General features: G+C 44.8%; 3 protein-coding genes across 3 annotated transcripts; all 3 read left to right on the top strand.

Annotated features, from left to right (window-relative positions):
- Nucleotides 1-4,106: 4,106 nt before the first annotated feature.
- On the top strand, nucleotides 4,107-17,358 carry LOC146196641 (acetylcholinesterase-like). The gene is made up of 4 exons (XM_084597048.1): nucleotides 4,107-4,247; nucleotides 8,986-9,125; nucleotides 12,364-13,809; nucleotides 17,205-17,358. The coding sequence occupies exons 1-4, from the start codon at nucleotides 4,107-4,109 to the stop codon at nucleotides 17,356-17,358; spliced, it is 1,881 nt and encodes a 626-aa protein (XP_084453174.1).
- A 6,290-nt stretch (nucleotides 17,359-23,648) lies between these two features.
- On the top strand, nucleotides 23,649-31,679 carry LOC146196640 (uncharacterized). The gene is made up of 4 exons (XM_084596382.1): nucleotides 23,649-23,955; nucleotides 25,107-25,186; nucleotides 28,886-28,975; nucleotides 31,254-31,679. The coding sequence occupies exons 1-4, from the start codon at nucleotides 23,907-23,909 to the stop codon at nucleotides 31,494-31,496; spliced, it is 462 nt and encodes a 153-aa protein (XP_084452508.1). The 5' UTR covers nucleotides 23,649-23,906; the 3' UTR covers nucleotides 31,497-31,679.
- Nucleotides 31,680-33,659: 1,980 nt separating this feature from the next.
- Nucleotides 33,660-62,774, top strand: LOC146196639 (uncharacterized). The gene is made up of 4 exons (XM_084596381.1): nucleotides 33,660-33,916; nucleotides 56,072-56,166; nucleotides 61,575-61,676; nucleotides 62,542-62,774. The coding sequence occupies exons 1-4, from the start codon at nucleotides 33,865-33,867 to the stop codon at nucleotides 62,692-62,694; spliced, it is 402 nt and encodes a 133-aa protein (XP_084452507.1). The 5' UTR covers nucleotides 33,660-33,864; the 3' UTR covers nucleotides 62,695-62,774.
- The last annotated feature ends 1,197 nt before the right edge of the window (nucleotides 62,775-63,971 follow it).

Raw genomic sequence — 63,971 nt, 5'->3', positions numbered from 1 at the left:
CCTGCCTTGCAAGAATAGTCACCAGGGACGATACCTTGTCCACTACCATCAATCATAAAGGAACAGAGAAAATAAGGAATGGCGCCATTCCTCACCACCCAGACCACACAAGTTCCCAACAATACAACCACCAGGCTATGATTACGTTCTTTTGGGACACAAAAGACATTATCCCAGAGGATAATACTTCACTAGTGCATAATACATTGGCCACCTAATCAAGTGTCCTCATCCTATCATCACATCAGAAAGACTTGGAATGATGTCTGAATGTGTTTTTTGTTTGGCATCATGACAATGCAGGGCCCCGTACCGCCCATGCAACAGTTGCGACAATCCAAAAAAACCCGCAGTTTGTGTGTATTCCACTTCCACTATGCTCGCGAGGCGTTGCTCCGAGAGACCTTCATATATGTTTGGATCGAGGAACTTTTCGTTGGCAAAAGTTCCGTCCTGATGAAGAGGTACGCCGTGCGGTGTATGATTGTCGGCACGCAGCTGCAAAGGGATTCTCTATTCTCCGGGCTGCAACTCCCGAATTCGCCGATTGCCGCTGAATGGCCCTGAACCTTCATGAGGCTGCACCTCGTCGTCTTCCTCTTATTAAACTTCTGAGCAGGGATAAGGATATTTTAGAGTGGAAATTCCGGGTTTGTCAGGTGTCCGCGAAAGACACTGGTCTCGTAAGGTCGGACTAAGACTTGGTCGTTTTGGTGGGGATTTAGCTAGTCCGTGTAAAGTGATTTCAGTCTAAAAAAAAAAGGAAGAGACGTTAAAGAGACAGACCGGAACGGGCCCCGCCAGGGTGGTGCAGTGGTAAGACGCCCGACTACTGTGCCGGAGTTCCCGGGTTCGAACCCGACCACGGCGGCTGCGAAATGTCAGCGCACGTTAAAGATCCTCAGGTGGTCGAAATTACTCCGTAGCCCCCCACTGCGGCTCCCCTTTCTCTCTTTCCACCTTCACTCCCACCTTCATCCCTTCCCTTACGGTACAGTTCAGGTGTCCACAGAGCTAGTGTGACAGATACTGCGCCTTTCCCTTCCTGTGAACCAATTATTATTATTATTACTGACCGGAACGGATGCAAACCGGTCGGGTTGGAACCAACGCGCTCAGGTTCAGCAGCAGAGCGTCCTAGCCACTCAGCCAACATGGTGGGGGCTTTCTCTAGCTATAACCAGGCTTAAGTAGTGTTAAACCTGCGTCATTTTTTACGGCAGTTATTGCAAGCGCTGCCAAACCTACTCTGGGGGCGTGGGGAGGATTACATCGAACAGTAACAGAGATCTGTTACGCGTGTGCACAATAAATAACTAAACAAAAACATTTCTAATTTTCATTTGATTAACATATGTAGCTTAGATATTTCGCACATACCAGAAAGCGCGAGATGGTTTATAGCGGCAGCCCCGCCGCGATGGCGCAGTGGTAAAGATGCCCGACAACTGTGCCGGAGTATATCGTATTCGAACCCAACCGCCGGCGGCTGCGTTTCGATGGAGACGAAACGGAGAGGCGTCCGTGTGCTATGCGATGTCAGTGAATGTTGTTGTGCCTGTAGGAAGAAGGAAAAGAAAATGCACCGGCCTGCTACTGGCTCTATAGCTGAGCCACCTCCGCTGCCTCGTGCATATAGAAGAGTATTTTAGAGAAGTAAGAAAAAGAAGAGGAATGAAAGACGCGCACCACAACAACAGCCGTCGTCCACTACCGAAACGGTGGCGGGTGCAATGACGGCCTGCAACAGACAAAAATTCCGCGGCAGGCCAGCCCCCGCCGCAATCGGTGGTGGCCTACCTGTCCCAGCCCCATCAGTGGAGTACCACCTCTTCCTAGGTGTCACGGTATGTTAAAAAATTAGCAGATGCTTAGCTTGGTTAAGCCCGGTAGGTTGCGAAAGCATTGTTAGCAGTAGGCGGCATCGTAGTCATGCGCACCGCCGTCTCTCACGGACGGCGCGAGTCGGTTGCCGCTTTATACAGCTGTATAACGTCGCAACACCTGTGGCGCTCATGGCGGAGAGAGGGGGAGTTAGGCCGCCGTTCATGCGCACCGCCTTCTCTCACGGGCGGCGCGAGTTGGTCGCCCAGCTTTGAGGCGTGACGTCATAACACCTGTGGCGCTCCTGGAGGAGAGCGCGGGAGTTAGGCCGCCGTTCATGCGCACCGCCGTCTCTCACGGACGGCGCGAGTTGGTCGCCGAGCTTTGAGGCGTGACGTCACATAAAGGTCATGCGAAAGGTCATTTCATGTACACCGCTGTCGCACCGCAAAGGCTTCAAAGTGAAAGTAGTATTGCTTTCGCAATAAAATTCCCAGTGTATCGAAATTACTCCGGAGCCCTCCCCCAATATGGCTACTTCTCTCTCTCTCCGCTTTCACTCCCACCTTCCTCCGGTTAGGTGTGCACGGAACAAGCGTGACAAGTACTGCGCCTTTCCTACCCCATGAACCAAATTATTATTATTATTATTATTATTATTATTATTATCATTATTATCATTATTATTATTATTATTATTATTATTATTATTATTATTATTATTATTATTATTATTATTATTATTATTATTATAGCAGCAACTGTATGCGGGACGTTCGGCGAAAACATTTAGGCTTCGTCCACACTATTCCCGCTTTCTCTTGCTTGATCTCCCAACTCTCCCACTCACTTTCTTTCCCCTGTTTATCGAACTCAGCCTATCACGCCTAAGACCCGCTCTTTACGGATTAATGAGCCGGATTAATGAGTGACCGCATAGGTCATTTTTGTCGAGGGAGCGAGTTATTGAAAGTCCTTTCTGGACTGTCGAAACTCGAAACCGATCACGATGCCGCTTCCACCGTGCAATCTTGAAGTGCACTCGACAGTCTTGCAGACCATCATGACAGTGTCCACACAGCCCATCACAAACGTTCATCAATTACTGTGCACGAAGCAGGGTCCCGCACCAGACGCACACTAATGCTCTTTACATCCCAGCTCCGCACCATTACCCGGAGTTACGAAGCACTCCTACTGGCGTCGGCGTTTCGTGTCAGCAAAGCTGTAATTGATGTTCACATTAAGACAATGTTAAGCATCCAGTATTTTTTTTATGCGAAGCATATTGCTAGAGGTAAACCACAGCCCTTCGTGACTGTTACACGCCGTGCAAAGAATGTGGAATGCTACGTCACACCACGTGATACGCTGATGTCACGACAGAGGAGAGACGGGGGTCCAGCTCGCGCCGTCGGCTGCGGTTGCACGCCGTGCGGACCACGTGGTATGGTGACGTCACACCACGTGATACGCTGACGTCACGACAGAGGAGAGACGGGGGACCGGCTCGCGCCGTCGGCTGCGATTGGACGCCGTGCGGACCACGTGGTATGGTGACGTCACACCACGTGATACGCTGACGTCACGACATAGGAAGGACCACCATGGCGGTGATATGGCTCGAAGGGTATACATGAGGTGACCTCACAGCCATGCTTGATGAAGACGTAACGACCGTTGGTGCACGTCAAGCCGGTTGGACACGGGTAGTTTACGGGGAGGCTTTCCCATACGACCGTGTTGTTGCCGAAGAAATCAAAATCGTTGATTCCTTTAGCATGTCGGTGTTCTAAGAGCTTTTGCTTGCAGTACATATTCGCGTAGTGGCAATCGAGTATCGTTGGCCTGGGGGACGACATGTTCGTTGTGCGTGTCGGTAACACAGTTAGATTAGAGATGAACGAGTCATGCTATTACCTAGTTTTATGCGATGGGAAAACATTGTGCGTTCCAAGTTTAAACCGTGTAAAAGCACGTGTAACCAATGCAAGAAACGTTTAGCCAAGTGTAACCATGGAAAGCCGAGTTTAGCAATCAATATGCTTCGCATCTGACCAGGCTTAACCAAGCTAAGCCTCAGCCATTTTTTTTCTTCGACAGGAGGACAGGGCGCCGAGGCGTCAAAGGCATCGGCGACGCTGGTCTCTAAACACCAATCTACCAGGAAATCGCACGGCACAAGGCGCTCCAAAAAATCTAACAAACCTCCATCCACACGATACAAACGTAAATCCGAGACGCTGCTGTCTCCGGCTGAGTGCTTTATCTCGCCTGCGACAATGTCGCCGCCGATATCGAAGGTGACCAGCGATGCGGACACGATTAACAAAGAGCCGAGCAGCCACCGCTTTTCCACAACAGACCGCAAGTTGACCATGGAGAGTGCGACCAACAAGTTAACTTCACCACTGAAGTCACAGGTAAGCAAATTAGTTCCCTGATTGTGTGTTAGCATCAGTTTCTAGAAGGGAACGGTATGGCTCGCTTAGTGGCCTGGTTAGAGCAATGTGATTCGAGTGACGACCTAAACAATGAAGATTCTGTCTACTCCCCTTTATCCCCATCCATGGCCATGAGCATTCCCATTCAATAAAGGACATCCAATCATTCCCTGATTAGCGCTTCATTTGATGCAGACAGTGTTTGACTGCTCCCCCTTCCGCTGTAACATGTTTTGTGCGACCCATTGACATCGATGTGGTGCAGTATCACAAAATCGCGGCACCATTGTATAAACTAAACATCGAGTTTTTTTCCTGAACTTATTGCTCAGAAACAAAGCAATATTCTCATATCACTGTAAACCGATATAGGCAGCAAACTACACTTAATCTTAAAAAAAGAGAAACGTGATTATCTATCATACAACTAAATTACAAAGTGTATGGGTTAATGTGTACTTCAACCTTTGGCACGCTATCTACACGGCCATGTACACAGCAAGCTTGGAGAGTATTCTAACACTGTCTTTGTCCAAACACTGATTCATTTGTTTCAAGTTAATCTTTTATTATTTATAACCTAAAGAAATGCGATTATTATGCAGTATAACGAACGCAGTAAATGTTTTTTTTTTTCTTTCGAATGAGTGAGCGGAGTAGCACGCCCTCCACCAATTTCTGCCTGTGTTCTTCATTTCGTATTGTGATTCTTTATCTGCTATGCAGTATGATATGCAGTATTGGCCCCATACGAAAACAGCCCTTTTGCCTTGATTAGGCATTTGGGAAAACCGACTCTCTTCTTCACGATTTCGGTGTCTAAAATGTACGGGCCGGATTTGCTGACGTTGCTGAACCTTTTGACAGTGCGTCCCATTGAGATTGGCGTTAAGGAAGAGGTGGGTAGATAACTATATAGGCCGCCACAGTGATGAACCAGGATGCAGCTACTTGCGTGACTCTGGACGTATGGTTCACGTTCTCGTGACGATCTTGCAGCGCATACTTTTTCCTTCATTAACCATGTTAAACATAGTTACCGCACATGAGACTACGTTCAATTATAAGTTAAATGCGGCATATGTTTTACTGTCAACATAAAATTCGTTAAAAAATTTCCCTTCCACTCACATTGGTGACGTCTACACGAGAAACTCCGTATTCGCGTAAACGGCGGTGTAACCTATCCTCTGGGAAACGTGCAAAAACAAAAACCCTGTCGACGCACGCCGTTTATTACGAATTTTCAAATTTGGAGTTAACCAAATCGAATACGTGTGGAATTAAACCGGTAATGACGACGCCTGTTCACTTTGTATATATAAATATATATGGCATGGGCAAATTCGTGGTCGGGAACGGTGTGCGCCGGAATGCAAATCATGACCACGAAACGCGCCCCGCTGGGGTGGTGCAGTGGTAAGACGCCCGACTACTGTCCGGAGTTCCCGGGTTCGAACCCGACCTCGGCCGCTGCGTTTCGATGGAGGCGAAACGAAGAGGCGTCCGTATGCTGTGCGATGTCAGCGCACTTTAAAGATCCCCAGGTGGTCGAAATTACTCCGTAGCCCTCCACTGCGGCTCCCCTTTCTCTCTTTCCACTTTCACTCCCACCTTCCTCCCTTCCCTTACGGCGCGGTTCAGGTGTCCACAGAGTAAGTGTGACAGATACTGCGCCTTTCCCTTCCTGTGAACCAATTGTTATTATTATGACCAAGAAACGCGCCTTCGTCGGGCGCAAGCTACAGACTTCGTCCGGCAATTTGTGATTGTGCGAGAAAGGGCGGCGCGTGTCGGTAAATACGATGTTTGCGTTCATTAACTGACTGATTATGCTGTTTTGGTGCGCCAATTCATATTATTGTTCATCAGTCTTTTATGTTGTAAAAAAATACCTGTCGTGTTTTGGATTATTTTATATATTATGCTTTGTTTTTTTCTTATTACTGCGAATTGCTTTCCCCCCTTTTTAATGAACTCTGTACTCTGCGAGAATAAATAAACAGAGATAAGGAAGGCGGTTATCAGCTTGCGCCACCATACTTTTGACTCGTTCATGGTGATGGGATAGGATTCTGCCACTCGTGATCACGTTGTTGCGCAGTAGAGGTCACAGTTTAGTCAAATAGTTCAAATGACAGAGCTTCTGACACCGCTTACTGTATGGAAAGCGATGGAAGCTTTCTGGAAAGCATACACGCGTTTCAGACAACCTGCGTCGCTGCTGCTAACCAGAAAGAAGCTCTTCAACATGAGCTGCGTGACGTCTTTTATAGTTCTGGTCTTCATTTTTAACACGAAAGCGCTAATTCGCTATGTTCACAGATGTCTGTCCGCAGACCGCGTCCGCAGACCGCGTCCGCAGACCGCGTCCGCAGACCGCGTCCGCAGACCGCGTCCGCAGACCGCGTCCGCAAACTCGTGTCCGCAGCAGTTGCAGGTAATTTAGAAGCGGTAGAGGTTAATGGGTGGTGTCAATCGATAGAGGCTGACGTAATGTTGCTGCAGAAAAAATAATTAGGCCAATTAGATAATTAGGTAATTAATTAGAATAACTGGTTCACAGGAAAGGAAAGGCGCAGTATCTGCCACACTTGTTCTGTGGACACCTGAACCACGCCGTAAGGCAAGGAAGGGGGCAGTGAAAGCGGAAAGAGAAACATGTGCTGTAGTGGACATGACGTCAAGGATGTGACGTCACACTACCGAAAGTAGAGCTGAGAAAAGGGCATGGGAAGGGATTGGCGCGCAATTTGAATGTATACCAAAGACTAAAAGGGGTAAACAAGAAGTGAATTAATGTGAGGTAGATGTGATGTAACGCAACCGGAAGTAGAGCCAAAAAAGGGCATAAGAAGCTATCGGCGCGCAATTTGAAAGTACCTAAGACTAAAATGGGCAAACAATAAGTGAATCTAGCTACTAAGCAACCAGAGGCAACCAACAGCAGCATCCGTGCTTTCGCATTACTGCAATGTAGATTCTGCAGTGGTCTTTAATTGTTTTCCTCCAGTCCGGCTCCGCGTGCAATAAATAATTCAGGATATACAGTACGCATACAGGCTTATGGATTTTTTATCCTGGGGTGGTGCACTAGTAAGACGCCCGACAACTGTGCCGGAGTTCCCGTGCTCGATCCTGACCGCGCCGGCTGCGTTTCGATGGAGGCGAAACGAAGAGGCGTCCGTGTGCTGCGCGATGTCAGCGCATGTTAAAGATCCCCAGGTGCTCCAAATTACTCCGTAGTCTTCCCCGAACTCGACCTCGGCGGCTGCGTTTCGATGGAGGCGAAACGAAGAGGCGTCGTGTGCTGTGCGATGTCAGCGCACGTTAAAGATCCCCAGGTGGTCAAAATTACTCCGTAGCCCTCCACTACGGCTCCTCTTTCACTCTTTCCACTTTCACTCCCATCTTCCTGCCTTTCCTTACGGCGCGGTTGCGGTGTCCACAGAAATCAAGTGAGACAGTTACAGTGCCTTTCCCCTCCTATAAATAAACCAGTTCACAGAGCAAGTGTGACAGATATTGCGTCTTTCCCTTCCTGTGAACCAATTATTTTTTCTCTCTACATCTTCGACCATGCCTTGTTTCCAGAGACGCGCCTTAAAGGAGTAAGAAACGAGCTCCTCCTCACGAAACCCCGTTTTAATGCGGTAGCGTTAAGAAGCTCGTGTCGCAGAAAAGCCGGCGTCGTCGGCGTTGGCGGCGTTGGCCGTGAGCGATAAATCCCGGCATGCGCTTCATAAATAAAAAGAACTTCCAAGATTGGCTGGGTGGGAATCGAACCAGGGTCTCCGGAGTGGAGACGGAGACGCTACCACTCAGCCACGAGTTCGATGCTTGAAAGCGGTACAAAAGCGCTTCTAGTGAATGCGGTGTTGCCTTAGAAACGTGCCGTAGAACGTTATACTGCGGTGTATATCGGTAATTATGAGCATGTTACTTACAGAAGTCGCAGTTACACGAGTAGCGAAGTACGTTTCCGCTACATTTCTTCTGCGCTCTGCGCACATGCAGAGCCATCTTGCGGCAAAACACAGAAGAACCCCTCCTCGCAATGTGCGGTGCTGCCCCGACACGTGGCGCGCCACTCGCCCCTGACGTTTCGCCGTGCACCCTCACGGGTTGTAGAATCAAGCGACTTTCCTTTCTTTAGATCACTATCTTCGCTCACCCGCTTCTCCCCTTCGGGCCCCGCGGGTACCGGGGCGAGGATGCCCCAATACCCTTGCGTTTAATAAGTTTTCTCGCTCTCTGCCCTTCCAACATCCAGCGTGCGTCACTCGAGCAGTGGTGTTTAGGCGACGCGGCTCCTCTTTCCGCTCACAGCGCGATTGCTAGGTGCAGCGTCTGATGCCGGACGCCTCTGACGTGATCGCTGCGCCGTAGCGCTTCTGCTGGGAAAGCGTCCCTTGCGATGTGCGACTGACCGACATACTCAGTGCGTGTGAACGCCATAGGAACACGGGAGCAAGAAACGTTGTAGTGTGCACAACACAGTGCGATAATGTAGATTGTGAGAAGCACTTGTTTGAACAAATAATTAGAAAAAAGTTCTACAGTGCACTTAGAAGTGTTGAGTATGAAAACTGTCTTTGTGTGACTCAACAGCATACCGAGCGAATGAGTGGGCGGTGCGAACGAGGTGCAATAACGCTATCGCGTTCCACTCTTGAAGGCGAAGCTTAAGCGTCCTCCAATTTTTTTTCTACCGCAGTTAGCGGCCGACACCACAGCGGAGAACGATGTCAACGAGAAGGCAGATGCACCCGCGTCCAAGTGGTCGGCGGCTGCAACCCAACGAGTCTTGTCCGTCGCCACGTCCACGGTCGCACAAGCGAAAAGCACCGTAGCGGCGTAAGTGTGATGGGTGCACGTTAAACGAAGATATTGACAGTGTCTTCACGTTTATTGTATACGTGTGATATTCCACTTTGCCCAGGGACACGCAAGAAGAGAACTTACAGTCTGGGGGAACTTATCAGTACAAGACACTTCGTTACAAGAGAATTGGTTTCACATTGTTATGATTCGAGCAAAAAAAAACGAGTTAGCTCATGTTTCGGGCAAACTATAACAGTGTGATCGATTCTCTTGTAACCAAGTCTATTGTACTAATGAGGATATGCTCCTCTATAAGGAGTAACCCCATCTATGTTAGGGTCCCACCGCGATGGCATAGTGGTTAAGAAGCTCGAGTACTGTACCTTAGTACCTGGTTTCGAACTCGACTTCCAGCGTTTGCCTTTTGATGGAGGTGGAAAGGAGAGGTGTCCGTGTGCTGTTAGGTATCAGTGCACAAAATTACTCTGCAGCCCTTCACTGTTTGCCCCGTCGAGGTGGTGCAGAGGCTAAGATGCCTGACTACTGTGCCAGAGTTCCCGGGTTCGGATCCCGACCGCCAGCGGCTGCGTTTCGATGGAAGCTAAACGGAGAGGCGTCCGCGTTCTGTGCGATGTCAATGCACGTTTTAATAAAGATCCACAGGTGGTCGAAATTACTCTGAAGCCCTCCACTACGGCACCTGTCTCTCTCTCTCTCTCTCTCTGTCTCTCTGTACTTTCACTCCCACCTTTCTCCCTTCTTTCAGGGCGCGGGTCAGGTGTCTACAGAGCAACGTGACAGATACTGTGTCCTTCCTTTTTTATGTGAACCAGTTATTCATCATCATCATCATCATCAGCCTGACTATACCCACTGCAGGGCGAAGGCCTCTACCATGTTTCTCCACTTAACCCGGTTCTGTGATAGCTGCATCCACTTGACCCCTGCGAACTTCTTAACCTCATCCGCCCACCTAACTTTCTGCCGCCCCCTGTTACGCTTTCCTTCCCTTGGAATCCAGTTTGTTACCCTAAGCGACCATCGGTTATCCTCTCCGCACTATACGTCCCGCCCATGCCCATTTCTTCTTAATTTCCACTAGAATGTCAGTAACTTGAGTTATTTCTCTGACACACTCTGCACGCTTACTATCTCTTAATGTTACCCCTACCATTTTTCGTTCCATAGCCCTCTGGGTTGTCCTGAACTTAAGTGCAACTCTCTTGGTTAGCCTCCACGTTTCAGCCCCATAGATGAGTACAGGTAAGATGTAACTGCTGTATACTTTCCTCTTGAGCGATACCGGTAAGCTGCTAGTCATAATCTGCGAGTGCTTGCCAAATGCGCTCCATCCCAATCGTATTCTTATTTCCTTTTCATGGTCCGGATCTGCGGTTACTACCTGTCCTAAGTCGACATATTCGCCTACTACTTCCAGTATTTCGCTACCTAATGTAAACTGCTGTTCCTTCCCAAGGCTGTTGAACATTACCTTAGTCTTCTGCGTATTGATTTTCAAGCCTACCTTTCTACTTTTCCTGTCTAGGTCATCAATCATTATTTGCAGTTCATCCCCCGAGTTGCTTAGCAAGGCAATGTCATCAGCAAATCGCAGATTACTGAGGTATTCTCCATCTACCCTTATCCCTAGCTGGTCCCATTCCAAGTCTCTGAATACTTCCTCTAAACAAGCTGTGAATAGTACTGGGGAGATCGTGTCTCCTTGCCTAACACCTTTCTTTATGGGAATTTTGTTACTTTCTTTATGCAGAACTATGGTTGCTGTGCAGTCCCTATATATATCTTCCAGCACTTTCACGTACGGCTCGTCAACCCCCTGATTTCGCAATGCCTGCATAACCGCCGAAGTTTCAACTGAGTCAAATGCTTTTTCGTAATCATTGAATGCTATGTATAAGGGCTCGTTATATTCCGAGAATGTTTCTATCACCTGGTTGATGGTATGGATATAATCGATAGTAGAGTACCGTTTCCGAAAACCTGCTTGATCCTTTGCTTGACTGCAGTCTTAAGGTTGTCCTGATTCTGTTAGCGATAACCTTAGTAAATACATTATACGTAACAGACAGTAAGCTTATTGGTCTGTAATTTTAAGGTCCTTAGAGTCCCCTTTCTTATGAATGAGGCTTCTTCTCAACCTTCATTTAAAGAGAGAAAAAATTACGAGGGACTTTAGCGATTAAAGTAGTGAAATTCGAAAGACTGATTCTGCTATGCAACTGACGCTAATTAGTCATTAATAATGTAATCAATAGCTAATCAGTAATTAAGTAGGTAATCGTTAATTACTTAAGCAAATAATTAATCAATTATGAGTTAATTTTAGATTCCTTAATTAGTCAACAATTGATGGTTAATTGATTCATTAATTAGTACTTGATCATTGATTGACATATGGCCATATAAAGCCCGCATTGGCGCATACTGTGGTGGTGCTCTGTGATTGGTCGAGACCTCTATGACGGCATCCCGCCTCGGCTAATCAAAAAAACGCCGCAAAAGCGGGACTCATTTTGTCCACGACAACATGAGCCATTATAGGCTTTCGCCTTAATATTGTAAGACATAGTCCAGTAGATCAGGAAAAATTGCAGGGGTGCACTCAAGTCTTCTTGCGTGCAAGAATGCGAGAGCATTGTAACTTTTGTCACGCCACCTGGTAGATTCGCTCGACGCTACCCTCTCTGACCTGGCCTATACTCGCCCAGATGGCGCATTTGCACAGCGTATTTACCGTACCTCAATTAAATGAAAGAGGGACGGAGATGAAACGTGATGAAGGCGACGATGCATAGTGTTGCAATATTACATCGGCTTCGGCGGTATAGTATAGAGTGTGGCTATTGAGTGCATGTTGTATATTTTGGGTGCAATAACAATAAAGCGGAGGCAGTATAATGTTCTCGTTCGTGGGCACGGTAAGCTGATCTGTTTGTTCTGGGGTGACTTCCAAAACAAGTCGCTGTAGTGTTCCCTATTTTATTTATTTATTTATTTTTTTACTTTAGTGTCAGTTCGTGCCGACACGCTTTGCCGATATTCTCTGCCCACACGGTCAGTCCGCAATTCTCGTATACGGCATTTATTAAACAAGGTTTTCTTTCGTAATAATACGCATTAATGCGCAGCGCTCCTCGTCGGCTTGACGACATTTACAAGTGACTCATCTTTTCGTAGGCTTAAGGACAACGTGACTGTGCGAAGATGCCGTAGTTTGCTTACGGTGCTTCTCCTTTTTTTTTTTTTTCAGGAATCGTGCGACAACGATCGTAGTCTCCATTATGACAATCCTTGTAATAACCACCGTTGGATTCATTTACTTGTTTCCCCTCTACAACGCCGGTAAGAGAAGATTGGGCACATTGGACTCCTCAGATGCTGCTACCAATATGCCTGCTTGCGTCGATCAATCCAGTCAGCTCACCTTGGAACTGGGGGAGGGCAAATTGTTTGGACTCAAGAGTGTTAAAACCGAGCGCTCCGGGCTTTCTGTTCGGCAGTTTTTCGGCATACACTACGGGGCTTCCACGGCGGGCAAAGGCCGTTTTGGTCCAGCTGTCCCAGCGCCGCCTCTCAGCGTTAACACCACGCTACAGGCCTACACACACGGCCCTCCGTGCGCCCAGATGGCGTTTAACGCATCTGAGCCAGAAGGCTCCGAGGACTGCCTGAAGCTCTCCATTTGGGCTCCGTTCACATGCCGACCTACTGACCCGTTGAAGAAGGTCGTCATCGTCTTGCCCTCGGACTGGTTCCAGACAGGACGCGTGGCTGATTATGACAACATCTGGCGGACGTTGTCCGCCAACGGAGACCTCGTTGTGGTGGCTCCCAACGTAAGGCTAGGAGTACTGGGTTACTTGAGTTCCACCTCGGAGCAAGCACCAGGCAACGTAGCCTTCACCGATGTCTCTGTCGCTCTGTCTTGGATCCGTGCCTACATTGCCGCATTTCACGGGAACCCTACGGAGATTGTCGCTTTGGGCCTCGGCGCGGGCAGCTTAATCCTTTCCACAGTCTTCCTCAGCACTCCCGATTCGAACACGTACATTCAGCGCCTCATCGTGCACGGCCTGTCGCCAACGTCTCTGTTACCACGGAATGGTGCCCAAAACGCGATCTCTCTAGGCAATCGTCTCGCGTGTACCGACACTAACGATAGCATCGACAGCATTCTGACCTGCCTCAGGACACGCGACTGGAAGGACGTCCTGGTGAAGAGCCGGTCATTCTCTCCGTTTCAGTTTGTGCCTTCCAGGGATATAAGCCCCATGGCGTTATTCGGCTCCTCTCTTGACAACGCCGTCGGCAGGTCCTTGTCTGGAGTGAGCATTCTGTGTGGGTACTACAGAAAAGAAGGTCATCAAGCCGTCACCAGCATGCTGAAATCCACGACAGCTCCAGAGAGTTCCGTGCCCGAAGCTGTTTTCGCTCGCATCGCTCGCTTCTTTGCTGGTACGAATGAAAGCGCCGTATTCGAGCACCTTTCCGCCAAAGCCAAAGCGCTTCTGGAAGGCTTGGATGAGTACGAAATCCACCAGCTTCTCGTCGATGCCATCTACCACTGCCCGCTAGAAGAACTTGCAGCTGTGGCTACGCAGAAGTTGGCCAATGTTTGGTTCTATGTCATCACAGACACTGGTGACTCTACGCCAGACCATTATATAACTCAAATGATAACGTTTATAAAGACAGGGTAAGTGCGTTATCCTTTTTTAACACATACTGTAAGGAGCAAAATATGTGCTTAGGTAATATCGCGAATACAGTAACCGACAAAGAAAGTTACTACTCAAAAAAAAAAAAAAACATTTAAGAGTATCGGTGACCAGTACACACAGACAAACGTAAAATTGCTGCACAGTGTTTTGTCTTGTTTTATGGATGCTTGATCCGTAGGCAAACTTTGAAAATAAAGAAATGCGTCTTTTAACTTTCGGGCCTTTACTACTATCAAGCAGGAATTCGTGGGACGACCTGAATCGCTCGCTATATTGGTCTGCGGAAAGCAACCTTAGGTGAACCGTTCGCATTGCTGTTTGGCGTACAGAACACAGTGACTAGAATAAGATTGTAGGCGAGTCTATTATGTATATATACTCTCCGCACCAATATTGGAGCACTAGTAGGAAAAACGTTGATCGAATTGAAATATACATGATTTGGTGCAACAGGGTGAAATTATTTTGACAGGTGGAAAGTAAAATTAGAAGGTGGTTATCTATTGTAGCGACCCACAGCCGGGATCAAGCCTGGGAAACCTTACATAACATCCCATAGGCTGTACCTGAAGGGCTTAAAATGTTCGAAATGAGTTTTTGAGAGAGAATGAGGTCAGCGTGGGGATTTTTCCAATGGCCAAATCGAGTCGAGCTCCTTTTCAGGCCTCCGTACAATGTAGTACCCTTAGGGTCATTCTATTTGATTTTTCTTTCAGATTAAACGCTAGCAGTGGCACTCGTAACCCGCCGCTTATTAACATCGCCGAGGTTATTTAAATTGAAAGTCTCGTTTTCATCTGTCAATTTGCCGCATGAAAATACACCACGAAACGCTACCATAACGCTTATAACGTGTTTCCCTTTACCGTGATTTTGGTTTGGTGCAGGAGACATTCTGCAGCACTTGCTTAATTGCAGCCACTAAAGCTGCAAATGGAAAACTGTGTAGCTTTCAAATAACATTTCTGCCGATTAAAAATTTTCCGGGTTACTGATATAAAAGCCGATACCACCGCTTATTCGAGGCAGTCGATCTGCCCGTTAAATATATAACCAGTGTGGCTAGCGGATGGTAGGCGAGCGAACTGGTCAACTCGAAATGGGGATAATTCGCGGACTAAAATGACTATTTATTGCAGCTGCAATGTTTCTGTAAAAAAAAAAAAAAAAAAAAAAAAAAAAAAAAGCGGTACCACTTTGTAGTGGCGTGGCTACCGCTTGGATGGGTGAAAATAGAGTAATTACACTCTTACTACATTTACTCCGCTGTGAATGGCGGATTCAACTAATAGATTCAACTCAGCGGGTATTTGTTTCCTAGACGGGTGGTCCACATACTTCTTTACCTGTATGGGCACGAGTATCTGCATTAGTGGAGTGTATAGCAAGATCCCCTATGTATAGTAAAATGCAATTATTCCTTTCTTTTTGCATGCATTTGAGGCGTATTAAGGCAGATTTTCTCAGCAACTTTAGCACCCAGCTGCCTAACCATCTTTTATCCTCATTCTAACTCAGTTTGATGGAACTAGAATTCGGGTCTTGCATCCATTGTTTACTATGTTGTTCTTTTCTTTGTCAAATCGCAAATTTCATTATTCCTGTCGTAAGACGAAACTCTCTTATGAGAAGACATACTCTATAATATATGACTACGTCTTAGTTCATATCTCGATGCTGATCTAGCTGGTAGAAGTCAAAGTTTTATTTATTTTATTTTTTTGCTTCCTTAATCGGTCGGTTGTAACAAAAAAAAACACACACATTACGTATTTTAGATATTTAAGGTCGAACGTTTACTTCAGACATTAAGTAAAAAAAAAAGCTGAAAAATTCATTCAGTAGCCAGCGCTTGTGTAGCCAGGACTAGTGTTAGTTTGACATTTAGCTATTCGATTGTCTAAGATGGCAATTTTTTTCGGAGATGCGCTCTCGACGTAAATGTTCCTCGCTGCACACTCCCAGCTTACGTTGTTAAATTGCTCTTCGTGGAGACACTTCTTGACACGCTATCGCTGGACACTCGCTGAAAAGCTCACTTTGCAATCCCAAGGACTGATTTGAGAGAATAGTTATACGCAGGGAGCTCGTTCATCATACTGCTCTTGTCAGCACACCAAGTGTAGCTGTTTTGCAGACATATATCACCCGACGGGCGTTTCTGCTGGTGGCAAACATTATGAAATACGCGGCCCAAAAAGCAGCATTAAGCATGTTTTCAAAGACTCGATTCTAATTAACCTACTGAAAAACCAAAAGTTCTAAGGGGCAATAACCTCATAAAATTTCTTCTAATCGCATAGACTCTCATACGGTGCAGATCATTATCATAAAATATTGTACATAATTTATGATAATGTACAAGGAACTATGAGACCTTATGCAATTATATGCGACTTGTATGTGATTTCTTATGCGAATTGAGTGAGATTGTGTGAGAAAATGTGAAGTTATTGCCTTATACAATTGTTTCAGTAGGGAAAGTAAAGACGGATTTCATTATAAGTAAGGCTGCGATTTGGGCGATTTGTTATTGCTTAGCAGTCAAAAGCAGCGCGGCAAAACGGAACGCACGAAGGAAGACTCAACACAAGCGCTGTGTTGTGTCTCTTTTCGTCCCGTTTTCCCGCGCTGTTTTTCACTATCATTTCAATCTTCTCTCATGAAATACGCAATCGTGTCTCGTGAAGTAAGGACAGGAACGGTGCAAAACGCGCTGACACCTTTTTATTACGGGAAGCTTCCGAAGAATAGCACGCACACACGTGCCGCCATCCGCTTTAGCGTTGGCGATCGTCGAATCCCGCTTATTTTTCAACGTTATGATAGGTTTTAGTCTTTTGCCAGAGATGTCCTAACAATCTGTAGACTCTAACAAAGAAAAAAAATGCCGACAGCGCACTGTCTTTGAAAGACGCTGTAGGTTATAATTTTAAACCAGCGAGGTTTGAAAGTTTAGGGTGCATAACGAATCATTTTATCCCACCTTCCCACGCAGAACCGGTGTTTGCCTAGCAATACAACTTTAATGCTTTCTAGCCTTAACACGGGATGCCTTACACGGGAGCATAACACGGGAAGCCTTAATGCTTTCTAGCCTTATCGGGGATAATTGCTTCATATTGGCGACTCGTCACACATGCAAATCCAGCCCTGAGGCGAAACTTCTTGGCGATAGAAATAAGGCGCAGTGCATTTATTAAACGCGCGATATTGCGACCGAGAGCTAGGGGGGAATGTGTAAGGACACTGAATGCACGCAATTACCTTCCACTAAGTTTCATTGGCATTGGTTTTGTATGCCACAGGTGAATTTTGTGAAAACGAGTACTAACGTATTGTTTTTTTCTTTTTTTTTGTTATTTTTTAGAGCCATGGAATGGGCACCCTTTGGTAGCAACGAGAACATCTTGCTCGTCAACAGCACCGCTACCAACTACCCAGTCTCAAAATGGCGAACAGAGCTTTGCCTCACCACACGCGAGATCGCTAATGCGTTGGCGGGGCTGGGTGTGCAGTCCTAGTAGCAAGAAAGCGTGCTCATTGCCACTTAGGCAGCTACAAGCAATTTCTTTGCGCTTTTAGTACAACAATCTCTTTGGAACAAGATTTTTTCTCGGTTGGACTATCTCAAGTTATTGGATTTTTTTTTTTACGCGCATTTTCTTTCCCTTATTACGCCACTCGAACGCTGCTTATTTGAGGATTAATCGACTTACTATAATATAAACTCTCGACACGAACTTTGAATGCCTGCTTCTGACCTTGCAAGAATGATTTAGGTCCAGAACTTTACCCGATACATTCATCTGCTGAAAGATGTGGGGGATATACATAACTTTCTAATATCAAAGTTGAAGGTAGCAACGGGAAGAGAATGAGTTATCCCATGTTTGGAAAGCGCAGAGATAGCTTTAAGGATGTTGCCATTGCATAAATGTGGAGTATCTGGTGTCAAAGAAGGCCCGAAAAATTAAACCGCTTTAAAAAGAGTTAAAACATCCCACCTAATGTCTCGATTTCTGACCGGACGTGAAAGCCCATTTGACAGTAACAAACTAATTTACATTTAGTGCAAGTCTTCAAACAGTCAACTCTGGCGTGCCTGTGTTGGCATCACTTTCACTGGATCTCTTAACTAGAATAGATAAAATATGCTCTGAAAAAGGACCAGCACTGCAGCAGCTGAAGCAAGTAAAGCGAGGGTATTCCAAAGCACTACCATAATGACCAAGTGGAAGATTGTGAAACAATAGCTCCTGTAGCGCACTGATCTGTGCCAATTCGAAACAGCAAACATCCGTCCTACAAAAAAACTAATCTAGCTGTCAGTTACAACCTATGATAAATCTCGGCCATCAAACAAACTAACTTTTATAGGGTGTCAAATAAGGGACGATATTTTTTTGCTGAGTCACTTAGGAGAGCTATGCCTAAAGCTGCAAAATTTTTAAGTTTCACCTCCATGAAAATGCTGCCGCCGCCACAGGGACCCTATAAGGCACCTTTGCGATCAGTGAACGGCGCGCCCTCTGTGCCGTGGCCCCTGCGCCATCGCGGCAGGTCAGTGTTGGGAAGTTTTTGACCTGTCGCTCTACAAAAAAGAAATCAGGAAGACGCTTAATTAAGAATCGCCTCAAAAGCAAACGTGATAGTGCCTTTAGCACCGCCTTTTCATTCCGCGAATTTCTAAAAATTCTTAGTGTAGAGGTCATACGTGCCACAACGCGCTCACTAGGTATACCCCTCTAACATGTCTGGATCCATCGACCTTTCATGTTCTATGCGGAAAGGCCACGCGAAGGGTCGGCGGATCAGACATGCTAAAGGGGCGCGTATAGAGAAGGCGCTAAGGTCAGTAGAGGTCAATCTGGGTTTGAGACGTCGTCAAAGTACGGACTAATTGCTCTATGCCTTGATAGGAGAAATGGGCAAGGTAATATGATCACTCAAATAGACCATAATGGTTTAGTAACAACTAACAAATAATGCTATGTCTATTGAAAAGGCATTTTACGAGTATTACTATGGACTCTTTTCCCATTAGCCTTAGGCAATGGCTCTTTCAGGGCAGAATATTTGCCCTTAATACTGAAAGTGGATATGTGATAGAAAGTTTGGAACAATAATTCTCCGCTGCCGAGGTCTTCAAAGCCATGTCCAAAGCCATGGACGACCTTAACCTTGTTAGATCTCAAAGACCGCGTAGATTATCTGCTGCGTTTTATAAAAGATGAAAAAGCAAACTACCACCCGTTTTAACGAATATTTTTAACGAAGCTTATAATAAGGAACTCCTTTCACCTTCATTTTCATTCTCCTATGCAGAACTAATATCTAAAGAAATGATCCAACGAAGCTGAGACATGTTAAATCCTATCAGCCGACTCCTCTAACGAATGTAGATAATAACATTTTTATTAAAGTATAAGCGGGAAGGCTTCAAAATGTGATATCGTGGTATCGTTGCAATGCTTTAAGTAGGCTTGGAAAATGCGTTTGACCGTTCCCTCAATATTCTTTCCGTGATAGAGCACGTCAATGTTAGAAATATAATTCACAATGGAGTCAAAATGGTTTACAGTGAATGCACAACACACCTTATTTTGAACAGGAAGATTGCAGAATTCGGGTCGCAATATCTTTGTACCGAGAATGTTCTCTATCACATTTTTGTTTTGCATCGAGATTGAGCCATTCTGTATTAGTATCAACGCAAACAATTGACTGCCTCGCAGGATTTCGACTGCTCGAAGGAGAGGTTTGTGTGCAGGCATGCGCCGATGGTGTTGCTGTTTTCTTCTCTAATTACGAGAGTGTTTTGTGAGTTAATTGCTCGAAAAGTTAGCTTTCTTCGAAACAAGTGGAAGTGTGGTCAAATAGGGAACGTGCTTAGGATTTTGGTGTGGTGAACGGCGTTGGATTCCGTGCGCCTCCGCGAACGTATCATGGACAATAACTACACCTAAATACTTAGGTGTCTCTCTTACATTTTGCGCTGATAGCGAGTTTTATTTGCGAAATAGGGCTGCAGAACTGAGAGAAACAGCAGGATTCGATATAGATAACCTCTCAATGTTTGTAAGTGCCACAGTTAGCAAATTGTTTTTCGTCAGCAAGCTATGGCACGTGACGCAAGAAACACTGCACAGAAATAAATGTGCAAAAGTTGCATGGGGTGTTCGCAGTGCTTGTGTGTGGTTCCTTTTTGGGAAAGGGAAAGTCGAACTAATCTGCCTCGAAGCGTACGCGTTGGAGGTCTTGGTATATGCCACTTAATTGTGCGAAAGCCAGATTATATTTTATAGGAATGCTAAGGACTCTTTTTACGTGCTGTGATTCAGCTGAGACTGAGCAGTCAATACATTACATCCCATTCTTATCAAAGAATTATTCGTGGGTATTTGAAAGAAGTTACATGAGCTTGTCATGTTTTTAAACACTATTTTCGCCTGATTATATTAGTCATGTGAGACGAGAAAAAGCATAGCAGACGTATATGTGACTCACTGCCCCATCCATTATTGTACAGGGCCATGCACAGTGTAGGCCCAGGTCAAGTAGTTTTAAAACGAGTTTTAAAAAAAAGGACACTACTCCTGCATCTAAAACATTCATTGTCACCCTACATAGCGGGATTTTACTTGCGGTTGCAAGAGGATGGAATTTTTGTGCCTTTGGAAGTCCACTGTAAGGCACCTGCAGAAAAGACGAAACCATTCAGAATGTTTTCTTGGACTGCTGGGACGCAGTTTTCTTCTTCGAAGTTCTCCAAAGAACTCATAAGAAGGATTTTCTGCCTAACCTTCACAGCTTCAGGCATATCCCGACTGAAAACGGTATTCCATATGATCCTGTAATGGCGCTGGGGCTGCATAGTGTATGGAGAATTCGGATGGTGTGCGTCACGCAGAACGCACGGCCAGTGAAAGAATACTTTAAGGAAGCCATTGTATGGTATTGCGAAGTTGCAAAACTTGTTGATCCCGCAGATGGAATCATTAAAGTCATTGAAAGAATTTTAGTCATACTACCTCAGTGAAATACGGCTGAAAATTCTCATGTGAATATTGCATATATTGAGTGCAATAATGGTCTATATGCTTTGCGTGCCGGCCTGGCATGCAGAGGACCTGGGTTTGAGCACCAAAAGCGACAAATTTATTTTAACGAATAACTTCTATTTTCTAAAATACCCACTTCCTTCTTAGAGGAATCTCCTCGCCAATTTTAGCTTCGGTTGGACGCCCGCTGCACCCATTAATTTCTTTAGCTCTATTTGAAACTTCTGGAAATTTTTCCGACTGCCGCGGGACTACAATCGCGTCGGTTGTTCAATAGAACCATACGCTATCGCGTAATGTTACAACACTGAAAAAGTGAAGGATTAACTGACAGCTAACTGTAGAACAAGAACGTAGCGAAGAACCTCGAAAATCACGATCAGTGCAAAAGACGAGGCCATTTAGAGAAAAAAAAAATGGATTCCTACAACCTTGTAAAAGGAGCAAGTATGAATTAAGGGGAGAACCTTGCATTCTACAAATCGGTATGCCCGCTAAACTTACATGAATGTCGGTCTTATTCGTAAGTACAATGTTTTAACATCGTAACATTTTTTTCGTCATCTGGGGCAATTTAACTCCGTACTAATTCATCTTATTCATTACCGCTACATACGGAAAGCGCGCCGGACCGTTATAGAGGTATGTGTTATCACATCGTATATATTATCTATTTTAAAAACTGTGGGGGCCACTTAAGCTCTGCCTTTAAGGGTATGACGCGATAGCGTAGGCTACTAGCCGATATATAAAGCCCCCCCCCCCCCCCCCCCCTGTAACCAAGGTGTATGAACGTGCCTGCGTGGCCTAGGGGTAACGTGAATATCACCCTCGATGTCATTTGAAAGGAGAGGCCAGAGTTGGCAGCTCCTGCCAAACGTGACGTCACACAACCCTACAACCAATCAGTGCGCGGCCATGTCAGCTGCCAGCTATCACCTGCCAGCGCCGTTCTCCTGATATTTCGCTCACAAGGCCTGCGCCGGGTTTTCGGTTAACGAGGTCTTTAACGCTATCGGTTTAAAATTTATAGCTCGGCTATAACGTTATTTAGCGTTTATTTACCTGGTTCATACTGTGTGTACGAAATTTTTTACAAGTAATTTCGGTCAGGAAACTTGAATACGAATGTTCATTTTTTGAAGGAGGCGGAAATTTATATTTCTGAAAAGCAAAATTTTTAGTGCACCTCAAAAAGAATAGTGCAATCTTGTTTCTTCGGCTATACAAAACAATAAAGTCGTGTGTGCTGAGAGAAAGTGGTGGACGGAGGAGGTCAGAAACGTGTCGTCGTCTCTTTCTGCAGCCTAGTGATGTGGAGGTCATTACCCAATCACGGTGGCCCGCTAATGTGAGCGATGTGCTAAAATAGCAAAAAAAAAAAAAGACATTCAATTGCTCGAATTACACGACGAGATTTTCTATAAATGATACGAAAAGCTCGAATCACAAACTATTTCATTTAGGAGCCTCAAAATAAATTACGAATACTTTTATGTTGCAGTAGCTATAATGCAAGAGCGTAGGGCTCTTTGAAAGAAGCATGCTGGACCCGAAACGTCTGCGGCGATGCATGAGCTTTTGGGCGACCGACAACAAGCAAGTCGCCACTGCTGGCTACACTGACATGATGTACACTCAAAACAGAAAGAGGGGTGTGGGGGGGAGGCTTTTCCCGCAAGGTTCCTTCTAACATGCAATCAAAACAGGCCTTACATGATCAAATTAACTTAACTTTTCATATCTCTCCCTCCATAGCGTTCCGGACGTTAAAAAAAAAAAAAAAAAGCTTCGGCTAATAGATCATACAAGTGCAGACACTAATTCTAGGTTACCAGTCACTGCGCTGTTTTGGTTCCACTTCAGAAGCTCATGCCAGTTCTCCATCCTTCTGCTCGTCACTTGAAGCACAAGCACATAATTTGAGTTATACAATTATACATAATTATGCGAGTATAAATATAGGCACAATCTCATGCCATGGGACTCTAAACAAAACTATACAGGTGTGTCCGTATGCATATTTGTGGAACACTGTGAATGAGGTAGCATGGTGCACGAAACGTGAAAAGACGAGAACCTAAATGTTGTATGCAGCATTTTGCTAATTTCAATTAACTCAATTTCATCGCCTGATAGAGTTAGCCTACCGCCCTTAAGGACTTCATTTATATCGTCTTTGTAGCAGACGCATTGCCCTCTAAGCAAGGTGCACAAGCTGACATCAGATTGCTGGGGTTCCACGATATATGAGTAACCTTCACTTGAAAAATCGATGACTGCAAACAAACAAAGTGATTTTACAACAAGCCGCTAGGACTGGCCACCGCGACGTTCAGGCTGACTAGTTTTGGTTTAAAAATGAGATGTCAAGAAAAGAAAAGACAATGGCTGGAAATGGTGAAAGTTTTTTTTCGCGGAGTTGAATTGGTACCTGTCCTTCTGCCAGCTTCGAAAGCGAGGCACGAACATGAAGACGCATCTTCTTGCGTAGTAAAAGGGTTCGCGAGCGGAGTGAGGAGTGGGCGTTTATACTGACATACACTGACGGCGACGCGTGCATGCAGAAGTCCATTCAGTGCTGGGCGTCACCTCTCGACGCGCCCCGTCCATCACGAGACGCAAGGAAGGTCATGCGGAACATGGCCAAATACGTCTCGGCACTTTCTCTCGCCTGACGCGCCGAAGGCTTCGATGTGGACGGTGTGGCCCATACGGGCGGCGCAGGAAGAATCGATTGTACATCAACGCCACCCTCTCCTCTCTCTGCTTGGGACGAGGCACCGCCACTTGCGATTGGAAGACGGCAACCCCAGCGTCTTTCTGTCCTCTGTTCCGTATATCCCGGGTCGGTATAGGAATAAGCCCAGAGACGCAGTGGTAAGAGATAACTCCGAGCTGGAAGGTGCTGGGCGCCATTGTTCTCCAATAAGAGTCTTCTGCCTGCCCTGGCTGAGCTATGGTTCACAACTAACGGTGCAGGTGTCGAAATTTCGAACGCTGGTACAATGACCATGTTCAGGAAAAGCCGCCTTCTGGTGGTTAGCCTTATAACAGGTGAGTGTGCTGTAACCTTTCTGATCAATTTCTTTGTCGACTAGTTTCGATGTCAGTCGTATACATGATCAGATGCATGTACATACATGTGAGTCACGCACGACAAGGTTGTAAGTATAATCACAGAGTTCCGGAGTCTAGGCGCCGGCACAAACAGCGAGGGAGAAATGGTTACTACCGTAAGCATTGCATCTTATGAGCTGTAAGGTGCCGAGTTCTTTATTTTACAAACAACGACGTTAAAGTAAAGATTGCAGGGAATAAAAACGCATATAATGTAGAGGTCACAGTAGTAATCATTGCTGCCTTTTTGCATGCGATGTCAGCCTGCTTTCGGACAGCTGGCACAAAATAAGAATCGAGTGTTGCCAATGTTAAAAAAGTCGTTCGCAACGTTTAACATAACTTCAAGAATGGTGAAATTTTTGGCTTCAATAACGCAATGCGTTTCTCAGGTGGTAGTGGTCTCATGGTCTTTATTTGCTGGTGATAGTTAAAACTTTTATCAAGACAGCTGGCACAAAATAAGAATCGAGTGTTGCCAATGTTAAAACAGACGTGCGCAATGTTTAACATCACGGCTTCAAGAATGGGGAAATGTTTGGCTTCAACAACGCAATGCGTTTCTCAGGTGGTAGTGGTCTGGTGGTCTTTATTTGCGGGTAGATGGTTAAAACTTTTATCAACCATTAAATAGTTACAGAGATGGGGTTGGTTTAAGGCTTTATTGGCCTCCTCTCCTCGCAATACTAGGTGGAGCCCCTATTCCGGGCTCTATTGGCAAGTAACGCCGCCCGCGTTTGTTGAACCAAGGCCTGTGCCATGTAGCTACTTTATTTTACATCTACAGTGTGAAATGCTCGCAGCTTTAGTATAATAAGTGAACGATGGGCTTGATATTACGTTCTACGGCTATGTTCTTCCATGTGACTCAGTTCGCGGACCCGAATTGTGCTAAAATATACAATGGTTGCGGTTATTACCAAGTTCTTTGCATGAACGGTCAATAGTCGCTGCTTCCTTAGAGTGTGAATCCCAAAAATCGACTGACGCACTACCTAAAACCCGCGGCTAGACCTTCGTCACTTCAGCGGTCCTAATAATTTCACGTCTAAACTGTAAGCAATCAAAACTGTCCTTTTTCGTTCTAGTCGTAGTGTCTGCTGCCCCTCCTCAACACTGTGACACCGAGCCAGCTCCGAATTGTTCTCTCGTGTTCCCGAGCATTCTGGTAAGCCCACACCACTTTTAACTGCCTTCTTTGGTTCACCTTGCAGCGCCGGCTCTGAAAACAGATGATACGGTCAAATGAAGACCGCATTTTGGCGACTGACTGCAGTTCTCTGCTACAGACAGTGAAGTGCGCATATATCAAGAATCGCGAGTGTTTCTGGTCACAATCAGAACGAATCCAGCGAACTCCACAATCTAGTCTAAGCACCGCAAGCTTTTCATAAGCCTCAGCAACAAAACGCTATGGGGGACACTTAAGCTCTGCCATTAAGGGTATGTTGCGATAGCATAGGCTACCCCCTTACATATAACGCCCCGCTTTAACCAAGCCGTATGGCCACGCCTGCGTCGCTCATACGGATAACTTGCCCGACTAAGAATTCAAGGGTTTTCGCATGCTGATTCTGATGGCACCCTCACATGTTAAAGGAGATGCCCGATTTAGCAGCTGCTGCCAAACGTAACGTTAGGCAACTCTACGTCCAGTTAGTGAGTGACCCCGCCGGGGTGGCGCAGTGGTTACGGCGCTCGACTACTCTTACCAAGGACGCGGGATCGAATCCCGGTCTCGGCGGCCGCTTTTCCATGGAGGCGAGAAGCAAGGTGCTCGTGTGCTGTGCGATGTCAGTGCACGTTAAAGAACCCCAGGTGGTCGAAATTTTTGGAGTCCTCCACTACGGCGTCTATCATAGCCTGAGTCGCTTTGGGACGTTAAACCCCACAAACTAAACTAACTAAACTGACCATGTGAGCTTCCAGCAGCTACCACCTGGAAGCGCCACGCTCGTGATTTTTTTCCCCCAACACCGACTTCGGATTTCCTGGTGAACGGGACATTTAACGCTATCGCATTAATAACTCCGCCAGACCGATCGGTGGGAACGTGTTTTCATGTCCCGAGGAAAGAAGTTCCGCGAGGCACCATGAAATTTCATCCGGTGGGCCTGCTTGCTTAGCTACAACACAATTGGAAATAGCAGCTTTTCAAGAAGGTATAACCAAGGATGGAATAAAAAAAAAAAGCAAAATTGCGCGCAAAGCTAAATAAACTGGACATGTATGGTGTCTAAAAAGCAATGCGCCGGAACAAACGCGCTTGGAAAACGTGCGGCGTCTGGCATGGGTAGCAAGCACCTGTTAATCCTACGCACGTGGTGAGAAGGTTAGATGCGACATGGAGACACCTGAGGAGCCAGAAAGAAAACGAAATTTGTCTGTTCTGAGAGTTTTAATGATGACGTCAAGCAAAGAATATAATCCTGCGTTAAAAATAAAATATTTAGCGGCAATCAACGTGTGCCAAAGGTCCAGCGAGCTCCATGCATTACTAAAAGACCAGTGGGAACAAAGACGAGGACCAGCGGTGGAAACACGAAAGCTACAGACTGAGTTATCAACAATTCCTCGTTATCATCTTCATGTGGTGCCATTTATGGTTTCAGTCGTTCTATTCTACAGCAGCGTATTTTTTTATATTTTTGTGGTCGGTATATTTATTTTTATTTTATAATGAACACCCACTGGACATGACCCTTCCCGAACAAGAGTATAGTCCGAAGGAAACGAAACTTTGTTTCCCAACTCCAGTTCGGTATTAGTGCCTTGTTCAGCCTCCTTCATATCTGAACAGAAGAATGAACGCTGTCATTATACAAGCTGTACGAGGCGACCTATATGATCTGTCTCTGAGTAGAAATGAAGGTCAATCTCGGTGGAGAGTGAGTCAGCATATTTATTACAATGGCTGGTGAGGCCACGTATCATAAGATGCCACTACAGCTTCATTTGTTTTCCCGAGGCACACAGTGGCGTGTCGTGGGACAGATGGTGACAGATTGGCTAGGCGCGTAACAGTGGCAATGCCTACGTCACCTGGGGTTTAACCTCCCGAAGCGGCACGGGGGTTACAAAAGACGCCGCGAGGAGAAATAATTTACAGCCATCTTGATTATTTAGCGTTCACTGACTTTGTACAGCACCTTCAGCTTCCAATGATATTTCTGGTGCCGCTACAAGAATTCGATTCCCCGACCTCTTTTCAGTGGTCTTAGCCACTGCTGGAGCCCGCACAGATAGAGCGCAGCCAACGTGGTACCAAACATTCGACTTGCGGTATTAAAAAGCATTTTCCCCACCTCTGTAGCCATACAAGCGGCTGGTGGAAAGGAAATGATCATTTCTGTCTTCAATCGTTTTCTTGATTCATGCTTCTAGATCTATTACGTCCTCATATAACGTCAGTTGTAGGAGAGAAGTAAGCGCTTCCTGGCTTCGTTTTGGTTTAGTTTTATCGGGTTCAACTTCTAGAAGTGACTCATGCTGTGAGGTGTGCCGTGTAGTGCAGGACGCCCTGTAATTTCTACCGCCAGAGATTCGTTGACGTGCTCACACATCGCACAGTACAAGGGTCGAGGCGCAGCCGCCGCGGCAGAGATCGAATCCGTGTCGCCCGTCTGAATTGTAATCGAGTGCCTTAACCACTGAGTATTGCCGTGGGCCTGTTGTTTACTCAGTCCTGGTAATTTTACGTTGGTCTACCTCTCACACAACAATAAAGAGTGTAGAAGGCTGATCCCGTGGGGAATAAAATAAACACACAGTGATGATTGCCGATTGTGCTTTCACAAAATAATCTACACTAAATGTCCATCGTAAGAATATGCGTAAGTACCGTTAGTGGGGCGACTGTTTCGACCTTCATGCTTTCACAGTGGGGCAAAGTCCATCTGTATCTTGCAACATGCTGAACATCATCACCACCGTGGTCATCAGCCTGCCTATGCCCCCAACAGGGCAAAGTGATCGCCCATATATCTCTAATTGACCTCGAGTTCTGCGAAAAGAGAAAAAAAAAAGCCATGTGTTAAGCAAAATCAATAGCTTCGGAGGTCCAGAAAGCTTTGCTCTCTCAAGCTGTGGTCAGTATAGTTTACACCATATTTATATAGACAGCCTTTGTGGTGTCAGACCCTATAGCTACCGTTAAGCATTTGACCAGGGCCGTATCATAAGACGTGACGCGGCAGCAGGCGCTAAGGAAGTTTGTGGAGATGCGGGCTTCCGTACTGAAAATGGAACGCGAAAACGGATAGTCAGTAGCCCCACTATATGAATCTAGCATAAGCGTGCTGAAGGCTATGTTAATGACTAAGCTAGTCATAGTACTTAAATCTATGTAGTGTCCCGCTGGGGTTTAGTCTTGTCTGCCTGAACAGCTTGGAGCACATGTTACTCCAAAATTCAGCCATGAGCAAAGGGAGGCGAAGCTCGCTCACACGTTGCTGTCCTGCAACACTAGCTGATTGGCCAAGTCTGAAGGACCTTCTTCGGCGATGCTTTCCCGGAACAGGGCGAGCAACTTGCGTAACCTCTCGAAATCAACAAAGCTTATTATCTGTGGCTATCTCTATTAGAAACACATGAAGATGAGCTTAGAGGCGTTTGAGAAAATATCACTGGTAGTATTGTGTGGTCTATTTTGTTGTTTTTGTTTTGATCACTTACTTATGCCTGAGTCATTCTTAGCTCATGAACATGTCTGAAGGAGCTGCGCTGCAATCATTAGGTGTCAATACTGCTGTCACTCAAATCATTGTTTCTGCTTCAGATGCTAATAAATCATGCGTGCTTTGCTCGAGAGCGATATAAAACAAAGGAAACAAATACAACACGTTCTTCTTCTATTCGCCAACCGCAGTTCTTGAACCCGTGCCAATACGTGTGCTTCGAGCGGCTCCTGCTCCCTAGCATCTCCGTCAGGAAGCACAACGACGGAACACTTTGCACGGTAAGTAATGCCTCCCGTCGCATAGTCATTTGCTTGGCTTGCGCATAGTTGACGTGTTATTGTTCTTCTCCACTATTAGACGCTCTGCAGAGTAGCTTAGCAAAAAGCAGATTTCCCGGGTTTTACAGACAGAGCAGTTCAGGCTATGTTATTCGCGTGTATATTCTCAGCAGGAACAGAGGCGGGGGTTGAAAATGTTGGCCGGGCGTTGAGGTTGAGAGTGACCTTGAAAAGCAGCTGCAGGAAATGTTCAAGGTACCATTTATGTAGCATCTTTTTTCTTTTTTTTTTTTTTTTTTTTGTTCTTCACCACTTCAGGCTTATAAGAAAGCTCGTAAAGCAAAGAGGGTTGGTTCCACGTGGCAACAGTGCCGCTTCAGCATCCCAAGGCGCGTCCCAGCGAACCAAATCTGCATTTCTCCAAAGCCCTGTCTCCGAGGGGTTTCGCGGGCGTGTTGCGGAGATAATTATATATCGCCAGCAGCTATTACGTGGCTGGTTTTGCATATCGCAGGCTTTCTTTTCGCTCCGGCCTGAAGAACCCCACAAATGACACCTTGGTGCGAGCATTTCAGCCAGCTGGTCTTATAGAGGATTAAAGTACGACTCCTGAACTAACACTTTATTCTTTATGTCATTAATTAAAAAGACTCTTAATTAATCTATACCAATTAAACAACTTTGAAGACCATAAGAAAAGTGCTGACGCTTCCGCGCTATACTCTGTAGAGCAATCTCAATGATTTGACTCAGGCAGCACACGTCCCCCTTTTTTTTTTTTTTTGCTAAAACCTTGGTTACTTTTAGCTGGAACACCTGGCATAGCAGCATGTCCAACTACGTTCTGCGCTAGTGTTAGTAATGAGGGACTAATAACTCATTCACATCCACCCAAGCGCAGCCATACAGCTAAAAAGGAAATCTGTACAGCTTTCTCAGAAACTTCGCAGTTAAAGAAAAGTTCGTCCTGATCCGGGGATCGAACCCGGGACCACCGCCTTTCCGGGACAGTCCCTCTACCAATTGAACTAACCAGGACGCGCGGTCAGCAGGACAGATGGTAGGTCGAGAGCGAATGGATCAATACCTCGAAGTGGAAACTGTTTTTGGTCGGAGCACTAGTGCTAGGGCTCATCTCACCATGTGTATCTTGTAGCGCTTTCAGGCAGTTGGGATCTAGTAGTTGCGCTTAAACTTTGATAAAATCATTTACTGCGCAGTAAGCATTTCAGGCGCCGTACATTAAAGTGACGAACACTGTTCGACAATTCACGAACGCCTCTTTTGCATGATGACGTGCCCACCTGGCAATTCCCGTTAGCCATTTTTGAGTATCAGAGGTAACCACTTAATTCAGAGGGCCACCAAGTTTGATTACTTAGCTTGACAGTGCGAGTGATCTCTTTAGAGTATTCACGAGCATCCTACGAGCGTTGGACTGTCGTAAGTAGCCGTTCATGTTTCTAACACTTTCTTGCATTCGAAGGAGTCAAGCGACTGACATTAAGTCAGGTGGCGAGCGAATACACAGCACCGAAGTATACTCACGAGAGGTCCTGATTGTATATTCCTTTTATTGAAGCAAAGCCGGCAGTAAACTGCGTTCCGGCTCAGATGGATTGAAGGCGATGTCAACCTAATATAGTAGTAATGAACCCATACTCGAGCAACTGCGTCAACAAAGTATACGCTCAAGTTGGATCCATATAACTACTAGGTCCACTATCAAGGCTGAAACTTTACATTTCATGTCTAGTTGCCGCAGTTTTCGCATAGCGCCTGCATTAAAGTTTTGTAGGAAGCATACACAGGGTCTCCTCTAAACGTCAGCCTTAATGCCTTAATCTATATAGTGTGCCTTGTAGCTATCCCTCAATGGAGACACAGTAATACTCTGTATTTGTCAAACAATTACAGCGTCATTTATGTCTATACACATTTCGGATATTCAGGGTTCATCCTGCTGCTTTAAGCTCACTCTAAGCAAGATTTAAAAGACACTCACTCCTCTCTCAAGTAGGTGCACAGTACGCCCTATACCGCCACATTGCACTAAACCGCGTTTGACCTTTGCCTTCCAGTTTCTACTCTAATTCCTTGCTCCACAAAGGCGGCGAACCCGGTACTAATCTGCGCAGTTGATTTTACAGTGTCACATTTTAGAAATCGAGGTGTTTGATGTCGCATGCTGTACACGCATAAGAAAAAAAAAAAAAGACAGGAGGTGGTGGCTTGCCCAAAATAGCAGCAGATGCTGAAAGAGTACTCTGTCTTGCAGCCAGCCTTTGGTTATCTTGGCATCGGAACCTGTCACAACGGCACCTGTGTACAGCCTCAGCACTCGGCTGCAACGACGCCGAGACCCCTGGTACACTCGGACAGGGGAACCTTTCAGCCCCGCCGGCTCACGCCTGCGGAGCGTCCGCAGTCTTCGACGACTGTGACCAAGGCCGTTCCGTCCACGTCTACACCCGCCAAGCCTGTTGAGACAACTGTCCGTATAACTCGCATAATGCCTTAAATCACGCTCAGGCGTCCAGGCTCTAAACGGCAGGAGGCTCTTCTGTGTGAACAGGAAATTATATCATTTGTACATTTTCAACGTGCTTCTGGTGCTTTGTTCGTCCTCTCAGTTAATTTTCGCTCTGCTGAAAGGGCCACTGAGGACTATTGCACACAATTATTGTTATCAATAAAAATTGGTTCTCTAGTTCTAGATTGTGTTGGCGTTGGCGCGGTAGTAAAACAAAAACGCATTTTAATTGAGGAAATGAAATGTAAGAATTTTACCACCACACGGTTAAAACTCATGACGTCCACCCGGACACAGAGCGGTCGCCTTTTTGAAGACAATGGTGATGTATATCATGAACCCTGATATCCGCTTCGGCAAATTTATTGTCGATGCAAACAGTAAATTTGCTTCAGAACTCGACCGTAAATGGCGACACTTGTATACCGTTTTTTTTTTTTTTTTTTTTTTTTTTTTTTTGCTAGTTTACAAAGGCGCTGCTTTTGCAACACCCTGTCTATGCGGGCCAACGTCAATTTGCCCTCTGAGTTCCTTTCAAGTTGTAAAAGGAAGCTCGATTTTCGCTATAGAAGGAGCAAGAGGAAATTACTGGATATTAATTACTTTCATGGTACGCATTCCAGACGCCTCGAACAGGACCCAGCGAATGGTCTGATTAAATAAAAAGGTAAGTTTAATTACACGCGAGAGCACGTAAGTATGGTGCAGTAAAAGAGACTAAAAATCGAGAAGGCGAGCAGTTCGAGGAACAATTAGGCTCGAGAAAGAACACTGCCACGATTACTATGCTGGTCAGGTCATGGCAATAACAAAGGCCACGCACCGGCGATGGTGAAGTTAGCACCGAAAAAGTTCAATAGTTGGGTGCGACGAAATATCCAGAACAATGGCGGGCCAAAATTGTTCAAGCTCGTTCGCAGACGTGACATATTCGAAGAACGTAACGAAAAAGGCAGAAAAAAAAAGGGGGGGGGGGGGGGGGCGCCGGAACGCCTCCATCATGTGCCCACGCACTTCAGCCATTTGTTGTTTATATCTTGTGTATGTTATAATTATAAAAGTATGATTTCTCAGAACCATTTCCATAGCTCCTTAAGGCCTCGCGGGCTATGCGGGTTGTTCATTATGAACAGGCGCTATTAAAGGGGCTAGCAGGACACGAACAAATGCACTCGAGACAGCGCCTCTCTCGCTTCCTTTGTTCGTGGCCCGTCTGCTTCTCATTTTTGCGTTTTTATTATAGTGATCGACTTGTCCAATTATCAGAGTATTTTCAGGCTACATGCGCAATTGCAGAAAGAACATCTGCACACGTGCTTTAAATTTCGGGGTATTAACAGCCGTGCTTTCAAGTTGCTGCCCTTTGATGAACAGGACACATCTGTCGAGATATTATAACAGATACGTAGTTATTTGTGTATCACTGTGTCTGCTTTTGGCGCAGCACGCTGCTTCAACATACGAGCGGCGATGAACGTTGGTATATCGAAAGCACTAAATGTTGTCACGGCGAATTTAATGCCCTTATTTTTTTAGAAGAACATGTTGTTGGGGAATATTTTGTATGCGTAGTACGTCTGAAAATGTTAAGTGGCGCGAAAAGAAACAAACCCAATGCAAAGATACGCTGCGTTTCTTTTTGAGCTACATGTCAGACACTCTACTGTGTCCCGTAGTACAAGTCTGTAACGTATCTCAGAAACACAGCTTCTGAGACGAGTTTGTGCATGATACTCAGAACGTGTAAGTTACGTCAATAGGTAAAGTCGTGACACGCGGTCAAGTTCACGACATACGCCAACCGCACCAGAGCACACGGTAAGGGCATGACTCCGCAGACGACAACAAGCACCCTCAGAAGCAGTTTGCCTTCAAAGCTTCTCCTCTTATTGACAAATCCTGCATTGTTTCAGCTTCGTTCACCCTATGCACACTTTCCCCAAGCACTTGTTCCAAGACCGCAGTGACGACAACGCTTACAAGGCTACACTTTCTTCTTCCAAGTGCATTCGATTAAAAAAAAAGAAAAAGAAAAAGAAACGAAGCACCTGTGGCTTGGCCAAAGGTGCAATAAAATACACTCGCAAAAACAACATTGTAGAGGCTGGCAGACAAAGCACAATAAACTATATATCCAGCTACACCGGTCATCGCGGCGCAGCTCGCAAATACACTGCTCCGCAAGCTAGACAATACCTTCGACGACGATGGGCATGGCTCCGCAAGCTGCTGTCCGCTGCCCTGCAGAGTAACTTACAAAGGTTCGCAGCGTCCGGCTTTTTCGACACGGCCGTATCGGCTGAACAAAGGAGTGGGCTCGACTCGGCACTTCTTTTCAGCGCTCGTTATCGCCACGATGCCAGCATCACTCCCCTGGATTCGATGGCTATTCTTCGCTAGCCTTCTGGGTGCGTAAAACAACTTGTCTTTTATGTGCATGTAAATGGGGGAAACAGGCGTCTCAGATTCGGATGCGTTTCTAGGACCCTAGAGGGCTTTTAGGGCTACCACCCCTTCACCATCTTTTATTGTCGAAACAAGAAACGTGAGCAATGAATCATGGTCTTTAAATTTTTGAGAACTCTAGTAGGCTGAAAAATAGTGCCCAACGTCTCTGACCATGAGCAAATCCCAAGACAATTCCCCTTACAGGGAGATGCATGAATTGCCTAGTAGTTACAAGTAGTTACCAGATAATAGGAATTAAGTTTGGGCTGCATGTATTAAAACGACTGAACATAGAATTCAGTGGCTTGGCAAGCTAATGGCGAATTTCTGTCGTCCTTCCAGAGCAGCTCTATGAGCCCGCGAAAGAGCAAGATACCTAGAAGCTTAGGCAGTCTATTGACTAATACCGACGTGGTACAATTAGAACTCGGGATTTCAATCCGCATCCCCATTGGAACACAATGTTCACTTTCGCGGAACAAGAAAACATGCTTCCCATAATCATTGGAATACGCCATAAGTAAATCGCATACATATGCATGAAGCAAATGGGAATAAGTCCGACCTGCAGTCGCGACCAATCGTTTGCGTCAGAATTACGTCACCACCTTATGGCACCACAACAGAGGAACTCGAAACCAGCAGCGGTATTTTACCTTCGATTTTTTTTTTTTTTTTTGTGGTCTTTATGTTACTCCCTTCCTATCGGCCAGCCCCAGCCTTTATTAATAATAAAATCGGTGTTGGCGGCGGGCAGGGGAAAGGAAGGGGGGAAGGGGCATTGCATATAAGCCGCGAGGTATAACCTCATAAGTCTCCCATACCAATGGGCGACAGGCAAAATAGCGGACCAGTGAAATTTTTGCAAAACACATTTCCGCAGTTCTTCACACATGCAATGCCAACCAACAAAATGTTCAATAACGGTCGTAGTGATGCAACTGAGCATATTCACCACGAGATCGACTAGAGATGGAGCCACCGTCGTTCCGATAGTGTGGATCGGCAGCAGGCGGCGCTCGCAGAAATGCACGCGGCGTAGGTCCACTTCTGAGTTTACGGCGGGTTTGTTGGTGATGAAAACGTGCCTTTTACAATACATTAGTGATTTACAGTTTAGAGTGTTCTAATATTGCAGAAAAAAAATGCCTAGATTTCGCCAATTCAGCAATGAAATGCGGATTTTAGGAAAACAAGGCACGCAACCGCCTGTCTTTTAGATTTACCGGCATCACTTTTTGCGTTCTACCGCGCTCACGGGCCTGAAGGGCACCACTTGCCTAATGACAGCTTTGTTTTTATTACCGCCTTTTCAACAGTGTGCGCGTGTCACACGAGTGACAGGCAACTTTAGTGTCAAGCTTACGAAGATACATCACTTTAGAATGAATCAAGACAGCCTGGTTCATTATATCGTACTTGACTCGAGGATTAAGCTAGTTAAATGCAGCACTACTGCCTGGCGGGTTGCCATAGACATAGAGCACTTTAACTCTGTCTAGACAGCCAGGCACAAGTATTCCCCAAAAATGAGATTATGCGATACTGTGCAGGAAACCTCGCCGCTCAGGAAAGCTAACTGCTCACGTGTAGAGCGCTGAGTAGATTGAGTTTACCGCGCTTACAACGAAGCGAATGGTTCTTGCAACCAATGTCAGAGAATCTGATAGTGTAGCCCTGCGCTAATGACTCTTAGTGACTTCTTGAAACCGAGGAAATCATAAGGGATTTCTGATGCGTGTGACGTTCATAAAAGATAAATTAGCTGCGTAATTATTTTTTACAATGTCATTAAATTTAACTGTGTGAGAGAACGCTTACACACTTGACAAAAACTACGACTATCAGCGATTAATTTCTGTAACGTTAAAGTGCAAGCTACTAATCAGTCGCTGCGAAGATATCGTGAAAAACTGCGCATGGCCGCATTCATGTTCTGGCGAGGAATTTTGAAGGTGGAAGTTTTCTTTATAACTGTAATTATTGAGCAGTGACTAAATCTTACGGGAAGCAAATATTAGGGTTACTTTCAAAACAGGTGCCGAATACAAAACTATCCCGAAAGAAATGGAGTTCATCTTATCATGCGACCATAAAAATGTATTTATTCCCGAACAAAACACCGATAGTTAAGACCGTATCAGGCTATTTTACTCCCCTTGTCAGAAACAACAAGTTTGCTTGCAAGACAGCACTTAAACAAAAGGGATTCTAATGATTCTAATGGGCTACGATTGAAGTACATTGATCTAGATTTACTATATTGTTACGCCGCGTAGCGGCGCACTGAGAAGCAGCAGAAGCAGAAGAAGAAGAAGCAGAGGAAGCGAGGCGCGCGCAGACTGATCCGGGTTTTATGAGCCGTGTGCGTGCGTTTTTCATACGAAGTTTTCACACTACTGACACTCGACATCGTATTATCCGCAGACCAACGGTCTCACCGAGCGCACCAACCGCACCTTGACAAGCATGCTGTCCATGTACGTCTCGTCTGACTATCGCAACTGGGATGCAGTGCTACCGCACGTGACGTACGGTTATAACACTGCAAATCATGAAGTCACCGGTTATTCTCCTTTCTATTTACTCTATGCAAGAACTCCCCACGTTTTCTTAGACACCATCTTCCCATTTTCCCCCAACGACGATGCGTCTGTTTCCCAGATACTATGCCGTGCCGAAGAAGCCCGTCGTATGTTGAATATTCCGGGTGCTACCTTCGCGGTCTTCATGGCATGACATTTTGGCCATCCCACTGACAACGGGGGATGGACGCACACGGACTGGAACAGCCCATATGTTCCAATGGGCAGAAAATATGTTCGTTATTCCATGACGTTAGAGAGAAATTTTGAAACAATATGAATTTTAATTTTCCAAACTGCACTCACTATGGACACTGGTGGGAGAGCGTCTCAATGAACCACCGCACTGCTCCGTAAACGCTGAGTGTCTCACTTGAAGGGAGCACGCGCACGAGCGTCCCTCTATCGCGCCACCCACCGACCATACACACAACACACGCGCACACAGCCGTACCCCGCGGTGAAGAATGGGCTATTCCAGTCCATGTGCGTGTGTTGTGTGGTCGGTGGGTGGCGCGAGAGAGAGACGCTCATACGCGTGCTCCCTTCAAGTGAGACACTCAGCGTTTACGGAGCAGTGCGGTGGTTCATTGAGACGCTCTCCGACCAGTGTCTTTGTGAGTGCAGTTTGGAGTATTAAAATTCATGTTGTTGTTGTTTTAAAAGTTCTCCCCAACGTCTTTGAATATCGAACATCGTATAGCCCGCTTACGCACACTACAATCTGCATCATCGTACAGTTGCTTACTCCCCTGGAGACTACGTCTGGCTTTGGACACCTGTTCGCAAGCGAGGATTATATGAGAAGTTACTCTGCAAGTACGATGGCCCCTTCGTCGTGTTGAACCAACTGAATGACGTGAATTACGTCATCGCAAAAGTCACGACGGATAACCGCCGACCCCGTAAGACACAATTTGTTCACGTGGCTCGCCTGAAGCGCTGTCATCTTCGATGTGCCTAATTTTCTCGAGGACGAGAATCGTTTGCCCGGGGGGAATTGTTACGCCACGTAGCGGCGCACTGAGAAGCAGCAGAAGCAGAAGCAGAAAAAGCAGAGGAAGCGAGGTTCGCGCAGACTGATCCGGGTTTTCTGAGCCGTGTGCGTTCGTCCTTCATACGAAGTTCATCTGTATTAAAATCATTTCATCCGTTACAATATAATATTTAGTGCAACAATTAGGTGCTGGGAATAAGTGTTTCTCAAATCTATAAAGTGAAATGGGGCCACAATCACTGCAACAGATGCGCAAAAGCCTTCGACAGCAAAATATATATATTGAAAGGGGGATTTTACTGTGGTTTAACAGTGATAATAGCCCTCTCGAAGTTGCACGGTGAACCACACAAGAACACAACCAGTCTAGGTCTCCAAAAGCGAGCTCGAGCAGCGCAGCGGCACTTCGTCGTCCTTACCCTCGTATATATATATACGAGGATAAGGATATACGAGGATTTATATATATATATATATATATATATATATATATATATATATATATATATATATATATATATATATATATATATATATATATATTCTTTATTCAATCATTACCCCGCTGAGCCCGAGGGCGCTACAGCAGGGGGGTTACAGAGTGGAAAAAAACACATCTTGATTTATATATATAGTGAAAAAGAAATGCGTATGGCCCGAGGTTTAACGCACCAAAGCAGCATCGGCTGCGACGGAAGATGCAGTGGCGAGCTTCGGTGTCGTTGACCATTTGGGATATTGTTTAAGTGCAGTCAAATCGCACAGCAGAGGAGCGCCTTTCGAAAAGGTCGTGATTAAACCCCCCGTTCTCGAAATCCGCTTTTGAGCGCCCTACCACTGAGACACCGCGACGGAGGCTTAATAGCAAAACAAAAAAAAAAGAAAAAGAAGGAGGCACTCTATTGTGCATACAGAAAGCACACAATGGCCTGTTCAAACTTGATTTTACTATGCAGCAGTCTGCGGTCGCAAGTTTTAGTAGGTGCGGTATTCCAAACAGAAACGGGAATATACCATTTCTGAGCGTTTGCATTAAATTGTATTGACAGCAGCGACCCGTCTTGCTTTGACACGGCGCCTAACGACAGCACTACTTCGCTTGAGACGCTGCGTATCAAAGAAGAGCTAAAGACCGCGACTGAGGATGTCTTTATCCAGCACGAAATATTCGATATGGAAAGGTATTTTTTCTTTTATAGAAGAGTGGGATGATAGCCTGCTCACATTTCTTTAGCAATAGGCAGATTGGTAAGCAAAAGCACACAGAAACCGCGAGACAAACAAAAAACGCACTTGTGCACGCCGCACGCCCGCAAATCCCTGCGGGCTGACATGCGACGTGAACATGCATCCACACTGAGGACGGTTCGCCGCTGCGCCGCAAGATGGCGACTCTGCTCGATCTCAAGGCTAATAGGCACGGTCGCGACATAGAACAAGCCACCTCGTAGTGATGGCTCATCCTAGAAGTCAGAACGTTTTTGTGCGCGCAACAAAGTCTTTACATATGATTTCGACAGTTAACTGGTTGGAAGGTCTTAACTAAATTTCAGCTGCCTATCACTCTTCTTCAGCCGCGAATCATGAAGTATCGTGCTGTTACAGGAAGCTTTGATGAAAATATTGTTGAGAAAGCACATTTTGCGATAGCAAAATCACACAAAAGCCGAAATTTAGCTTCGGGCACTTGATAAAGCAAGCTGATGCAGTTGATTTCAACTCTCGTTTTGTGGACTGGACACCATGGGTGCGCCTTTGAGTGTGGCCAGCAGCTCTGTTTGCTGCAAGCGGAGTGCGACTGCCATGTTTACTGATTATGGTTTAGCTCCTGATATTTTTGCGACTATAAAGAGCTAGAATATACAAAACATTCTACCAGTAATGTTATTTACTTGCCGTGGCGGCTTATTTGTTAACGCTTTCTGCTTCACAACATTATTGAGGCGCGTTGTCGAAACGCGGCCGGGGTGGCAGATTTAACAACATAGGCGCAATTAAACATACGTCCATGCGCTGTGTTATCTCAATGCACGCTAAGGAACCCCCACTTAGTCAAAATTAATGAGAAGCTGTACTACGGCGTCTCTTTCCTCTCAACTTATCCCTTCCAACAAGGTTTGGGTGCCCACCCTTTGCGCTTTACAATCCTTTATAACGAAATATTAACAATTGCCAGCTTGCTAAACACATGAATTCATTCAATGCAGACATCTTGATGGAACTCATTCTACTCAATCACAGGGCGCACCTGTATCCTCCGGAGAAGTGGGAGCAGGGTAGGCTTGCGTTGAGGCGCGAGCAGTATGCGTCGATCTGCCGAGCTATTGTCACGCCAAGCCATCTCAGCGATGTCGACACACGCGATGACGGCCTCACATTTATTCGTTCTGGTCGTGAAGCCGTGGTGACGACATTTCGACAAATGCATTGTACTTTCTCGAGTGTAATTGCTTTCGATTGTGAAACTCTTGATAGGAAGCGCGAAAATAGGAAGAAAAAAAATGGAAAAAAATGCAGGGGACACTTTGGCTCCCCGCCACGCTGCTTAGGCATTGGCTGCGAGACCGTTCATGATTGACTAGAATTGTAGCAGATACTGCGCCTTTTTTTTTTTGCTGTCAGCCAATTTTAAACGCCGCTGATGCCTGCTGTACTGCGTCTATTTCTATATATGCTCTCTGGTGCGGCGTTCGAGGAAGCACCAAATGAATGGCGCCGCACGGACGCCTGGATGGAAAGCCCGAAAGCTTTCTATATGCGTGAATCTCCTGGTGACATCACAACTAGTCACGACGTCATGACCAGATGTGACGTCACTATCACTTCCGGTTATTAGACATGGCCGGATATGACGTCATGATAACGTCACATCCGGTCATGACGTCAGGACTGATGGCTTGAACGTGACGGCTATGAACGTCTCGAAACATCCAACCATCACTATTGGTTAGTGATGGTTAACCATGACTTGCACTTTCTTAGTACTAGTTATTGTCTGGTTAGCGTTAGTTAAACACCCCTTAACTAGTAAGTGATGGTTAGTGATAGTTACGACAACCTCCAAATACATGGGTTCCTGTGGGCATCTCCTTAACTATTTTATAATTAGTCGTAAGTTATCGTTAAATTATCTTAAAAATGACTTAAATCATGTTCCGATGTCATCCAATTAATTAGATGTTTTACTCGACACTTCGCTGATTTCGAAGGCCGGTTTCCATGTTAACTAAAAGCTGAACAATCTAACGCTCGAAATCAAACCGGAACCCTCTTATTTAGCTTTGCCATTTGTTGGATGAGCCCTTGTAATTTGCGTTACATTAGCACAAAATAGCTTTGAGCATGAAAAATCACCGCATGGTTTCGACCAATCCCACACAGCGGGTATAACTCCCAGTTTCTATTTGAGAATAACAATTACAACAGTTTGAACGAGACGACCTGGCACACATCTTAGCTACATGTTTTCTCGCACAAGGCCACCGAATTTCAGCCTTAAGCGTCGAATTTGCATAAACCAAGGTTGTTTCGTAACACTTAGGTAGCAGTTTTAGCATCACCTTGAATATTTAGAGTTGTGGCAGGCTGCGGAAAACGACGGCTTGTGTAACACAGTGGCCTCCACTGCTTCTGAACAGGTAGTGGCGTTGCAATGAAAAGATTGCAGTGTTTTGCATTGCCTTCCTTGAATGCTCTGAAACTGTGTTATCGTGAAAAGCAAAACGTTTATATGAGCTCGTACATAAAGGCACTGCTGTTGCGGAGTGTGCGACCGGTATTAAGCCAAAACGAACAAATAAATATGTGTTCTCCTCTTTGACCATTACCAAGTAAGGAGCGTTCGTCACGTCTGTTTTTTTTTCTTCTTTTTTTTACGTTTTACCGAAGGTGATGTTAGCTTCAAGACCACCAGTGGCAATGGTTATCCATTGAACGTTATTGCAAGGTCTTGGCTGTTTATCAAGACAGCACCGCGGTTTTCACAAGCCAGGGTGCAAATTTCTTTGAACCTGCGAGTAAATTGAAAAATCGGCTTAAACACAGCGTGTTCCGTTCCGTACTACTGGGGCTGCGTGTACCTTCATTCAGAAGTGCGAGTGTCACCCTATTTCAGAAAGAGCGCGTTCCTATTGGCGAACTCTAAAACCAAGGCACAATTAATTGTATAAGAACGGCTGATTGGGCGAGTTGGTGAACCATGATGGACAGTAATGTATATTGCGCAAAAAGACGAGACAAAGAGGAGAAGTGGACAACGACGGCGCAGAACTGACAACTGAATTTATTCGAAGAACGGAAGAGTATATATATAAGTACACACACTTGTTGTACCCACATGAGCATAGTCAAAAATGCATAAAAATCTATATCAACACAGTAAAACTCCCCCCATCACACGCACGTGGTGAAAACTGCCGACGCACTAACGATTGTGCAGCATGGTCATCTCATTTTCTGTCAATGCGACGGACGTTTTACTAACACAAACATTTTGCTTTCGGTTAATATGGAACGCCTCGGCGATTTCTCGAGTAGTCTGGTCTTTATGAAGAAACAATATATTAGTATCAACGAAGAAAGGTACACACTCACACGCGTTACAATGTTTTGCTAAGTTAGTATCAATCTTTTTTAAGGACTGCGCATGCTCCATCAGCCTAATGTTGATGCAACGGCCTGTCTGCCCGATATACGTACGGCCGCAGGACAATGGTATTTGGTATACTACACCCATCCTACAACTAATGAAACTCTTGGCGTGATTGACCTGACATCTGTTCTTACTTCTTGTGCCCCCCAGCTTTCTTTGAACCGCTGCACCTACCTTGCCAATCTTATTAGGGGCTGAAAACAACACCTGTACGCCATATTTTGCGCCTACTTTTTTAAACCGATGTGATAATGCATGTATATAAGGCACAACTGCAATTTTATTTCTTTCATTTTTTCTTTCTATCTGTCCGGAACACTTCAGAGAACGCAGAACCTTATCAGCACTAGCTACAAGCACTGAGTCTGGATAACCAGCCTCCCTACATCTATTAGCTTGGATTTCAAGGCTATTATACATTTGATGTGCACAAGACTTATTGACAGCCATCCTAAAACAAGCTGTTACTATTCCAGATTTAACAAGTTTGGAGTGACATGACTTGTAGTTTAAAAGAGGCTTTACACTCCTAGGAGAGTACTGCCAACACACATGATTCATATTAAAAGTCAACTTTAAATCTAAAAATTGCAAAACATTTTTCTGAGGAACCTCAAAGGTGAACTTCAGTCCTGTACCATTCCGAGCAAAAATGTCAAGAATTTGAGGCACATTTACAGCATCCAAGGATCTAACTAAAACAAGAAAATCATCTACGTATCGGAATATACGAATGATCTTTCCTGTTAGGTCGCTCTCTATTTTTCGGTCGACATAACTAAGATAAATGTTACTGAGAACGGGGGCTACTTTAGCGCCTATGCACACGCCAGACTTCTGCATGAATAATTTATCGTCCCACATTACATAGGTGTTCTGAAGATAAAATGACAAAAGTTCCAGGAAGGATCCAACAGTTATACCGCACTCATTTCGAAATAAACACTCATCATTATCCTCTGTGATGCAATTCTTCACACATTGTAGAAGTTGATTATGAGGAAGAGAATAAAACAAGTCAACCACATCTATGCTAAAGCCAGAGCAAGAAGCCATATTCTCGTTGAAAAGATGCTTTACAACGGTCTCTGAGTTAGGCACAAGAAACGGGTCAATAACGGAAAGTGCTGACAAATGATTGTTAAGGTAAGACGATACGACTACTTGCCAAGTCTGGCGCTCAGAAACTATTGCCCGGAAAGGGATGCCAGGCTTATGCGTTTTTGCTGAAAAGAAAATTTCAAGAACTGGAAGTTCAGCTTTCTTTACTTTGCTTGCCAAATTCTCTAGTCCAAATTCATGCAATAACGCCACAGCCTCTTTCTTGCACTCAACCGGATCCTTTCTGCTAACTCTAAAATGCTTCCTTACTGACTCACATGCTTTTTCTGAAAACTGTTTCTCGGACAGTACAACAAAGTAGCCTTCTTTATCAGACTGCACAACGTGCAAACGATTGTCACACAGGTAATTGACCAATGAGCGAAACCTGTTACTACGCCGACCACTAGACTTGCTACTGGCTACCGCATCAACACACTCTGAAATACACCTAGACCTATCATCGAACTGAGCTTTGGACGATACACTGCGAGCAAAAGCCAACTTCTCAACCGTTAACATCCCAGGGTCAAGACAGAACTTTGGTCCGAGGCGTAATGTCTTTTCATGCTTAGAATCCAAAGCGACATCATCCAAGACCAAAAGCTTTCCTTCTGATGCCGGTCTTCTCGTACCTTTTGGGAGGGTTGGACGGACTGCGCTCCAAAGGAATTCCGTCAGCTGATCGGTAGTCTTACACCACTCACGAAACACACGCTGATTACGGAGAGTGTTCTCAACCAGGCACTTAGTCCGAAGTACGTCCTTGAACAGCCTCGCCTGCCGCCACCATTCACTCCTGAGAATTCTGCAAATTCTTCTGTTGTGCCCCGTAGAAGGTCGTAACCAGCCACAAAGTGCTTGCACATCCGGAGGGCAGGTATCGTATCGGCAATGCCACGACGCAGTGCGGGCTCGGCAGATACACACGGCGATGATGGGAGACAGTATTGCTGGGTTAGACAAATCGATGTTTCGACACAAAATAGAAGCCCATGTACAAGAAATGAACTGTAGAAGAACGGCTGATTGGGCGAGTTGGTGAACCATGATGGACAGTAATGTATATTGCGCAAAAAGACGAGACAAAGAGGAGAAGTGGACAACGACGGCGCAGAACTGACAACTGAATTTATTCGAAGAACGGAAGAGTATATATATAAGTACACACACTTGTTGTACCCACATGAGCATAGTCAAAAATGCATAAAAATCTATATCAACACAGTAAAACTCCCCCCATCACACGCACGTGGTGAAAACTGCCGACGCACTAACGATTGTGCAGCATGGTCATCTCATTTTCTGTCAATGCGACGGACGTTTTACTAACACAAACATTTTGCTTTCGGTTAATATGGAACGCCTCGGCGATTTCTCGAGTAGTCTGGTCTTTATGAAGAAACAATATATTAGTATCAACGAAGAAAGGTACACACTCACACGCGTTACAATGTTTTGCTAAGTTAGTATCAATCTTTTTTAAGGACTGCGCATGCTCCATCAGCCTAATGTTGATGCAACGGCCTGTCTGCCCGATATACGTACGGCCGCAGGACAATGGTATTTGGTATACTACACCCATCCTACAACTAATGAAACTCTTGGCGTGATTGACCTGACATCTGTTCTTACTTCTTGTGCCCCCCAGCTTTCTTTGAACCGCTGCACCTACCTTGCCAATCTTATTAGGGGCTGAAAACAACACCTGTACGCCATATTTTGCGCCTACTTTTTTAAACCGATGTGATAATGCATGTATATAAGGCACAACTGCAATTTTATTTCTTTCATTTTTTCTTTCTATCTGTCCGGAACACTTCAGAGAACGCAGAACCTTATCAGCACTAGCTACAAGCACTGAGTCTGGATAACCAGCCTCCCTACATCTATTAGCTTGGATTTCAAGGCTATTATACATTTGATGTGCACAAGACTTATTGACAGCCATCCTAAAACAAGCTGTTACTATTCCAGATTTAACAAGTTTGGAGTGACATGACTTGTAGTTTAAAAGAGGCTTTACACTCCTAGGAGAGTACTGCCAACACACATGATTCATATTAAAAGTCAACTTTAAATCTATGTGGGTACAACAAGTGTGTGTACTTATATATATACTCTTCCGTTCTTCGAATAAATTCAGTTGTCAGTTCTGCGCCGTCGTTGTCCACTTCTCCTCTTTGTCTCGTCTTTTTGCGCAATATACATTACTGTCCATCACAATTAATTCTTCGAATGAAATTTTAAGGCGAAAGTATTTCATAGTTCATCAGTGGCATGGGAAGAAAGTGACTGTTCGCGGCATGCGTGAAAAAAGACAGATGCAAAGTCAATCCAACACAATCCACAGAACAAGCTAAAAAAAAAACAAAATACTTAACCTGGTCATGAGTACTTGGCTATAATGACTTAATGAGGACTGTTTAAAACGAGACAGATTCATAGCCAATCGGACAGTAGCCAGATAACAAGCCAATAATGGCTAAATAGGCTAATGTGTCTAAACATTCGGTAATCAATAGCCAAAAGCATACACAAAAAGGAGAATAACAAATATATATATATATATATATATATATATATATATATGAATATTATAGAGTAGGTGACACACAACATAAAAATAAACAATTAGTGAAATAGAAGAAATATAATAAAAATAAAACCAAAAATTAAAATAATATTGCAGAAAATTTAAAATGAAGACAAAATTAAAAAAAACTGAACTAAAAATTGATAAATGATAAAAATTAAATTATCTAAATGAAGGTTAAGTTTAAGCCTCCTAGAATTTTTTTCGTGCACGATCTGCGGCCAGAATTTTCCACGCTCGTCGCTATATCGGGCAAATGTGCCAGGGGCTGTAATATCGTGAGTAAAAAGGAAGGAGAAAAAATCAGTAGGGGGGGGGGGGGGTGGAGGGGTTTGACGCTGTCGAGCCTGATTATCACGCTTTATCTCAGAGTTACTTAACAATGCGGGAAGGCGCGTGGGTTCCATGGTCGCATGATTGCGCAAATTGTTTATTAGTGACGATCTCTAAACGCGATGTAAAACAATTGTAATCCATATCGGCAGAAGTTAAATATGAGGGTGGCCCGGGTTAAATTTCGAGGTCACCGTCGTGTCCACCTTGCCGAATTAGGTTGAGCACCGATCTGTTCCGAATTGGTCGAGGCCAATTTCTTGTCTTCCTGGGAAAGGAAGGGGGGGGGGGGGGGGTCAGGCCAATATTTGTGGCTCAGGCCAAATTTGGAGGCCACCATCGTATGCGCCTTAGTCGAATTAGGCCTGGACGTCGATATTATGCGGCATGGAGACATACCCAGCGAGACACCCCTGCCCCGGCTTTTGCACAATAATAAGTGCGTGCGCAGCTTTTGCCGCAGTTCTGACATCTTTATGTACGCGTCATCATCATCATCATCATCATCATCATCAGCCTGATTATACCCACTGCAGGGCGAAGGCCTCTCCCATATTTCTCCACTTAACCCGGTTCTGTACTAGCTGCATCCACTTGACCCCTGCGAACTTCTTAATCTCATCCGCCCACCTAACTTTCTGCCGCCCCCTGATACGCTTTCCTTCCCTTGGAATCCAGTTTGTCACCCTCAGCGACCATCGGTTATCCTCTCTTCGCACTACATGTCCTGCCCATGTCCATTTCTTCTTCTTAATTGCCACTAGAATGTCGGTAACTTGAGTTATTTCTCTGACCCACTCTGCACGCTTTCTATCTCTTAATGTTACCCCTACCATTTTTCGTTCCATAGCCCTCTGGGTTGTCCTCAACTTAAGTAGAACTCTCTTGGTTAGCCTCCACGTTTCAGCCCCATAGGTGAGTACAGGCAAGACGCAACTGTTGTATACTTTCCTCTTGAGCGATACCGGTAGGCTGCTAGTCATAATCTGCGAGTGCTTGCCAAATGCGCTCCATCCCAATCTTATTCTTCTTGTGATTTCCTTTTCATGGTCCGGGTATGCGGTTACAACCTGTCCTAAGTAGACATATTCGCCTACAACTTCCAGTACTTCGCTACCTAATGTAAACTGCTGTTCCTTCCCGAGGCTGTTGAACATTACCTTAGTCTTCTGCATATTGATTTTCACGCGATTATGTACGCGTATAGCACTGTAAATGAGGGAAATGAAGCTATTTTCATTCATTTCATTCATTTATTGATACTGTCAGCCTATGCAGGCAATTACAGGAGTGGAGAATAAACAAAATGCACGAGAAAGAAAGCACATTTCAACTGCAAAAGTTCGACACAAGAGGACAGACTTAGCACCTTCCTTCATGGTTGAAACGATACATATATATATATATATATATATATAATGTGCAACTATGGCTTAGTCCGATCCGGAGCGTCATGTAGTCAGGCATAACTTGTTCCTGAGCTGCACAATCATTGAGAACGCGATGATTCAAATCGTCGCCGAAATACACAGAAGGCCTCACTGTGCCGACCGACCACCTCAGCGGTATTGGTTTTCCAGCAGCGCTGTGGACATCAAATGCTGCGAACATATACAAAGAAAGAAAGAAAGAAAGAAAGAAAGAAAGAAAGAAAGAAAGAAAGAAAGAAAGAAAGAAAGAAAGAAAGAAAAAAAAAAAGAAAGAAAGAAAGAAAGAAAGAAAGAAAGAAAGAAAGAAAGAAAGAAAGAAAGAAAGAAAGAAAGAAAGAAAGAAAGAAAGAAAGAAAGAAAGAAAGAAAGAAAGAAAGAAAGAAAGAAAGAAAGAAAGAAAGAAAGAAAGAAAGAAACGCGAATATGTCAGATTTAGCCGGCTGGTTAGACGTTGGGAAGGCTGTTCATATGTTCATCAAGCGTTCATCGGGCATGTCTGGGAACGAGAGAGACTGCTAAAATAAACCTTGAAGCTTGAAGCTCGCTGTTCAATTTACCTCTTGTGCATTCCCAAATTCATAACAGAGGTTTGTCTCTGTCAAGCCACTTAGAGCCATTAAGGAAAAGCCTAGGGACAGCGAACAATAATTATTTCGTGCATATTTAGCAACCTGTCTGTAGCATTGCTAGTCACCTCACAGTCATTGCATAACGTCCTCCCTGCGACTTACTAACTTGGCAATATGTGCCCTTTTGGCTTAGCTGCAGGCTTGTAATCTGAAGGTCCGCTATTTATTATTGTTTCCAATCATTCTAAAAAATTAACCACGCCACTCGCCACATCCTGCTACAAAGAAAATGCAGTGCTACTAAGAGCACTCCCCTGCAGGGCGCGAAAAATAAAAAGTTAAAAATTGTGCCGCTGATGCCACCATGAGAAGCTGCTGCAGTATAAATCACCTTTCTTTTAAGCACGCATTAATTACCGAATGGTCAGCCCCTTCCCACGAATAATTGGCAGCTTCCTTGGAAGGCTAGAGATATTTAAGAATACGTTTGCATAAGCGTAATTAAAATATACAATACCAAACATATATTACTGGCTATTGATGCTAACCTCGGACATTCGTACCATGGGGTGTAGGGATAGAATTTATCAGCATATGAAAACGTCTTTAACAATGCAAGTGTATTACAGTCTATCTTTTCAACACCTACACGTTTTTTATCGTATAAACCAAAGTCCTCAAAGCCCTCGACAAACCCATATCTTGAATGCACTTACGCGTATTATAAAGGTATATAAGTATGACACAGTTCTAGTTATGTAGAGTGCAAGCCCAGGGTGTAATGATCTTGCGATGTGTTAATCAAACATGCTTCATATGGGGTAATGACGTTCACTCTCCGCTAAAGAATAGCTAAAGCGTAGTTTTAGTTTGGGACAAATTAAAAAATTTTGAAGGAAAGCTTTTCTAACATATTGGGATGGTGTACGGCATGATACTCGCATTCATTCGTTGGAGTACTCTTGTGCCCATCCTTCAAACGATACGCAATGGTCAACAGTTACAACGACAGTTTACGAAGATGATTCAACTCCTGACCTTCACCTTCAATCAATGGATCAATCAATCAATCAATTTTATTTTCACAGAAATAAAATATCCATGGCGAAAAAAGGGGATATGAGAAAAAGCTGCACAATAGCAGCTTGACAAAGCTCCTTCTACAACTTCGGGCATGCCGCAAACAGGCCGAGGTATAGGCTTCTCGATATCCTGAAGATGTGAAAAGAAACACTGAGGTGAACCTAATGATGACACATGCATGTAGTTGTAAAAAGCAGCTGCCGCATAAAAGATGGTATGCTTGGTCCAATCGTCTACGCTCAAGAACGACTAGCAAGGACATTTCGATTACTTTACGTGGAATGCAAAAGGGGTGGCAGATCAAAGATCATGCAAGAAGGCATTAGGCTAGCATTGCAGCTCATGCCAGAGAAGTTAGCAGATCAGGGTGCAGTCCTTTTCTTCCTGAATCATGCTCAGTATCCCTCTCGTCCACCGGCAAAGGACGTAGTTAATAAAACGGAGGTAACAACCCCATTTACAAAATGGAGTTATTGGCTATTATCGAAGAAGCGAGTGGTAAAACCGCGCCTGGACATTACAGTGTTCCTTGTGAGGTCTTGACGAATTTAGGGGACGCAGTCGACAGCCTGTTGGATGTGATAAATGAAGTAAAACCAGAGGGAGAAATTTCACTCGGCTGGAAAAACTCGTTGGTGGCCTCAATAGCAATCACTCGGAAACTTACTACAAGCTTAGAATCTTTGCGACCTATCTCACTAATACCCTCAATTTTCAAGACTTATAAAAAGATGAAAGGCTACCACCTGTTATGATGGTTGGAAAACAACAGATACCATGCTCGACAAATTTGTTTCTGAAGAGGTTATGCATATGTCGGCTGATATCCAAAGTTTACGCGCCGTGGTGACTACCGACGTGACTAAGGCATGCGACAAAGTGATGTAGCCAAGATCCTTAACACATAGAAAGTATGGGCATTTCACCTACAGGTCATAAAAGCGGTACGTAATCTAATTAAGGACAGGTCGTTTTCTGTCCGGATAAACGGTCAACAAATTGACAATTACACCTCAATACAGGCGTGCCACAAGGTAAGCTTTAGCACGTTTCCTATTTAATATCGCACTGAAAATTAGCTGGAATACCAGAGATGCAGTTCATTATTTATTCAATGATGTCACGATTTGGTCTGCTTATAAACACATTGAGACATGGAATATCTATCTTCAATAAACCGTAAATACAGTAGATGAGTGTGTTCATGAAGCAGTTCTGTATCTTTCACACCAGAAGTCCAGCTATACCTATATTCATGTTGTCAACAAGAGTAGAGGAAAACAATTGAACAAAAAGATTCATGCTAAAGATTGGAAATTAGGCTGTGCAAGAAGTGGACGACTTGAGAGTATTTGGCTTGGCTAGTTTTAATCTGGCAAAGAAAAAGAATGGCTCCACAGGATGGTAAGCGTAGCAGCGCCTTCCTTAAGCTTGACAAAGCGCATTTCGTCCAGGCGAGAAGTAACCCGAAAGTATATGGCGAGACGTCTTGCATCATCGGTACTGCAGCCCCGGATACTGTGCCAGGCCAAGTTCCAAAGAATGACGAGGCGACAATGGGCAGAGTGTAAATAATAAATCAAAACGCAATACTCACGATTACGGCATTGTCAAAACTTACCCCTATCCCTGTTCTCCAGGAATTCGCACATCTGAACACGTTGACTGAATTAACTAAACGATGAAAATCGAGAAGAAATCTGAAGAGAAAGTACGTTAGGTCCATAGTATCCTTGTACAATGCTGTGACAGTGTCAACTCCGAATAACTGATTCCCTCTCCATGGGATTTCACGACTATCACGAAGAACAAGGCCTATGGCTGACGTATCACAGGTACATACATGCTTCGCATATACGGACATGTCGATTAAATAAAAAGTGGTCGAACAGGAGCTACTAGACCGACAAACAGAGAGCTAAACGTACATAATGGCTACGTAGCTGAACACCTGGACCCACTTGTGATGGAACCTTATGCCAAACGAGATTTTAGGGATGCGATAAATAAAATAGTCTATAACAGAAGCTCACAATTTACAGACTCCTTAGACGCAATTAAACAACTGAAAGGTTGAAAAAGGCACTATGCGTAACATAGGAGACCTAAGAACTCAATAAGAAAATAAATACACGCACTCAGATACAGTGCACACAAGGCAATGCTACACTCCAAACACGAATATGTTCATAAGGAGTGGAAAGGGGGCCTCATGTCCTACAGTGTACTGAGTTGTTAGGTCGTGACGTTCTCTTGAAGCTCCGGGGTAGATTTTCACCGATAGAAATGCAGAATATCAGAATACATAGCTTATTTTCGCTTCAAAACGTGCGAAACACTGGCAATTACGAATATCTTAACCGATCTTAATCTCTTCTAATTGCTAACTTGAAAACGCCCAGTGCGGCTGTTAAAAGCCTCATGTCATTTCTAATAATAAATATCGTTTCAAGAGGGACTATGCCTCTGTTATCAATAGAGAGCATTCTGTACATTTAGTGGTGAAAATCTACATCAGTGTTTGGAGAGAATATCGTTACTCTGATAGGGAGTGCGATACAGAACATGCGCTGCCCCCTTTTTACTCCAACGCAGGGTAATTTGTGTTTACAGTGTAATAACACTGAGCTGCGAAAAGCTGACAACCTTTGCATACCAAGTTTCCAAAACTAATGCACCCCCACTATTTGAGGAAACATACACGTGCCCTCATTCCATCGCGCACATTCTCTTTCTCTCTCTCATACGGGCTGAGGCAACCCTTACACTGTCGGTCACGTATCGATGGGGTTCTCAAGAGAGCATAGTATTCACCACCTGTCCGAAATGTTCCACACCGGCTGGCAGAGGTGGAAGTTTGCCACCTAGTATATACTTGTGCAAGAACTAAGAATTCAAGGACACACATTCTACTGGAGGTGGGACTAATGGCGAGAAGAGAAAAGGAGTTCTCTGAATGTCTGATGGGCAAAAATAAGGGCAGGAGCCTTCTCCGGTTCCTGCAAGAAATATATGTATACGAGTTCATAAAATATGCCTTATGCAAGATTCCGAACAAAATATGGATAGCCTGATGTATGGAGCGGCGGCTACCTTCTGTACTATCTCAATTCGTTAAACAGGCAAATTAACGTATACCAGTATGAAAGTACCCCCGGCTTCAATCACGGCTAGTCTAAATGTGGTACACAAATGGGCTGCTGTTTTGGCCCTAATATGTATTATGCTTTCCTCTTGGATTCTGTCGCCTCAGACAGAGATGTCCTGAGTTAGTTTAAGATATATGCAGCATACATGGCAGTAACTGAATTAATGGAATTATTGTAATTTAATTACTTTTCTCGGTAATTTGTAGTGTAATGAATTCTTTTTTCGGGTTGGTAATTTAGTAATGTAATGAATTACTTTTTGGCAGTAATTTCGCAGCAAAAGTAATTAATTCCTTACGAAATTACTTACTAAAATTACTTTACTAAAATGCGCCACTACTCTCCTTCAATAGATGACGAAGTAGAGTGCCGCGAAAGCAGGAACGGCGTGCGGTAAGAGAAGCCAGCGTAACGGATCGGCAAAGGGGGACAGAGTTGAGCAGAACAGTGCGTCTGAGACCTCAACCATTCTCCAAGCAGCAGGATACAAGGCGTCAAGGGAATGCTGAAGGGAGAGATGGTGCAAGAAGGCTGGAGCTAAAAACTAGTTTGGAGCGCGGCGTAGCGCCACTCCCTGTTGCGTCGGCTAGGGCACCAGTGGTGCCTGGTTACACTCAACACCACGGGGCGAAGAAGGATTGGGGTTGGGGGAGATAGGCAGAAGGGTCCATGACGTGAGGCACCGGGGCTTGAGCATTACTGAGCAGTGAGCACAAATGTGCCGACATCGATTCTTTGGACTGCGGAAGCAATAAATATGCTAGCTTCTTCGGGCCCTTCAAATGGCGGAGACAGCTCCGGGCCAGCAAGACGCTGGGTTCGCCGGTCATTTCAGGACCGTTTAACCGCGTTTATTATTATTAATTTTTTTTTTTGCGGTAGTCTTGTTTTTGTAATGGCACGTACTGTAGGAGAGAGAAGGAATAGCTCTCTGGGACGGAATATGGCGGGAAGACGAAAGATTGTGTGTGCTTCGCGTCTGGAGAACAAGTTGTTGTTTTGTTTACTAGCTTTACTTAGTTTTTGCATGGATGGAAACTAGAAAGTAATTTAAAAGTAATTTAATTACTCAGTAGAAGTAATTGTAATGTAATTTAATTACTTTTTGAGATTTTCAGCAAAGTAATTAGTAATGTAATTTAATTCCTTTTCAAAAGTAATTTTGCCATGTATAATATGCAGGTCACTCTAAGTTAGCACTTTTTGCCTTTTGGCTCACAGGAAAGTAAATGCGCAGTATCTGCCAGTTTTTCCGTGGACACCTGAACCGCGACGAAAGGAAAGGGAGGCAAGTGGGAATAAAATCAGAAAGAGAGAAAGAGGTGCTGTAGTAGAGGGCTACGGAGTAATTTCGAACACCTGAGGACCTTTAACGTGCACTCACATTGCACAGCACACAGACGCACACGGACGTCAAAAATACAAACAAATAAGTCCCCCTAGCATAGAAAAATATTTGTTACGTACCGCAAGTACTTGTGGGCGCTAGGTAATGAAATGAACTTGAGATTATGATCATGATAACCGCGGTTGTTATACATCTGGCGCAGGCTGTGACGAATAGCTGTCATATTTTTTTCCAATCTAAGGCCCTTCTTTAGGAGTACGCGCGAATAGGAAGATTGAGCCCTTCATACCACCGATTATTTCGACGCAATTCGTGAAGAGTATTAATGCGTTAAGTCATCCAAGTGGTAAATGGTGCAAATGTGAATGGAATACGCATAGTAAAGGTACGCTGAACTATTTTAGTTCACTGTAGTAAAGGTATTTTACTCATTCTTACACCCTATCTGGGATGAGGAAACTTAAGAGCGTAAGTTATAGAGTAGTTAAAACGCCCTAAAGGGTGCTTACTTTCTGCAATTCCATGATTAAAGTTGCATCTATTCACATAGCCACAAAGAAACAGCTTTTGCAGCCTCGAGATTTTGATCAGTACATGTCCAACGTGGTTAAAATCCACATTGTCCTTAAGCTTACAGCGATAACTTTCTATTCAGAATGATGGCTCCAAAGTATGCGCTCTTTACACACACAAAAAGAAATCTTATTTTACTGTTGGTGTGAGAATTAAGTGCTAAGTAGAATTCCATCGCACCATCTTGCTCACGGTTTCCAAAAGTAGCAACGTATACGAGCTCAGCTGAGGGGTCTTTCTGTTATTGTCGTCATAGACGAGAGCACATGGCTTATTTATACGAAGTCAGTGTTTCAACATTTCCATTTTATTTGGTTCTCAGAAGCGAATTTATTACTAAGCAATATTCATAATGCAACATCATTTGCTTACGTGCCGCTGTTTTGTAGTAGTACGCAAAATCTGAGTCAGGTGCCTGGCGCTTAACGATTGCGTCAGCGGCCCATGGAACACCGTTTTCTCTATTTGACACATCTCCGGCCTGCAACGATGAGGCAAGGGGTGTCTGACATAAAACAGAGCGAGAACAGTTGGCACTGATTACTGCACGTCATGAAAGTTCTTTCGCAGAGCGCCTTTGACGTGTGTGACAGTTTCAAAGCACAGGCTGGCCCGCTACAGTGAAGAAATAGCAGGCAGGAAGAAATTAAATGATCAAGCTTATAAAAGCCCTTTTTTATGCATCGCAGTAAAAGGAAAGTGCATCGGCCATTTCTGTATGTTCCTCCTTTGCTTATAGCAGCTTGCTGTGTGTTGCATTATATAAAGCTGTGGCGAAGTTAACAATAATCGACCAGGGCATGTGCTGGCGCCCAACATGAAGTCCCAGAATATGGGCACAACTACTTTAATGATAATTTGATCAAAACGCTTCGTTAGTATTTCGTACTTTCAATTATACCTTGAAATTAAATTTAGCCTAGTTGTCCACCTTTCATGCTTCAAATCTTCTAATTTGCAATTTTCTCGAATCATAAGGTTCTAAGTATACATTCATATTCTTTGATTTCGACCAGAAATTGAATGCGCAAACTGTGTGCAAAAATAAGAAAAGAGACAAAATATATCCACGTGTAGCCGCAGTCTTTCGTTTACACACCCTTGCTAATATAATTATATGAACCATGCTTCAGCATACACCTCGATAGGTAGACTGTTCCGACACGTCCAATGTATGTATATTCGTATGTCCAGAATGGTGATCTATAAATGTATAGTGGCTGCGTTCAGATAAGAACGGTAATCGAGGTTTTATGGCCATTTTTTTTATTTTAAAGGATATTTTTATTGTGATGGGAAATGTCTCAACAGAATGCAATGAAACTTAGTTTTGCAAGGTACACCGTAATATTAACGGCAAAAAAAAGAAAAAAAGAACTCGTATATAACTAGAGTAGTAAACGCCATTTTTGCCCTTTCAAAAAGTTGCAACTTTGGAGCTTTGCTGCTTGCGCACTAAGCTTTTGTCATGCATTAATTATTTGCTTTATATATATATATATATATATATATATATATGGTTCAACCTTGAATTCTTGCATATATACATATTGCTTTGCGAAAGCACCAAGGCTATAATAACAAACCGTAATTCTAAGTTTTAAACTGGCCAAGAACTGGCACAGTTCTACGCCTCAAATGCCTCCGGACAGATTTCATATTTACGCTTTCTTATATCGTTCTTTTTTCTCTCGCTTCAGCTTTCGTCTATGGCGCAAGTACCCGAAACAGCACCGGAGTAACCCCTGAAGAAACGACTTCATTCGAACTAAAACGTGAATGTAGAGGAGAACTGGTGAGCCCTGTATTTCGCTTACATGTATGACAAAGTCAGATTATGAGCCCGGCGGATAGGTGAACTGGAACCGCACGCTAATGAAAGTGTTTGCATGCGTGTCAAAGCAGTCCCCTTATATAACCACGACAACAATGTCCTATACATTATTCATTTGACCTATGTATTGTTATATAAAAAAGATATGCGCAATGAAGAGTAGACTATTACAAGTATCCAAAACGAAACAAAAAACACTGAACAATTACTGGAATCGTGCTCAGGGGATTGATTTAGTACAATGTTGAGGATAAACAAGGCCACGTTACGGGCAAGCATACAAAAGTGCCTGAATTTTTTTTCTTTGCTATGTTCTTTATCCTTAGTTTACTATTCCATTATATATATTTTTTTAATATGTGATACTGCCCGAGTACAGGCCAAACAGACGTTACTGTAGTCGAATACAAATCAAGAATGAGGCGGCCAGTTCAGGCGTTCAGTCGTGTCCGACTCTTCGTGACCCTATGGACCATGTCACGCCACGCTTTCCGGTCTCTCACTATCTTCTTAACATCACATAGCTTCATCTGCAATGCCTCGAGAATGCCATCTAACCATCGCGTTCGCTGCATACCCCTTCTCCGGCGACCCTCAACCTTTCCCAACATCAAATCTTTCTCCAGCGACTCCTCTCTTCTCATCAGATGACCAAAGTAGCTGAGCTTTAACTTTAGAATTTGACCCTCCAATGAGCACTAAGGGTTTATGGTCGACAATATCGACTGATTTGATCTTCTGGCAGTCCAAGGAACTCTTAAGAGTCTTCGCCAGCACCACAATTCAAACGCGTCAATTCTTCGGCGGTCAGCCTTTTTCACAGTCCAACTCTCGCATCCATACATCACAACTGGAAAGACCATAGCACGGGTTATACGGATCTTGGTTGGCAGACTAATGTCTCTGCTCTTTACTAGGCGGTCAAGGCTAACCATTGCTCTCTTTCCCAGAAGCAGGCGTCTCCTAATTTCATGGCTGCAGTCTCCTTCCGAGGTAATCTTGGCGCCCAAGAACAGAAAATCTGTCACAGCTTCCACTTCTTGTCCATTGATGCTCCAGGACTTGATAGGGCAAGACGCCATGATCTTCGTCTTTTTAATATTCAGTTTAAGCCCAAACTTCTCACTCTCTTCTTGTACGCGCATCAGAAGTCTCTTGAGTTCCACTTCACTTTCTGCCATTAAAGTGGTATCATCCGCATATCTAAGGTTGTTGATACGTTTTCCAGCAATCTTCACTCCAGCTGAAGACTCGTCCAGACCGGCCTTTCTCATGATGCACTCTGCATATAGGTTAAATAGGCAGGGCGACAGTATGCAGCCTTGCCTCACCCCTTTCTCAATCGGAAACCAATCAGTAAGACCATGCCCAGCTCTGACTGTGGCCTCTTGCCCTTCATAAAGGTTCCTGAGGAGACAGATGAGGTGAATTGGAACTCCCATCTCTTGGAGAGCTTGCCACAATGTGCTGTGATCTACGCAGTCAAACGCTTTCGCATAATCAATAAAGCAGAAGTAAATGGGTTTCTGGAACTCTCTTGCTTTTTCCATGATCCAGCGAAGGTTGGCAATTTGGTCTCTAGTTCCTCTGCCCTTGCGAAACCCAGCTTGCACGTCCGGAAGCTCCCGATCCACATACTGCTGCAGCCTACCTTGCAGGATTTTTAACATCACCTTGCTAGCATGCGAAATAAGCGCGATCGTGCGGTAGTTGGAACAATCTTTGGCACTGCCTTTCTTTGGAATGGGGATGTAAACTGACCTCCTCCAGTCCTGTGGCCACTGCAGGGTTGTCCAAATCTTTTGACATAATGTATGCAGTGTGTTAACAGCGTCGTGGTTGAGGTTTTGAAGCAACTCAGCTGGAATACCATCAATTCCGCTAGCTTTGTTCTTAGCAAGGCTGGCTAAGCCCATTCAACTTCACTCTTCAGGCTGCCCGGCTCGAGATCAGTAATCACAACCGTCCTATGTTGGGTTTGCACATCCGGGTCCTTCTTGTACAGTTCTTCTGTGTATTCCTGCCACCTCTTCTTTATCTCTGAGGCTTCAGTGAGGTCCTTGCCTCGTTTGTCCTTTATCACGCCCAGCTTGGCACAGAAGCTTCCTTTGATATCTTTGATTGTCTTATACAGAGCTCTTGTGTTCCTTAATCGGCTGTCGTCCTCAACTGCTTGACACTGTATGTTCAGGAAGGCATTCTTATCTCTCCTTGCTATTTTCTGAAAATCCGCATTGAGAACCTTGTATCTTTCTCTTTCCCCCATACCTTTTGCCATCCTCCTTTCCTCAGCTATTTGCAAAGCCTCCTCAGATAACCAGTTTGCTTTTTTGCATTTCTTTTGCTTTGGAACTACCTTAGTAGCAACTTCTTGTATTATATCACGAACATCAGTCCACATCTCTTCGGGCTCTTTGTCTTCTAGATATAATTCTTGAAATCGATTCCTCACTTCCACAGCATATTCTAATGGAATCTGATCCAGATCATACCTGAAAGGCCTTCTAGTTTTCTGCGTTTTCCTCAATCGAAGCTTAATTTTGGCAACAAGAAGCTGATGATCGGTGCCACAATCGGCCCCAGGCCTTGTTTTTACTGCTTGTATAGCGCTTCTCCATCTCTGCCGGCAAATAATATAATCGATCTGATTCCTGTACAGACCATCCGGTGAAATCCATGTGTACAGGCGCCTCTTGTGCTGTTGAAAATGAGTATTCGCTATGGTCAGGTTGTTTTCTTGACAGAACTCTACTAGCCTCTGCCCAGCTTCATTTGGCTCACCAAGACCGAACTTGCCTGTAATTCCGGATATTACTTCACTCCCGACCTTAGCATTCCAGTCTCCTATGAGAAAAACGACGTCTGATGATGGGGTGCGGTCTAAAAGGCATTGTAGGTCCGCATAAAATCTCTCAACGTCAGCTTCTTCAGCAGCAGTGGTCGGTGCATAGACTTGGATAACTGTTATGTTGAAAGGGTGACCTTGGATCCGAAGTGAAATCATTCGGTCGTTTTTGGGGTTGTACCCTAGCACTGCTTTGCCCATTCTTCTGTTTACTATGAGAGCGACCCCATTCCTTCTCTTGGATTCGTGCCGACAATAAAAGACATAATGGTCGCCGGAGTTAAATTCTCCCATTCCGGTCCACTTGAGCTCGCTGATACCCAAGATATCAATGTTCAATCTGTCCATTTCTCGCTTGACGATATCCAGTTTACCTTGCGTCATAGATCTTACATTCCATGTTGCTATGTGATATATCTCCTTGCAACATCGGACTTTCCGGTCGCTTCCCGACACATCCACAACTGAGCGTCCTTTTGGCTTTAGCCCAGCCGCTTCATTCGTCCTGGAGCTACTAGGAATCGCCCTTTGTTCATCCCCAGTAACATGTGGGACGCCTTCCAACCTGGGGGGCTCATCTTCCGGCGCCATATCGATAATGGTATTGTGACTAGCCATAGGGTTTTCTTGGCAGGAAATACTGGAGTGGGTTGCCATTACCTTCTCCAGTGAATCACATTTTGTCAGAACTCTCTGCCGTGACCTGTCTATCTTGGGTGGCCCTACACAGCAGAGCTCACGACTTCATCGAGTTTCGCAAGCCCCTCCGCCACGACAAGGCAGTGATCCAACGCTTCTCAAATGAAGCTCTCGAGACAGGGGCGCAGTCGACAGTCATTAACTTCTGCAGAGCCGTATTTCTTTTATATTGAGTTTCGTGTAAAGCTATTTTTTTTTACAGCATTGCATTGTACCACATTTCCTCTTGTACTTGTCTTTGTTTTGTTTCACTGCCTCCGCCCCCTCTGCAATGCAAAAGCCCTGAGGGTAAAATAAATGAATTAATTAAATCATGTTATTCTCGACTCCCTTGCAGTCTCTATAGTGGCACCAGGCATTCTTTCAGGTGCAAGGCGATTAGCTATATTTTAGGCCGATTACAGCGACGTTACCACAACAAATTCGCTTATTTCCCAAGGCAGCCCTGCGCATGCGCGCCTCTCCTCCTCCTGCCCCCACTTCACATGCGCAGTTCAAAGTAGGGATAGGCGCATGCGATAGATGGCGTCGGGCTGTCAGATGCCCAACAACTGTTTTCAAACAGCAGCTGACGAATTTTCGCTACCCCCCGAAGGCCCCACATCTTGTGAAAAAGGCGTATTGAAGCCCTTCATTGGCAGAAAGGTCTCCTCTAAGCGGCATTCGCCGCTTCTCTCTTGCGTTGTATACGACAACACACTCATGATGTGACCCTGTCACAGGCAGTGTATGTAAGAGTGTCAATATGCACTGCACAAAATTAGGAGCGCGCCATAAGACAACACCCATGGTGTACCACTTTTAACACCACCATTTCATTCTGCGATTTTTTTTATTTTTTTGCATTGAGAGGCTGGCGCAGTGATTGGCAAAGTGTTGAACGCCTTCAGTTGGTTTAGTTTTGATGCAAAGGAAGACGCAATGTATCTTATTTCTCGGTGGATACCTACACTTACAGTGGACGGCATATGATTGAAAACCCATATGTCGCCGATAAGAATCACTGTCGCAAACTAACCTAAGAGTTGACGTGCAGGTGGATGATAAATCGAAAAAGAAATGCCACGACATCCAACTCAACGCTGAACAAAGAACGTTTGCCTCACAGTGTTCAATCTAAATCACGTGTGCATCATTTTCCGACACGTTTTTCTCAATCCTGATTTATGGCAAAGGCAACAGTAACTTCTTTTCGACCGAAGCGGGTGTGTACGCTTCGCGTAAAATTATTCACTCGACAAAAGGCATTTTTCTGTAGTCTGACGTAATGTTGACCAGATATGCAACTCTGTCTTACAGTGCAAAAATTTAGAAGCAAAGTTTTTCGGTTGTCGTGTTTGATAAAATCTACAGTAATAGTGCAAAGAGTTTGGATAATTGACGCATAGCACTTTGGAAAAACAAGCAGGAAAACACCATTATCATGTTACAACAGCCACTTTCGCATAATGGCTGCTTTGTATCACTGAAACCCCTGTGCACCTTCAGCAATACCCTGCAGTCTTTGGCCTGGAATGGAATGCTGCCATTGTAGCACAAATATAGAGACGGTTTCTCTATCATTGCTTTGTGGCAGCCTCGTATCATGCACTAGCAGTAGGTTCGCCGACCAGAACAATACCTTGAACGATACTCGGTTCGCCCGTTCGCAGTAACAGCCACTTTCATTTTTGTAATGGCCATTCGCCACTGTCACTAATTGAAGTGGTGATGCTTCTACTCTATGTGTTATAACATTTCCCTTTGAAGAACACAGTACTAAATAACTCTTCGAATTTTTGCTAATTCCTTATGACACTAAAAGGAGCTTTCATGTATCTTTCAGCATATTCCTTTCATGTCATGTAAAAGGTACTGCCGAGTGAAATGGATTGCTTTCTTTCCCAAGTATCGACGAGAGGATCTTCCTGACGGAACGCCATGCAAGGTATGCAAGTTAGCCTCCCTTGCAACTTTTTTTTTTTTTTTAGCTTTCGTTGCAGAAGGAAGATAAAATTACCGACTTATGTTGTCGAAATAAGTTTTCACTGGGCCAGGAATTTTCAGTGCCACGCTCTCGCTGGAGATTGTTAAGCCTGTGTAACAGCCTGTGCCAGTGCCATGCTCTACATCCCAAGTGCGCATACGTTAAAAACGGCTGCGGCTTAGATCGTCTAAGCCCGGTTATACGAGCGAAAGCTTTGTTATGTTTGGTTATGCTGTGTTGCTAGGCCGGTAAAATTCATATAAAAAACCATATGTGTACATTGTTTAGCATCGTTTAGTATCGTTCATTCTCTGTTTGGTTTTACGTCTGCAAATATACTGTTCTTCGTTGGTATCTGCTGCTAGCTTACCACATTTACGTTTCCTACTTTTCGCTAAGTACTTAGCACATCTATAGCAACGTCAACTTGATGATCAGATTGAGCCCGTCGTCTATAAGGTCGTCCCGACGACGATAAAGGTTGCGGCCGACTGGCACAGCGACAAAACGCTAGGCGAGCGGCTCCGGCTTGTTTTCAAGCGAAAGGCGAGTCACGTGGTATGTCACGTGGCAACATCTCACAGGCGGCAGCTTTGACGAGTTCAGTGATAATATATGGGCTGCACGATAGCAATTTGTTTTTCGGCCGCGTACCAAAGTTAACCTTTAGCCGATCGCTCTGACAAGAGGTTCGCTTTACCTTGCTATTTTCAGCTGCGTTGCGACATTTTTTTATCGTTTTTTGTTGATTGTTGCAATGTCGCACTGAACTATTATACAAAACTACTAATCTCTCACTGCATTTGTTTTATTTTCTATCTTTCAGAGGTTTCTTGTACTAAATGGTATATGCAAGAACGGAAAATGTGTGAAAAGGAAGCGTACAACAGTAACGAAGCGACCGGGGGAAAGCTTCACCCCCATAATTCGTACTGCAGAACCGACTACTACCACTTTGGCCCCTTTGAGCAATGATTAAAAGCCACGAGCATATCTATACGCCCACGGCCAGCTGTTATTATCGGATAATGAAGGAAATAAAGGAACTCACACCGACAATTGGTTTTGATATTCAAGAGGTAACGCAACATAAAACATACTCTACGTAAATTATAGTAAATTAAGGAGCGTCTCCCCACAGTCTGTGCGACATGCGTATTAATATTGTTACGTGATGGCATGACGAGCGATGGAACACGGCGACACAACAGAAACAGAACGACGTGATGACATGACGATGAAATATGCTTTAATGGCCAACGGGCCTGGCGCGAGCGCTTCGCCGCCCCGCGCCACTGCCCGCTTCGTCATCTTCGTAGCATTACCCGGGGCCACCGAGCGATCGTCCCGATCGATTGCTAGAAATCCAATGCATGACGCGACGATGAACACAGACACAGGATTGGGACATGAAACGTTGGACACCAAAATGAATCCGAAGATGGGAAGAATTCTTGCACCGGAGCATCAAGTCCAATCTTCACCGTTTGCCGAAGGCCAAGGCTTATGGACACGCCGAACGGCTTGGGCGGGGGTACTGTCTTCGCTTGAGTGGTCGTAAGGTCGCTTCGTTGTGGGGTCGGTAGGGTTAGCTTTGGGCTCTTCCTGGTCGTCGTGTGTTGTGGTCTTGGCTGGGGACGAGGCTGATGACAGCGGCTGGTCCGGTCTGAGCAAAAAGGGCTGGGGCAGAGCTGGGCGGCGATCTCCACGGGCTTTCGGCAGATGGACCCGGCGTACGGTTGGCTTCGACGGTGCAAGGCGAGGATGGGGATGAACCGCACCTCCAACGAAATGTTACATGGTGGCATGACAAGCGATGGAACACGGCGACACAACAGAAACAGAACGACGTGATGACGATGAAATATGATTTAATGGCCAGCGTATAGTGCGCACTGTAGCCAGAGGGCCTGGCGCGAGCGCTCCGCCGCCCCGCGCCACTGCCCGCTTCGTCATCTTCGTAGCAATATGGTCGAGGCATAACATTTCAACCATGGACATTCTACTTCAAGGACGGAATATATTCGGCGTGTTCCTACGCTCACGCTCTCTGGCGCTCGATGTCAGAGATGTTTGCTCTGTCAGCAGGTAGAAACTTTTGCGGCCACTCTTTACCGCCACTAACACTTCGGCCGGATTCAATGTCCTCTCCACCTACCCTTTATCCTACTTCTGGGGCACAGCGTGAAGTTGGCCTTCAAGAGCTCTACTTATCTCCGACGAAAAATATTAAGGCCTGTTTCGGCGGGTATTTAT

Source organism: Amblyomma maculatum, chromosome 3, assembly GCF_055883805.1.
Source record: "Amblyomma maculatum isolate TAMU_Amacu chromosome 3, ASM5588380v1, whole genome shotgun sequence".
Classification (NCBI taxonomy): domain Eukaryota; kingdom Metazoa; phylum Arthropoda; class Arachnida; order Ixodida; family Ixodidae; genus Amblyomma; species Amblyomma maculatum.
Note: the sequence above shows the minus strand (reverse complement) of the source record. Positions and strands in the feature narration are given on the sequence as shown.

What these genes read in the sequence shown, in the direction of transcription:
- LOC146196641 (XM_084597048.1), top strand. Translation starts at nt 4,107, where the DNA reads ATGTCGCCGCCGATATCGAAGGTGACCAGCGATGCGGACACGATTAAC. An exon ending in CTTCACCACTGAAGTCACAG is followed by an intron (nt 4,248 to 8,985) that starts GTAAGCAAATTA and finishes TTTCTACCGCAG; the next exon opens with TTAGCGGCCGACACCACAGC. An exon ending in GCGAAAAGCACCGTAGCGGC is followed by an intron (nt 9,126 to 12,363) that starts GTAAGTGTGATG and finishes TTTTTTTTTCAG; the next exon opens with GAATCGTGCGACAACGATCG.
- LOC146196640 (XM_084596382.1), top strand. Translation starts at nt 23,907, where the DNA reads ATGACCATGTTCAGGAAAAGCCGCCTTCTGGTGGTTAGCCTTATAACA. An exon ending in GGTGGTTAGCCTTATAACAG is followed by an intron (nt 23,956 to 25,106) that starts GTGAGTGTGCTG and finishes TTTTCGTTCTAG; the next exon opens with TCGTAGTGTCTGCTGCCCCT. An exon ending in ACGACGGAACACTTTGCACG is followed by an intron (nt 28,976 to 31,253) that starts GTAAGTAATGCC and finishes TCTGTCTTGCAG; the next exon opens with CCAGCCTTTGGTTATCTTGG.
- LOC146196639 (XM_084596381.1), top strand. Translation starts at nt 33,865, where the DNA reads ATGCCAGCATCACTCCCCTGGATTCGATGGCTATTCTTCGCTAGCCTT. An exon ending in GTGAATGTAGAGGAGAACTG is followed by an intron (nt 56,167 to 61,574) that starts GTGAGCCCTGTA and finishes TGTATCTTTCAG; the next exon opens with CATATTCCTTTCATGTCATG. An exon ending in CTGACGGAACGCCATGCAAG is followed by an intron (nt 61,677 to 62,541) that starts GTATGCAAGTTA and finishes TCTATCTTTCAG; the next exon opens with AGGTTTCTTGTACTAAATGG.